Source organism: Vigna angularis, chromosome 10 (genome assembly GCF_016808095.1).
Source record: "Vigna angularis cultivar LongXiaoDou No.4 chromosome 10, ASM1680809v1, whole genome shotgun sequence".
NCBI classification, from domain to species: domain Eukaryota; kingdom Viridiplantae; phylum Streptophyta; class Magnoliopsida; order Fabales; family Fabaceae; genus Vigna; species Vigna angularis.
The window spans coordinates 27,411,845-27,483,100 of record NC_068979.1 but is presented as its reverse complement, the minus strand read 5'-3'; the positions used below and the strand labels follow the sequence as shown (position 1 = coordinate 27,483,100).

General features: G+C 31.5%; 7 protein-coding genes and 1 long non-coding RNA gene across 11 annotated transcripts in view; 5 read left to right on the top strand and 3 right to left on the bottom strand.

Annotated features, from left to right (window-relative positions):
* Positions 1-4,300, top strand: part of LOC108335655 (zinc finger protein VAR3, chloroplastic) — a 4,665-nt gene extending 365 nt beyond the window's left edge. The window contains exons 1-6 of one of the 2 annotated variants that reach the window (XM_017571725.2): positions 1-81; positions 2,245-2,362; positions 2,502-2,839; positions 2,941-3,072; positions 3,342-3,440; positions 3,554-4,300. The exon at positions 1-81 is cut by the window's left edge and continues 364 nt beyond it. In XM_017571725.2, coding sequence (XP_017427214.1) covers positions 1-81; positions 2,245-2,362; positions 2,502-2,839; positions 2,941-3,072; positions 3,342-3,440; positions 3,554-4,064 — 1,279 coding nt within the window. In that variant the 3' untranslated portion in view covers positions 4,065-4,300. The remainder of the gene's footprint in view (positions 82-2,244; positions 2,363-2,501; positions 2,840-2,940; positions 3,073-3,341; positions 3,441-3,553) is intronic. The other variant, XM_017571726.2, reaches the window with a different exon arrangement.
* A 3,486-nt stretch (positions 4,301-7,786) lies between these two features.
* On the bottom strand, positions 7,787-11,330 carry LOC108335656 (1-aminocyclopropane-1-carboxylate oxidase homolog 4). The gene is made up of 3 exons (XM_017571727.2): positions 10,747-11,330; positions 8,465-8,839; positions 7,787-8,146 (listed from the first exon to the last, which is right to left on the bottom strand). The coding sequence occupies exons 1-3, from the start codon at positions 11,308-11,310 to the stop codon at positions 7,895-7,897; spliced, it is 1,191 nt and encodes a 396-aa protein (XP_017427216.1). The 5' UTR covers positions 11,311-11,330; the 3' UTR covers positions 7,787-7,894.
* Positions 11,331-15,516: 4,186 nt separating this feature from the next.
* LOC108335659 (uncharacterized) lies at positions 15,517-18,235 on the top strand. Its single transcript, XR_001832770.2, has 3 exons — positions 15,517-15,696; positions 15,835-15,898; positions 17,917-18,235. It is a non-coding gene; the product is annotated as an uncharacterized LOC108335659 (long non-coding RNA).
* Positions 18,236-28,002: 9,767 nt separating this feature from the next.
* LOC108335657 (ubiquitin-conjugating enzyme E2 variant 1A) lies at positions 28,003-32,665 on the top strand. Its single transcript, XM_017571728.2, has 5 exons — positions 28,003-28,180; positions 29,584-29,723; positions 31,060-31,185; positions 31,339-31,465; positions 32,379-32,665. The coding sequence occupies exons 1-5, from the start codon at positions 28,153-28,155 to the stop codon at positions 32,435-32,437; spliced, it is 480 nt and encodes a 159-aa protein (XP_017427217.1). The 5' UTR covers positions 28,003-28,152; the 3' UTR covers positions 32,438-32,665.
* An 8,937-nt stretch (positions 32,666-41,602) lies between these two features.
* On the top strand, positions 41,603-45,413 carry LOC108335647 (probable peroxygenase 4). Its single transcript, XM_017571713.2, has 6 exons — positions 41,603-41,845; positions 41,968-42,072; positions 42,923-43,008; positions 44,464-44,558; positions 44,712-44,837; positions 45,033-45,413. The coding sequence occupies exons 1-6, from the start codon at positions 41,800-41,802 to the stop codon at positions 45,178-45,180; spliced, it is 606 nt and encodes a 201-aa protein (XP_017427202.1). The 5' UTR covers positions 41,603-41,799; the 3' UTR covers positions 45,181-45,413.
* A 141-nt stretch (positions 45,414-45,554) lies between these two features.
* LOC108335645 (60S acidic ribosomal protein P0) lies at positions 45,555-47,776 on the bottom strand. Its single transcript, XM_017571708.2, has 5 exons — positions 47,317-47,776; positions 47,097-47,165; positions 46,541-46,639; positions 45,936-46,328; positions 45,555-45,853 (listed from the first exon to the last, which is right to left on the bottom strand). The coding sequence occupies exons 1-5, from the start codon at positions 47,572-47,574 to the stop codon at positions 45,710-45,712; spliced, it is 963 nt and encodes a 320-aa protein (XP_017427197.1). The 5' UTR covers positions 47,575-47,776; the 3' UTR covers positions 45,555-45,709.
* Positions 47,777-52,989: 5,213 nt separating this feature from the next.
* Positions 52,990-55,514, top strand: LOC108335648 (probable peroxygenase 4). Its single transcript, XM_017571714.2, has 6 exons — positions 52,990-53,064; positions 53,701-53,805; positions 54,437-54,522; positions 54,610-54,704; positions 54,900-55,025; positions 55,202-55,514. The coding sequence occupies exons 1-6, from the start codon at positions 53,025-53,027 to the stop codon at positions 55,347-55,349; spliced, it is 600 nt and encodes a 199-aa protein (XP_017427203.1). The 5' UTR covers positions 52,990-53,024; the 3' UTR covers positions 55,350-55,514.
* A 4,999-nt stretch (positions 55,515-60,513) lies between these two features.
* On the bottom strand, positions 60,514-64,873 carry LOC108335646 (2-oxoglutarate-dependent dioxygenase DAO). 3 transcript variants are annotated; one of them, XM_017571710.2, is made up of 4 exons: positions 64,675-64,873; positions 61,446-61,817; positions 61,032-61,347; positions 60,514-60,937 (listed from the first exon to the last, which is right to left on the bottom strand). In XM_017571710.2, the coding sequence occupies exons 2-4, from the start codon at positions 61,781-61,783 to the stop codon at positions 60,692-60,694; spliced, it is 900 nt and encodes a 299-aa protein (XP_017427199.1). In that variant the 5' UTR covers positions 61,784-61,817; positions 64,675-64,873; the 3' UTR covers positions 60,514-60,691. The 3 variants fall into 3 exon arrangements, with proteins under 3 accessions (XP_017427199.1, XP_017427201.1, XP_017427200.1); XM_017571712.2 differs by having other exon boundaries at positions 61,446-61,789; XM_017571711.2 differs by having other exon boundaries at positions 61,446-61,785.
* Positions 64,874-71,256: the final 6,383 nt, after the last annotated feature.

The following is a 71,256-nucleotide window of genomic DNA, read 5'->3' as shown; positions in this document are numbered from 1 at the left end:
CACTGCTTTGGGCGCCAAAGATTGCAATGCCATTCGAACCGCGTGCCTCAATTTCGGTAGAGATCACTTTCATATTTTAAGGTAAAGCAGTGGTCTTTGGGTTGATTGTTTATTATAATTTGGATAATGCTAACTAATAAGGATGCTGGAGGGTTTCACAAAACAAAACAAAAAATGTAATATACTCTCTATTTTTAGTTGGGGTGTTTAATTATATTGTTATGTTTGGGAAAAGTTTGGCTGTGATATTTAGGTTATGCTTGCAAGGTGTTTGAGTTTAAAATTCTGACAGACTGTATACTGCTAAGATTTTGTAATTGGTGGAATTGTTATCCTATGCGGTGTCTGTTATGCTACTAGTATAAAACTAGCTGGACGTGGCATTTGAGTTGCTGAGGGCAGTCCATGCGGGGTTTTTAATGGTGCTTGCAGTTGTGATTTTTGATTTTTGCAAATTTTGAATTTGTAATCCTTGATATTGGGGCTGAGTTGGCTGCAATAGGATTGCGGAGGCCACAAAAGCCTTGATGTTCTAGCTCAATTGTGATTCTCTGTTTTTACTTTTGCTACTTATCACAGCTGAAGTTCTTGTGCTGCCGTCTGTTTATGTATTTTTCTTTTTGGGAAGTTATGAATATAATAATTTAGTGGTGGAATTATGTTTGGTCAACTTACTGGACAAATTTAAATTATGCTTTGATGGTACAATGATTATGCATCCTCCTAGTCATACACAGTATTCTGGAGTTAGTTTATGTTTTAAGTCATCTTAGGTTTATCACAACATCCGTGCACGCATTGCTTGTGAGTGACAAGTTTAATTGCTGTTGAGAACCTAGAAAGTGTTTGTTATTTCCTATATTGGTTTGTACTCGTTCAAAACCTGCTTATGACACACAAGCTTTAGTTCTGTATAGTTTGATACACAATATGCAGTGACTGTCTAATAATATTTTCGTTATTGGGTGGAGGCTATGTGGTGGTGAGCTGCCTAAGATCTGGTTATTTTGTTAGGTAGTGTTGAGGGGAAATTGATAAATCTAACACTATTAATGATTCCTCTCTAATAATAAATATATCATATATCTGCCTAATTCTGTTTTGCCAGTTATTGTAAAACATATTTTAATAGTTATATATGAATGGTGACCTTGGTCATATTCGATAAGATAAATGAACTTATAAGATGATACTTATTACTGATGCTAACTAATTAGTTTCAGTTAACAAATCTCGTAACTTGGTCTGTAACCGAGTTTAATGGTATAGTAGTCAATTCATGTGGCAGATTTCAACTGGTTGAATAAGGTTTTTGTTGTCGTGATAACAAATTGGACTTTCCCCATTCTGATCACACTTTAAATAACCTTCATCGCTATAATGTTACTATTTCTTTTGGTGCATAAGAACTGGGAGTGCAGAAGGGGACTGGGTGAGCTAACGTGTATTGAACCATTGTCACACTGAATTCTTGAAAATTTCAGTTGGTGCTGGATGTGTATGTGAGTTAAAGGAGGAAAAAAGACATGCAAGGTTAGGATGCTCTGAGGATAAAATTGGTTATCGTTAATGCTATGAAGGTGTACTTTTTCATGAATGCTAGGTTTCCCTCCTGATTGAACAAAAAACATAATATGAGAACAAGAAATCATGTAGAAGTAGGTAATGAATGAAATTGATGTGGTAGTTAGTTTTTCTTACTGCAGAAAACTGCATTGCAAAATTGATATTATTTTTGTTTGACAAACATGTGGAAATTTATTGTTGAGGAGCACTACAATGTCATTTAGAACATCCAAATGAATATGAACCTAGGCATGATTTTAATTTTTTTTTTTTGTGTTAGATATTTGATGCTATGGGAAGTTTTTCAAAAAACATTATAATATCAGATACAGGAATCTGTTTAAAGGAGTCAGAGGATAACGCCACGTCTAAATGAGTTGGTTTAGGACATGAGAAAAGATGAGAGGGTTTTCTTCCAACCATGCTAGGTATCTATGAGCATGGTTTAGAATTACATAGCTGCAGATGGAGACCTCATATCTGGAATTAAGTTTGTAAGTTGTATAATGTAAGAGAGAGAGTAAATGTTAGTTCCATGCTATAGATTAGAGTCAATAAAGTTTTCTTACCGTTTATGTGGCAATATTAATACATGCACAAGATTTTGTTTTTAATTCCTTCTTTTTGTAGTGCAAAAAAATTTTCACATGAACTTATTTTTCTAATGGTTTTACTCAGATTCCTGTCACGAAAAGATATAGGAGTTACTGTGGCACTTGGATGTCCGAGCTTAGATAGGAAAGTGGTCAACTCAGGAAAGCGTCTCAGAGCATATGTGGGTATTGATGAGGGAAGTGTAAGTAATGACTTAATTTCTACTATCATTTGCTTTTGTTTGTGGTATACTTTACAAATGTCTTTCTTTTCTATATCCAAAACAGATTCTTTACATTTAACCAATAACTATAATTTTTATGTTCCCGTGATTCAATCAGGTATGCAGTTCCTGCAATTTGAGGGGGGACTGTGAAAGGGCATTCGTGAAGGCACGTGAAGATGAAGGTGGGAGAACAGTGGATGTTATGCGTATTATATTGACCTATGGCCTTGACCCAATTACTGGTTCAGTGGATAACAAACCGTGTCTTACTAAAAGGGTAGAAGATTCTGTGAGAAGACTGCTGAAAGAAATAGTAGAGCACAGTACCAAAGAGGAAAATTCTAATTTTCCAGACAGCACAGAGGTTGTCACGGGACATGTTCATTCCAATCAGCTAGGCAAGGGCAAAATAGATGTTGCAATGATGAAGCAAGGGGACTGGCTTTGCCCGAAGTAGAGCTTTGTTTCCATCTACTAATTATTCATTGTATTAAATCATATACAAGTTTCTGTTGCACTTGTTTATGTTTCCCTTTTCATCTTTCATTGGGCAGATGCGACTTCATGAACTTTGCTAGAAACATCAGGTGCTTGCGCTGTGACTGCCTCTTTGAGGAAAAAATCAGGCAATTGAAGCAGGATAACAATCACTTACCTTTGAAGAAGGGAGACTGGATATGCAATATGTAATGACTGTTAATAGAGTCCAGTTTCTTTGTTGAGTTTTTTTGTGTTGTCCTTTGGTGTGCATTTTAAAATACATTACTGTTGGTATATTAAAAAGATTTTTAATATATTTTAAAACATTAAAATACGTTTACATCGATGTATTTTAAAGGCACAGTAAAACAAAACACAAAAAAGAAATCATTAGATAATCCAAATTCTAGTATCATGTAGGTTTGTTTAGCACTGGTATTCAATTTAAAATTAAAATCAATTTGGGATTTCGCAGATGCAATTTCCTCAATTTTGCAAAGAATACAAGATGTTTGCAATGCAAAGAGAGGGCTTCCAATCGTCACCTTAATCCTGGTGAATGGGAATGTGACTCGTGGGCTCCTTTTAACCTTACTGTTATTTTGTTTCAGTTACTGTTCCAAATGAACAGTTTTCTTTTTTTTTTTATTTACTTGCTATTGAACTGACTGGTTCCTGTTTATGTAGGTGCAATTACATCAATTTCAGAAGAAACATGGTTTGCCTGAAATGTGACCACAGACGGCCTATAGTATCAAGGGCTTCAAATTATTCTCTTCAACCTCAGCAAGAAGACATAAATCACCATAAGATTGGCAAATTTGGTTCTAGTGCACATCAGGGTAATAGAAGTGGTGAAAGAAAGAATAGGAACATAGGTTCACATATGTGGAGATTTGTAGAGGACAAGAGTGAAAATCACAAGCTCGTAAATAAATCTATTGACCCTTCTGAATTTATAGATTTTCCTATTGTTGGAGGTAAGACTCAGCTGTCTGAGGTACAAAGGAGAGAAGAACACAAGACTGAGTTGCCAAATCAGTGGAGAAGGCCTCCGTGGCAAAGTGAAACTGATGATGATGAGTTTTGTTCTTCAGATAACCACAGTACTGATGATGAGTTTTGTTCTGCCACTCATCAGAGTGCTGATGATGAAGAAATGGACGAATGGTTCGGAAAAGGGAAGATTGAAAGGTAGGATTCTAGAATAGTAATCGATGACAATGACGTACACTCGATGACAATGACATACACTTTAGTTATTCGTTTAGAAAGAGGGCTTTAATCATATGTTTTTATATTTGAGAGAAGCATGAAAGTTTTAAGTTCCAGAAAATATGTAAAATATTTGAGAGGCTCTTTATAATTTGTGCTGTAAGGATATGTTGATTGTAATAACTTTTTACGGAGTTATGATTAGGGTTTATTGCTGTTTTTCAGTATTTTCAAACTAATCTTTTGTAAATAAGGGTTATAAATACCTTCTTGACCTTTGATGATAAATGCAAGTAGAAATATTAAGTTCACATTCAGTTGTATTATAAATTACCCTTATCTTTGATGAGAATCAATATGGCTGAAACTGTTTCCACATAAAAACATTGATATACAATTAGAATGTTAGATTTATTTTTTATACTTGAATTACTGAAGTTTTAAAAGGAAATTTAATTTTATAAAAATTTGAAATGTTTTATCATAAAATATATGATGTGAATAGAATTTTTCTTTTCAACATATTGACATTTTAAAAATTTATGAGATAAATTTGATTATTTAAAATTATAAAATTTCAAATTTTACTTAAAAATTAAGAATTTAAAATTGTTCGTACTCTTTTCTTTCTAAGGTTGTGTTTGTTTTAGATAATTTACAGTTGAAAGAGATTTTGAAAGATAGATTTGTGAGTAAGTATTGTGTGAAGACACAATATTCAAGATGAAAGAGCTCAGTCTAACAATATTTTTAGCCTTTAAACAGAAGAGCATTCAAAAAAAGAATCAAGAAGATAACTTATAATAAAAATATCATCTTACGAAAAACGTTTAGAAGAAAAGCACAGAGAAGCCCAAGCTCAAAGAGAATATATGACAAGAGAAAGAGAAAAAGTCAAGCAATACTCTCAAACTTCATTGTAATATTTGTTTACTGTTATAAGAAGAGAGAAAAGAGAAAAGAAAGAAACACCTAGCGAGTCTATAGACTATATTGTATTGAACACATATCATCTCTGAAGAGAGTAATCGTCTAAACAACTTGTAACCAATTAGTTTATTACAATTCTGAAGAGAATTAAAACACTTGTTGTATAACTCAGGCGAGTTAAGAAAATCTAGGCAGCGTATGAGAGGATACTAGGATGGTCTAGTACCAGGAGTGGCTGAAACTCAACTAGTCTAGGGTACCAAGAGTTATTCATTGATTATGGATACCAGGAGTGATGAAGAATACTGCACATCCAAGAGTGGGTTAAACTTAACTAGGCAGAGTATCAAGGGATATCAAGAGTGCCTAGGGATATCAAGAGTGTTGAGAATATTCAGTTGTAATCTTGTTGAAGATTATAGTGGAACCCTTTAAATAGAGGAGACTAGACGTAGCTCAGTTGGAATGGACCAGTATAAAAGTATCTGTGCATTTATTGTTTACTTTTGTCTCAATGCTTCTCTTATAAAACCTGCAGTTGCATATTAGTTTTGAATACAAAAGCTTCCCATACTAAACAATTATTCATTAAAAGAAATTTCTTATAAACACTATAGCGATTGTTCTTAATAGCGCGTGAAAAGAATTTATTGTTTAAAATCATTTACAATTTCGAGTGTTTAACAACTACTTCAAAAATCATGTTGTCTTTGCAAATCCTAATATGGCCTAAAACAGTCTCCTAGGACCTGGTTTAGAAAATTTAGTAACATTGTTCAACAATTTGGTATGACTCGGTGTGAAGCAAATCATTCAGTCTTTTATCATCACTTAAGTGTTGAATGTGTCTACTTGATAGTATATGTTAATGACATCGTTCTTACCAGTTGTGATAGATATGGTATCTCTTAGATAAAATAATGTCTTTGCAACCATTTTCAGATCAAAGATCTTGACAAACTTAGATATTTCTTGGGTATTGAGGTTGCACAATCCAACAATGGTATTGTTATATCTCAAAGGAAGTATGCATTAGATATTTTGAAGGAAATTGGGTTGATGAATTCAAAATATGTTGACACACTCATAGATCCTAACACTAAACTTCTACCAAAATAGGGTAAGCCTATGTCAGACCCCTAGAGAAATATAGAAAACTAGTTGAAAAATTGAATTATCTTACAGTTACTCCTCTTGACATTTTTTTCGTCATTAGTGTGGTAAGCAAATTCCTTAATTCCCCGGGAGAAGATCATTAGAATGCAATTATCCGTATATTAAAATACATTAAAGGATCTAAAAGAGGATGTTATATGGTTCTAACAACCATACAAAAGTGGTTTGTTATTCAGATGTTGATTAGGTAAAATCTCCTTCTATAGAAGGTCTACATCCGGATATTGTGTCTCCATTGATGGTAACTTGATCTCTAGGAAAAACAAGAAATAGAGTGTTGCGACAAGATCTAGTGCAGAAACATAATATAGAACTATAGCCTCAATCCCTTGTGAATTTGTTTGGCATAAGTAATTTCTTAGAGAGTTACAATGTGGAGATATCACTTAATTGACGCTTATATGTGACAATCAAGTTGCTCTTCATATTAGTTCTAATAATGTCTTTCATGACAAGATCAAACACATTGAGATTGAATGTCATTTCATTAGAAAAAAGATTGTATCTAGAGATATCAAGACTGAGTTCGTTAATTCAAGTGATCAGTTAGCAAATATTTTCACTAAGTCTTTTCGGGGGCTTACAATTGTAACAAGCTTGATACATACGATATGTACCAGTTTGAGGAGGAGTGTTTAATATATTATTTTTATCTTATCTTTATCTTTTATTTTTAGTTAATTAGTTATTATTTTTATTTGTTTTTTGAACTTAGTCCATATTTTTTCTATTATAAATAGATTATTCTATATATATATATTCAACACAAGAAAGATTAATCCAATATATAATTTTTCACTATATTCAATAGAATGTATTGCAAACAAAATCTCGTTTTGAAAAACTCATTCTAAAACAAATATTACGGAAAACTTGTTAAAAATTTATAAAAACTCATTCCAAAAAATATTATGAAAATTTTGTTTTAGAAAACTTATTTCAAAAATGTGATTCATGTGTTTTAAAAAGTTTTTTTAAAAAAATTAAATTATATTTGTTCTTACAAGGACAACTAGACTTTATAAAACCAACAGGATGTGATTTTTTCCATCGTCTGTCTTTGCCTTCGGACAACTAGTTTTCGTCTTTTCAGTCTCAGTTGTTAGTTTTGGGTGGTGAGGTGACTGTAATGATACTTCAACGCTTCAGTTCGTATTGTATCAATAGTTTGTTCTTGGACGAGTATCTAGTTTAGAGAAAAACTCATCCTTTACCTTGGATATTTACTTATTTATAACATTTTTTATTGGATTTTTTTCCCTTTAGGTGGTTAAGGAGAGTCCAAGATATCGTGATTTAGACTTTGTTTTGTGCCTAATCCTATTTAATTATATTAAGCGTTATGATTTCTCATACATGTGGGATGAGAGAGTGTCGTGAGGTTGAGGATGTATTTATAATAAGAGGCCAAGAGACCAAAGGGCTGAGAGGTTGAGAAGATGAGAGACCAAGAGGCCAAAAAGCTGAAAGGCTAAGACATAAGGAGACTAAGAGACCTAGGTACCAAGTGAACAAGAAAACATTATATATGGTGAACTGAGGGAGAAAGAACTATGGTTCAATTCATCAACCACGTCTAACCTTTAATTCAGAAACAAATAGCATAAAACAGCATCATATCAGATTAATGAACTTTTTGAAATAAGTAGTTAAAAAGTTTTTAACATTGACATATATAAACAGAAATAGGGTGGTAGGTGTGTGTGTTCATGACTTCCTGAAGAAATTGGTCAATGATTTACCATCCAACTCTTTCTTGAAGAACCTGGTCATAAATTCATTGAAGGTGAAGTCCCTATAAAGGGCTGGTTTCTCTTCTGATGTCAGCTCCGGCAATGGTCCAAAAACTCTCTCCCTATCACTTGGGTTCAGGAAAACAGCAACTGACACTCTTGCCTCATCAGAATGATTGGCTAACACTCGATGATGAGCACTCTTGTATGCTTCGTTAGAAATTATCTGACACAAAATCATGAATATCAGAGAAAGGAATCCCTGCATATATATAACCTTCTACACCTTCAAATTTAATAAACAAATTTCTTACAGTGATTTTGTAATAATAGATAAGATTTCAAACTATATCAAAAAATAATTATTACACTCAAGATTAATAAACCGAAATATACTTATCTCCTATAAACATACTAAGATTTTATTATAATCAAGTTAAAATAAATACATAATTAAAAAGATGGTTTAATAAATATTAATATACTTAATAATTATTTAATATACTATTGTTATTGTTATTAATTATTATTATTATTACGATACCTGAAGGAAATCTCCAATGTTAATAACCAGGGCTTGGGGCTGAGGCTTGACATGGATCCACCCCTGTTCCGTCTCAACCTGCAACCCCCCAATGTGGTCCTGCAGCAACACCGTAAGACCCCCTGGATCAGCATGCGAATTAAGCCCCACCGTTAGATCAGGCTGAGGGCAAAACGGGTAATAATGCCCCACCATAACTCTTCCTTCCCACAATCCCATCTCATTGAGCCTCTCCGCACCCAATCCCAGCCCCTCACTCAGCAACTCGTACAACTCACGTGAAACACGCACCACTTCCTTATCCCATTCCAGCACATCTTCTCTGCACACCTCGGGAATCTCGCTAGAGTCAGCTGCTGTGGGGGCCATCCTTATCTGCAAAATAAAAATCAAAACTCATAATTTTTCAATACTTTCGTGCTATGATTTCAGGCTTAATAGCAATTTTTGTTACAATTTGTGTTCATTATGTTCAATTTGGACTTAATTTTTTTTTTTAAATTTAGTTCTAAAGATAATAATTTGTGTTTAATTTAGTTTTTTTACAAATAACATTTAAATCCTTAACGAACAAATGTTCAGATATGCACTCAGAAAGTGAAATGTCATTTAGTTCCTAACGTGAAGTCCTTAAAAGGTAGTGAGATGAATTTATTATTTCTGAAATTCTATTTAAGATATTAGGGTTTTTCTTTTGAAAATTAATTAAGGGTTTTGAGGTCTGAAGTGTTGATCGTGGTTTGAAAGAGAAATCTCCAAGATTGGGAAGAACATCAGTGATTTGGAGAATTCTTGATTCTTCTCTGTTTTATGAGTGGTTAGGGATTTTGTTTTGGGTTTTGCGAAGTGGGGGGTGAAGGTTCAAATTGGAAATGTTAGGGTTTCTGAACTTGGAATTTTCTTTTGGATTATGTATCTAACTTGTTTTTTGGAAGGATGTTGGTTTTGGTGATCACGATTAAGGGTGGTCCTTTCTTGATCTTTTTCCATGAATTTGTGTTTTTGTTTTGAGTTCATTTGATTTGCAATAATGGGTTTTGTAGTGGTTGTTTTTGGATGCACGGTTGACACCAATGAAGGTGCTGGTAGGTGGCCATGGGTGGTGTTTCTGGGTAGTTGTTGGATGGAGAAGATGATGGAGGTGTGAAGATGGTGACTAATCGTGAGCGTGACGACGACGGTTAGGGTTATGTGGTGGCTAGGATTTTTGTGTAGGGAGAAATTAGGGTTTCTGGAGGTAGGAGATGATGATGATGTGTTAAGGATGATGTGTCATTGATTGCATGACTGTTCACGCGTTTGTAAAAAGGACTAAATTGAGCACAAATTGAACCAAAAAAAATTAGGACCAAATCAAATATAATGAACAAAAATTGGGACCAAAAATGATATTAAGCCTACAATTAATTTATTTTCATATCCCCACAAATTTTACAGTTTTCCAAAAAATTATAAAATTTATTTAAAGTTTAAAAAGAAAATAGTTTGGGTGGCTATCCACTATTTAAATGTTTTAGACAAAAAGTTATAATAAATAAACACCGAATATCAACGAGTTCTTTCAAGCTTGTAAAAAGGTTAAATTTTTCATACGTGATTTCGGTCTCAATTTTTTTTTGTGACATAGTTCTCGTTTCCTAAAAACTTTGTAACTTTAATTCAATTGTATACACTTTTTTTTATATTTTAATTAAATAGATTATGACAGTTCTCAGTGAACTTTAAATAAATATATTAAACTTAGGGCCCAAAATAAAACATATATAAATTTTAAATTAGAACAAATTTGAAAGTTTTTACTGACGGAAGATTAAATACAAAATAAAGAGACTAAAATCACAAACAAACAATTAAAAAAATAAATTGTAATTTAGCCTATTAAAAATTGCATGATTATTGTGTTTCATAACCGATAACCTAATTTTGTTAATATTAATAAAAATTATTTAATTATCACCGAAATTCCTTGTTGTACTATTCTTCCCTCAACATGATTTATTTTATGAATAAAAAAACATAATTTCAACCAAGTGGCCCAAGGAACACAAGTCCTAATACTTTTCTATTACGTAACTTAGCTCGATAGGGATGAAGATACCATATATATTGCTAACTAATAAAAATAGTTTTAATATAATGTTTACGATAATTATCATTAATTTGTTATGTGTGGTGAATTATGATTAGAAGGGTTTTCGTTTTTAGAATCTAAGCTAAAAACTCCCGTAAACATTAAAATTCAATGCGTATATAATTTAGGATTGTAAAATTATGTTAGTTACCTGGATTGTGTCGCGCCAGCTGGCAGCTTTTGATTGGAAGAGATCCACGTTTGAAATGTACGATACACCCTTCCCGATCTCCCTACGGTACACCGGCACCCTCTTTTCCGCGGGCTGCTCGTGGAACGCCTTCACCGCCGCTAGAGTTCGCCGGAGTAACTCTTCCGGGACGCCGTGGTTGACAACCTGGAAGAACCCCACCGTGCTCGCCGCCTGCCGGATCTGCTCGACCACGGCGGCACGCGACTCCTGCACGGCGGCCAGGTCCACCGTAGGAATTTCTGGAGCGGAACCGGGTTCTGCCCCGCGCTTCAGCTCCGCTAGGGTTTCTGGCGGGTGAACGAAGATAGGGGGGATGACCTTGATTCCCGAATCGATCAAACCTTTGACTCCGACCTTGGTTTCGTCGAACTCCTTCACCGCTTTCGCGCGATCGTAGGGCGCGGCGGCGTGGACCGCGGTGGCCACCGGCGATGACATAGGGAAGAAGCGAGAATAGGAATGGGTGAAGGGTCTGCTTGTTTCTAGGATGTTCAAATTCAGTGAACAATGAAATGACAACATTGAAGTGCAGTTTTCTCACGCAGTGACAATATATAAAATAACAAAAATAGTACTATTTTAGATAAGTCAAGAAACTTGAATAATTCCGGGCATATTTTTATTCTAATTATATTTCTTCTTTACACAACTCAAAAATAAAATATTAAATGAAAATTTCATGTAATTAAAATAATCCGTTAACGGGAATTTTTTATTAATGACACAGAAATCATTCTTAATTTCAGAAATAACACAATAAACATTATATTTACAACACGATTTTTATTATGTTCAAAATTTAGATTTTGAAAATAGAATTCTTAATGTTATTTTAGGTGGTTTAAATAAAAGGGTTAAATATGTTTTTGATCCCTTAACTTTTAGCGAAAATTGGAATTAGTCCCTCTTCAAAACTTTGGCCTAATTTAGTCCCTAAACTTTAGAAATGTGTGAATTTAGTCCTTTTAACTAAATTTTGTTAGGTTTATTTGATGTTTCAAGTGCGTTTCATGATAGTATTTGAGTTGTTTACATCGTTTGACACATTTTTGCTTTAATGTTTACTGGAAAATGTGTTTAAAACATCAAATAAAGTTAACAAAATTTGGTTAAAAGGACTAAATTCACACATTTCTAAAGTTTGGGGACTAAATTAGTCCAAAGTTTTGAAGAGGGACTAATTCCAATTTTCGCTGAAAGTTAAGGGATCAAAAACATATTTAATCCTAAATAAAACTATAATTTAGAACTCTTTCGGCAAGAGACGCGAATTTTGTGAATGAGTTTAGACTTTTAATTTAAGTAATTTTTTTTCATTTTTTACTTTAAAATCTTTTTCACTTTTTATTTTCTTTTCTTTATAATATATGATTTAAATTTATACTTAAATTTTATCAATTATTTATTTTTTTTAATAATCAATATATATATATATATATATATAATTTAGTAATTATAAAAAAAAATTAATGTGAATTTTGTTAGAATTGATTTAATATTTTTATATTTTAACTATACTTCATAGTTCTTTTATGGTGTTTAAAAATTTATCACAGTATATTACATATTATTTTATTAAGTATTATAAAATTTACTTTATAAAAAAAGTATAAAAATAAATAAATAAATTATAATCAATAACTATATATTCATTTAATAAAATAATAATAAATATAATATAAAAATATTGACTTAAATATAATAAATTTATAATAAAATATATAATTTTATATGTATACAAATGACATAAATGATATATTAGTAATGTTAAATATTTTATTAATATTTATATTAAAGTTATGATTTATATATAATGATAAGCATATATAAAAGTTTATAAATATAAAATTATTTTTTTAAATATTGTAATAATATATTTAAAATATAATAACTAATAGTATAACTTGAAACAAAATATATATATATATATATATATATATATATATATATATATATATATATATATATATATATATATATATATATATATATAAATGAATGATATGAAAAGTTGAGATAAATTAATATTAAAAGTAGTCCCATCTAAATAATGTCCTAATCCCATTCACATGAGACTTTTAGGATTAGAGCCTTAAAAAACAAAAAAAAAAAACAATTGAATGAACTAACAAAATAGAATATAATTTTAGAGATATCAAGATCAATAGAACATAATTTCATATGAGAATGCCTAAATGATACCCTTGTAAACATCTATGCACTCGTGAAATTTTGGAAACATTAGTAATACTTAACTATAATAGAACCAAATTAAGTACATAATAAGTCAAATAAGTTTAATAAAGTTGAAAGTGTGTAGGTAAGAAAAAGTAGTCTTTTCTTAGTGTTTATACCTAAACTTTGGAAAAAAAAATATGTATTTGTGGATAATCACATTAAAATTCATTTCGAATATTTAGTATCCGTGGGTAAGAGGTATCCGCGAGTAACGGATAACGAATATTTTAATACTTGGTTGTTAATATGTCGGGTTCGGGTATCACACTATCCATATCCTCGTTACCTGTTTGAAAAATAAAATTACAATTTTGTCCCAGTTTTCTTACTTATTCTCTCTTTGTCGTTAAAGAAAAAACAAACCCTAAATCTCATTATTTTTTCTTATTCACTCTCTCTGCCTTGCAATAGTCTCAAGATCCACCTATTTGCTGAAAAAGTTATCCACCCAAAGGTACCATCCACCCCTCAGCACCCTATCAGCATCAAACGGTAGAAACTACAACATTGTCACCGAGATCCACGGTTCATGGCACGCCCATACTGCACCAGATCCACCACTCCATAGAATAGTGGCAGGTGCAACGACATTATTCCCCACAGTGCCACGACCTTGTTGTTCGGCACCGCGACGTTCATCGTTGTGGTCACCATCGTCACGTTTCGTGGTTTCATGGCGGCGGCAAATGATCCGGTGTCGTCGCCTATATCAAGGCCAAGCTGGAGAACCGACTTCGTCGCCTTGGCGATTTGGAACAGTTAGTGAATCGGGAGATCCAAGTTGTTTTTGTAAGAATTGAACTTGGAAACGTCGTGTGAGGGTTCAAAGCCGTGAGGTTAGAGTTTTGCCTGTTGAGGCAATCAAAGGATTTGGTTCCAAACGACGACGTTGTCAGGGGAGGGAGGAGGGGAAGGAGTTTTCCGGGAGGGAATTTTGGGGAACGAGTTTCTGTGGCATTTGGGAGAAGCAGCAACGACGAGGGAGTGGGTGGCATAAAATAATCGAAGCACGCCCTTTTTTATAAAAATCATAAAATAATTTTTTTTAAATATTGGTGGGTTGAAAACGGATATCCAATAGATATCTGTGGGTTAAAAAAAATCGAAGAGTACGTTTTTTGCATATGTGTCAAGTTCGAGTATCACAATATCAATGTCCGATCCAACCTGTTATGATGCTATGTCTAACCCATTTACGAATACCCAAGTACATATAAATATAACTATTTAACAAAGAAATATAATTTCTACTCCTTACTCATAATTATGTTATTACTAATAATAAGTATTCGTACTAATTTAATTATAAAGAAAACTACTACAAATAAGTTATTATTTAATACTTACACATCGCCACCAGAATTCATCTTCAAAGAATTTATAACTGACCAAAGGAGATATATCTTCATTCCAGAATACAATTTTTCACTTACTGTTCTACATACTTTTAGTATAAGAGCACATTATTATTATAGAAAGTATTTAAATATATGTGTTATTTTAATAATAGTAAAGTTAATATAAATAATACACTTAAATATGAATGCATCGTTGATATTTCAAAAACATAAAAATAAAATCGTTCACAAGAGTAAATTGGACTAATTACATTATATTTATATTTTTCTTTTTAAATATAAATTCACTTATTTAATAAAATAACACTCACATATTTTATTAAATTTTTTTATTAAAATATTACGTAAATGTTGTAATAAGTTAATACATTTTAATATATATTTTATAAAAATTAAAAATAATAGTATTAACAAACTATTTGTAAATACTATAAACATGTCTTTACTACATAAATCAGATAGAGCCTCGAGACTCTATAAAATATGTATGTATTTCATCGACACTGAAACTTATAATTACTCTTTTATATATATTAAGATCTCATTCTGACTAAATTTTCGTCGAATAGTCTTTTGAAAATAAATTTTTATATAAATATTTTTTCAATAATTAAAAAATAAAATTTAAGTCTAACTCAAATTTTTTAAATTAATTATATTGAAACTGAACGAATAATCAATTTCGTTAAAACTATAAACAATAAGTCGTGAAAGGCAAGAACACTGTTTGTTTTTGTTTTGTATTGACGTGGCAGCCTCTGAACCAGACAGTTCAATTCGGAAGTTCCCACACGTTACGCCAGAGCAGTGGTCTCATCTTTGTCTAAAAAATATTAAAATATAGTTTAAATTCATTTAATTTTTTTAATTTCGTGAAAATATTTAATTGTAGTTACATTTTTATATCAATTTTTTTATACTACTATATTAAGTCTGTTTGGACAAATTTTTTTAAAAGAACTTACATGAAAAGAATGAAATCAAATATTTTATAAATTAAAGTTAATTTATATAAAGCTAAAAATAAAAAAGATAATTTTAAAGAAGTTATATAAAAAAAGTCTTGTCAATTGATGTAATAACCTTTAAAAAAAATAAATAAAACTTAAAAACAGTTTCTGAAGACATTTTCAGAAACTTACATTTCATTTTCTCTCCTTCAAACATCTCTCTAACATTGTCCTCTCCAAAACCCATTCTTCTCTCTAGATTTTCCCTCCATTGAGTCACTGGATTCCCATTCCGCAGACGTCTAGGCGATCTTTGCATCAAGGGCTCCAATTTTCACCGATTGCATTTGCGATTTCATAGGGTAAGTAATTTTCCCCTTTTTGAACTGTGATCATGTAGCAAATTTTGTTGCATGTAGTTCACTTGTGATTTTTCCCCAAAATCTTAACCCTAAGCTTATTTTAGAGACTAATTTCTATCACCATTTGGTGAAATATAGGTGCTGTCAATTTTTCTAGAGTGCCTTTGGATTTCCTCTTGAGTTTAGTTATTGAAAATTTAAGGTAAGGGGAGCTAAGTTTTTCTTTTTATTTATGCCTTGTGAAATCCTTGTATGCATGAGATGGGTTTTGTAGAAATTGTGAAAGAATGCCTATGTTTAATTATTTCTTTCTTTCACATTATTTTAATTATTGTTTCTACACAAGAAAACCTTGCTGTTTGGATGTTGTATTGCACCTAAATCATTTCTGATTGCTATCAAAAAGGCATGTTGTTAGCTGTTATAAATTCTGCAAATTTCTTGCTGTGTTAAATTAAAATTCTGCAGAAAAAAAAAATGTTGTTGTTTTTAAAAATTCTGCACCAGAAAATGTTGTTGTTTCTGTCATAAAAAAAATGCTGCTGTTTTAAAATTTCTGCACCAGAAAATGTTGTTGTTTCTGTCATAAAAAAAATGTTGCTATTTTAAAATTTCTGCACCAGAAAATGTTGTTGAATCTTACTAAAAAGCAATTAGTTTAAGCTTGAATATTCTGATTGCAGTAGTCTTGGTACTGTATTTTCACTTTTGAAGATGTTGTTTCTCTTTAAAAATAAATGCTGGTTGAACCTGGATGTAATAAGTAATGTGTGGTTTTCATCTAGTTTATTTGCCTATAGAAGATGTATTGACTAAGAGATTTATTTCGGAATTTTTGATAGTTGCATAAGCATGAATATGGTTTCTTACTTTTAGAAAAGGCAGAGATAGAGATAAAGTTAAGTGGTATAGAATTTAGAGTAAAATAGTGAGGATGTAGTTAGATGCTACAGGAAATTTTCACTAGGTACGAAAATAAGAAGCTAGTGGTAGACAACCTTATATTTTTGTTTATAAATGATTGGAAATGAGATCTTTGTAGCATTCTCGTAAGTATAAATTGGTGGTTTTAAAGAATTGGATAAGTTATAAAAAGAAGGGTATGGGAGGGTCGTGAGGGTATTTGTTTTTAATAATAATTTGTTAAATATCAAATTTAGTTACTTTAATACGTTAGTCTTCTTTGTTGGAAATTGTTTACGTAAACTTAAATCATAAAAGTTTAATTAACATATTTTATTTAAGCCATGATGGCTTAAGAAAATATATTTTTGGTGTATTAGAAATTACATTCTAGAGACCTTTTAATTTTATTGACGTATGCCTTTAAATATTTTAGTGTGAGCATGTAGATAGTTTCACTTTTTGTTAATTTTATTAACTTTAAATATTGAAAGGAAAAAGCTATTAGACATATGATTGTACTAGGGTCATCCTTGCTGATTAATGATAGAAGTATAAATGGTTGTAATGTAGTCTTAGGCATTCATAGAGAAATGATGAACTATTATTTATTTTGGGATTGTAGAACTATATTACATGGTGGCAACTTTAGCGTGTATATTTTGGTTTGATTTTGGTTCAAAGGAATTATGAAATGATCAAAAGTCTTGATTGGTGTGAAACTTTGAGAGGAATTATTAATTCAAGAGGTATATCCTATGATTTAAAGTGGTCGGATTGAATATGAAAGTAAGATCTCTAGGTGAGATCATTTAGTGTATTGAATGAATGTAAGAGGCTTTCATATGGGGGTTATCCCTAACACTCTAACGGTCTCTCATTCTCACTTAGAGAGGATTGACGCGTGTGGTGAGAGTAGTGGGAGGTCTTAGGGTAGACGCTATCACTGGAGGTCTATTCCGCGGTAACGGACTAGCCTTGTGTGTGGTCGGGTGAAACCCCTCGGCAATGACTTTGCAAAGCAGTAGGGGCCACCACAAGTGCACAACCTGCCTAAACTCTACATTCATTCCAAGTCCGGATGTGTCTAGAGTCTTAACATGATAGGATGCTTGTCTTGATGAGTTTTATGAAATAAATGCTTATGTTTATGATGACTAAGGTGTTTATGTGTGTATGGATATTCTGGGAAATGCTAGATTGATTGAAAATGAATTGTATGATTGTTTGAGACCTAGCTCACCCTTGTATTTGTATGTGTTGCATGTGTTTGCTTTCCCCTTTGCGATGATCATCCAATCCTTTGGATGTGAGCAGTAGGTGATGATGTACCTTTGGAGCAAGCTTTGGAAGTTGAGGAAGACCCAGCCCCTAGTGCTTAGGATTTCTACTAACTCTTAATTTAAATAGCTCTTTATTTTGAAAGACTTCTAGCCTTCATTTTATCATGATCTGTATTTTGGAAACACTCTTTAGGTCCCATTGAACCTTTATTCAATCATGTATTTTGGAGAATTATGAACTTGTACTTAAATTTTAAAACTTCCCAGCCAGACTTGGATAACTGTACTCCTTAATCCTATCTATTGTGTACTCTTAACTGCTTTCTATTATTATAATCGATGCATTCTACATATATACATTGCTATATATTTTGAGATGTCACAATTGAATTATGAAATAATTTACTTTTTTATGATGAAACTACCTTTTATTTTCCGATTATTCAATTTTTAAAAATAAGTTTTAACACGATATATGTATGATGAACTTTTATATATAATATGAGTAAATAATGTCTAATCATCACGTCATGTGTTTAAATTAATAATTAAATAATATATTGATATTATGGCAAAATTATGCAGAAAACTAATAACTAAATTATTATTAACTTTTTTTATAAGAATCAAAATTATAAAAACCATATGTAATAAAAATATATTAATGGCTTAAACATTTTCTTTTTAAATTTGGTGACTGACATTACGTTTTAATTTTTACTGAACTTTGAGATGTTGTAGAGTAAACAAAATTGCAGTGACAAAATTGAAAATTTTAAAATTAAATTTATTTTCTAATTTCTTTTTTTAACTATTACAGTGACATTTCTATAAGGAATATAAGTATAATATTTTTAGAAATTAAAGAACTGCATTTATAATATAAAAATATGATAATATAATACTTTTAAGATGTAAATAAAATTTTAAAAAAAATTAGATGTTTGAGAAAATCTGAAAAGATGTAAGATTTTGTAAAAGTATATTTTCTAACGTTCTTTTAGTGTTTGTATAGAAGATTATTTTTACAAATTTATCAACCTGAAAAAGAAGAAAACTACAAACTAGTTTTGACATTTTATATATGTAAAATTCATATTTTGACAATTCAAACTATAACTAAAATTTAGTTATGATAAATAAAACTAAAAATTAAAACTGTCAATATCAAAACACAGAATTGAAACTAATTATTATTATAGTCTAATTCCATATTTCCAAAAGATATGATATCCATTCATGCCTTAGCTTCATGATTGTGGTCTCTGTTAATGGGGATGGATTGTTGAACCATTGCAAAAACATGAAAACTTGACTATTATTTGCATTCTAATGTTCAAAATTAAATGTGATTTGTAAGATTTCAAAGATATATTATTACCTCAGTCCAATCATCTCTAATTCTTGCTTGGATGATGGTCTTAATCCATGACATTATATAATACATGCATTCTCAGGAATTTGACTGCTTGTTACACCAAACATGGCAAAGAAAATAGTCAAATATAATTGTCTAAATTTTACACACAAAAATTAATAAGTTAAAGATCAATGAATGTTAATCTTTGGATAAATTATTTCAATTTGCTATGCTCTAGGTCTACCCAACTCTCTAATTAAATTTGAAACATTTGAAACACAAGTTAATATATTAATATCACAATGAATTGATATGAAAAAAATGTATACTTACAACTATTGAAACAAGGATTTCAAGTTAGTGAAAATCAACATTGCACGCAAATGAAAGTTTTTTTTTTGAATATGAACTGAAGACTTTGACGCCCTCTTCTCACAACATTTTCAAATCATCAATTAATGGTTTCATATACACATCAATTTCATTTTTAGGTTGTTTAGGACTCAATATCATCACAAACAACATTACACATTTTCTCTTTATGCACGACAAAGGAGATAGATTGTAAATCATCAACAGAATTGGCCATGAACTATGTTTGCTACTTAAGTTGCCATAAGGATTTATATCATCGGTAGCAAGTGCAAGTCTTAAGTTTCTTGGCTCTGCAACAAATTTTGGAAATGTTTCATCAATCTTCTTCCATTGTGGGGAATCAACTAGGTGTCGAAGAAGATTATCACACTTTTTTTCATCAACGTGCCATTTAAGATTCTTCACATCTTCTTTAATGGAAATTAATCAATTCAATCTAGGTACTATAGGCAAGTACCACATCACCTTAGCAGGTGGACCATTATTGTCTTCATTATCATTATTTCCATCAACTTTCCTCTTAAACCGTGATAAACCACATATGGGACACACCTTTAGTGAAGTATACTCATCTCTATACAATACACAATCATTGGGATATGCATGTATCTTTTAGTATTCCAAATCCATTGGACATAAAATTTTCTTCGCCTCATAATTACGAATAGGTAATGTGTTATTTTCTGGAAGCATCTCCTTCAACAACTTCAACAATTTCGTGAAACTTTTATCAGTTCATCCATTCCTTGCTTTCAAACAAAACAATTATGTTGTCTCTCTTTCTCTACATCATCTAAAACTTTAATTTAAAGAGCAAAACCCTTACAAGTCTTTCAGATTTTCTTTGTATTGAAAACTTATTCTCCTTTGAAGTTATCTTGTTTGAAAAACCTTTTTTATTGTGTTGTAAATTCAGAAGTGAATTAAAAAACTTGGTGTTTAGATCAGTTAAGTTAAATGATCTAGTTAGTCAACTAGGGTTGAAACCAGGAGTGATTGATAATACTTATTGTAAACCAGAAGGGGTGAAACTCATGTAATCTTTTTAAAGATTAGTGGAACCCCTTAAGAGGTCTTAAGGGAGAATTGGATGTAGCTTAGGTTGGAGCGAACCAGTATAAAAATCATATGTTATTGTTTTTCATTTTAAACGTTTTCTTAAACGCTCCTTTAAAACACACAAGTGTCTAACAACTATAGCAGATCGTCTAACCTCTACTAAAGTCATTAAGCGTTGTTTTGAAAAAAAAATGTTTTAAAACACTATTCAACCCCTTCTCCTCCCCCCCCCCCTCTCTCCCTCTAGTGTTTTTTTGTGTTTCAGTTGGTATCATAGTTAACCTTTAGGGTTAGTCCTTAGTCGGACTTGAGGAAAAGATCCAAATGGAAAATGAATGATACACAGTCAATCGCCCTCCCTTGTTCAAGGGAGAGAAGTTCAACTACTACAAGTAATGAATGATTGCTTTCTTTGAGTCATGCCATATAGATATGTGGGACGTGGTTAGAAATGGGAACTATATTCCCCTTGATGAGAAGGGTGAAGCACTACTCAAAAGTAATTAGTTAGACGACCAAAAGCAAAGGTATCTCTTAAACTCTAAAGTTAAAAATTCACTAATGTGTGTTTTTTTCGAAAGAATAATACAAGAAGGTCTATGCCTTCAATGGAGCCAAAGAAATGTGGAACACCTTGATCGTTATATATGAAGGCTCGAGTGAAGTAAAAAGAAACAAACTAAGCTTGTGAACCCAACAATACAAGTTATTCTCCATGTTGGACAACAGAAACATCCAAGCTATGTTTAACAAGTTTCAAACTATCTTAAACAAAAAAAGATCATTAGGTAAGGTTTACGAAAATTTTGATAATATTTACAAAATTCTTCGCAGCCTTCCCAGGTAATGGAGACAACAAGTTATTGCTCTAAGAACCTCAAAAAATCTTGATGGTATGAGTTAAGAGGAACTTGTTGACCTAAAAGTCCATGAGCTAGAGCTTCAGTGGGATGAATTTTTGAAAAAAAGAAAAGAGTATTGTCCTTAAAGTTCAAAATCCAACTATAAGGACACTCATAAAATCCTTCAAGGCCGAGAAACCCTTAGAAGAGTCAAACACTAAAGAAGACTTTATGGGAAAGGAAGAAGAAGAAGAATTATCATTCATGTCGAGGAAAAATCCAATCCATGTGAAGGAGAAAGAAGAGCACACCGTTCAAGGATAGATACCTTGGATCTACCTTTAGGAATGACCAAAAGAACAAATGAAAGGAAGGATCTATCGTATGCTACAAGTACAAGAAGTCATATCACTTTTAAGTCTGAGTGTCATGGACATATCCAAGAAAAAAAAGGTTGTCTATCCCATAAAGGATAAGAAAAAGTTACTCATGAGTATCTAGGAGAACTTGGTTCCTCAAAGTCTGAATAGGAACAAGAAGAGCACATGGAGTTAGAAGTTGATTGAATTTTTAATGATGTTCGTATTGTGGTGGAAGTTGAACTAAAACTTCATTTATCTTTTAACGCATTAAAAGGAGAATTATAGGACTAGGTACCATGAAGTTTCAGGAAACCTTTACTGGTTTGGTAATCCAGGTGTTATTTGTAACATTTGTAAATTTCTACCATTGCAATAAAGTATTTCATACAAGATAGATGAACCTAACATTTCGTGTAATGTAGTAATATAGCAAATTCTACTAAGAGTTTCGTTTGATAGACTTTGGAGGCACTTGAAGGTAAGATGAACTAAATTGGAAGAAAATAGATTTTCATTAATATGTACAAGCGATCTACGTTGAAGAAAATAAACTTTCATTAAACATATATAGTATGAAATATGGACCGAGCGGTTATTGAATAAGGTCGATCGGTCTATCCGCCATTGGTCAACCTGGTCAAATGGTTTGGGCCATAATTGGGCCTACAGCGCTAATAAGCTACTTCAAATCGTAATTGGGCCAGCGCTTAAGTTGTTACTGGGCCAATAGTCTAGTGGATGATAAAATAATTAAAGATATCTGGTTAAAGATATTTGATAAAGAAAATCCAAAATATTTGGTTGAAGATATTGATAAAGCCGTTTATGGGTAACTAACTGGATCTCCAGGTAAGGTTGTTTTTATTTGATCTATGAAACATTTATAAATACATTGACAAGGCCAAAAGCCAGGTACGTTCCACTTACGTTCAATTCACCCTTCATAACACCCAAAACATTCAACAGTGATAATATTTCACTAAATACTCAACCAAGAGTCGAGGCTCTTCAAATCACACGCCTAACTTGAACGTCGGAGTATCTTTTGCAGGTACCTCCCCCTTGGAGCCCGAAGGCAACCGATTGGCCAAGACCGACGTGACCGAACGGTCCAGACTGAAGAAAGGCGAAAGGCTCAGGCAATCCAAGCGTTCAGAGGCAAGGAAGACACGTCAGCAAAGGTTCGTCTCTTGGTCCCGTAAAATCCTATCGAAACATTTTGGCGCCCATCGTGGGGCCGAGGGGCATTCTCTGTAACCACAAGGAACCAGACATGGATGCAATCTCACCATCAACGTCAATAAGCTTGTACGACTTTACAGATAATTATTTTGATATAAATTCATTTTATTATTTAATTTATATGATTTAATTTAAAATATCTTAATTCAATATTATAATATTGTTCAAGATTTATTAATGCACTCACCACTTAGCCAAATTTGGCATCAAGTGTTCAACCATGCAACAGCTCGATCCTTCTGCCTCATTTGTTTTTAGTCGTCCGACTTCACAGCGCAGGTGACAGGACTATGCAAGAGCTGAGAGGTAAATCCCTCTTGGCCGAGAGGTAAATCCCTCTCGCCAGAAATTTGATGAAAAGACCGAGAGGTAAATCCCTCTCGTTGAAGACGAAGATCGAAGAGGTAAATCCCTCTCAGAAGTAAGCCATCACTGGCGTCAACAAAACCCAAGGAACGCTCTCTGAGAATCCCTGGTCCTAAATCGAGCGGTGAGGTTCTATACGGCCTCACTCTCGTCCTAAACCGAGCGGTGAGGTTCTATACAACCTCATTCTCGTCCTCTAGGAAGTTCCAAAACGAACTCCTACGCTGAAAAACCGAACGGTAAAGCTCGTTCTCTAGGAAGAACTCCTAGGTTAAAGTCAAAGCAAAGAGGTAAAGCCATCCCGCTAGGAAGTTCTCCAGGAACTTTTAGTGCAAAGCCGAACGGTAAAGCCCGTTCTCAAGGAAGAACTCCTAGGTCAAATTCAAAGCAAAGAGGTAAAGCCCTCTCGCTAGGAAGTTCTCCAGGAACTCCTAGTGCAAAGTCGAACGGTAAAACCCGTTCCCTAGGAAGAACTCCTAGGTCAAAGTCAAAGCAAAGAGATAAAGACCTATCGCTAGGAAGTTCTCCAGGAACTCCTAGTGCAAAGCCGAACGGCAAAGCCCGCTCTCTGGGAAGAACTTCTATGTCAAAGCCGAACGATCATTCACACCACAATCGGAGCCGAACGGTCTTGCTTACATGGTATAACCATCTACTTTCTTTTGCTTCAAATTCGATTATTTTTCCTCCTTGGTACAGGTACAACAAATACAACCTCCCTCAAACTCATAAGTCCTATAGTTAACCACGGCTAAAGCCGAACGCTTAACTCGGACTTGGGGGGCATGATGTATAGTATGAAATATGGACCGAGCGGTTATTGAATAAGGCCGATCGGTCTATTCGCCATTGGTCAACCTGGTCAAATGGTTTGGGCCATAATTGGGCCTACAGTGCTAATAAGCTACTTCAAATGGTAATTGGGTCATCGCTTAAGTTGTTACTGGGCCAATAGTTCAGTGGATGATAAAATATTTAAAGATATCTGGTTAAAGATATTTGATAAAGCAAATCCAAAATATTTGGTTGAAGATATTGATAAAGCCGTTTATGGGTAACTAACCGGATCTCCAGGTAAGGTTGTTTTTATTTGATCTATGAAACACTTATAAATACATTGACAGGGCCAAATTCAGGTACGTTCCACTTACGTTCAATTCACCCTTCATAACACCCAAAACATTCAACAATGATAATCTTTCACTAAATACTCAACCAAGAGCCGAGGCTCTTCAAATCACACGCATAACTTGAGCGTCGGAGTATCTTTTGCAAGTACCTCCCCCTTGGAGCCCGAAGGCAACCGATCGGCCAAGACCGACGTGACCGAACGGTCTACACTGAAGAAAGGCGAGCGACTCAGGCGATCCAAGTGTTTGGAGGCGAGGAAGACACGTCAGCAAAGGTTCGTCTCTCGGTCCTGTAAAATCCTACCGAAACAATACACATTAAGAATAATCATTTGATGAAAGTAAGTTTATCTAAACATCCAAAAGTAGTTGCATCCAAGCTTGGATCAATAAAAAAAACGTGAGAATGTTAATCTTAACCAATCTATCATCTACAGTGAAGATAATAAATTCTATTTTTTTGAGAAATGTTAAGTAATGTCAGATGAACTGGATTGTAACATCCCAAAAATACAGCTATAAACTATACTTAAGGGTCCTTACATTTACAATAAAATAGAACAGTTACAAGCAATAAAGCTAACTTACAGTTATCCTAAAATAACCATAAATTAAAAACTTTACAGAAACCTATATTAATATAAATCATAAGAGCAGACTGATCGGTCATACAAGAGGTGTATCAACCGAATGGTCGTACAAATAGTGTATTACACCGAACGGTCCTATACTAAAAGTAAAAAAATACAAGACCGAACGGTCTTACTCTTAGTGGAAACCCTCCTCTCCTGCCAGCGCCTGCTCTAGAATATCTACTGCACACACTGCTCACACCCAAAAGGGTGATCATTGCAAGGACAAGGACGACCAAACAGACAACATGACAAGATAGGAAAATAAGGTAAGCTAGTGTAATTTAATTAACTATGTAAACATACAATTGATGCAATCATATAATACAATCATCCATCTACGGAAAACATACATGCTTGTTATAACCGACTGTATGAATTATGTAGCTACGGACGTTCTTGCACTTGTGGAAAGGTAATATGGAAAATCATTAGAATTACCATAGCTGGAAACCCAAGCCGCCACACGAGGTTAGTCCTTTATCCCTCACTGTAGCTGGAAACCCAAGTCTACACATGAGTTTAGTTCGATAGCTGGAACCCCAAGCTATACGCAACCAGGCCTCCTACTATTCTCACCACATGCGCCACCATTCTCTACTTGAGACTCGGTGACCATTAGAATGTCAGGATGAACGACAGCTTCGTCTGACCATATTCATACTTTACAATTCCATAACCATTTCTGAGATATTCCTCCTTAGAACACTTTTTCATATCCATATAATACAAATCACATCATACTTCTTCATATCCATACTATTCCATTCATATCACATTTTAAATAGCATACTTCATTAACAACATATTTCCTCATCTATAACACCTTTAAATAACATCAAACGTAACAGTAAAACAACCATCACCCTTGAGCACGACCGAACGACAAGGTCAACACATCTTATGAACAAGGCCAAATGGCCGAACACTCTCAATATGTGAAATGACCGAACGGTCATGTAAAGAGTAAAAACTCAATCATGAGCCGAAAGTCTTTGAAGCTAAATGCCAGAACAACCGAATTCTAAAGCTAAAACCGAACACTTTAATCTTAGACCGAACCTTTATGATTTAGAACAAATACTAATGCCTTAGACCGATCACTATTGGCTTAGGCCGAACATTATTGATTTAGATCGAACACTTAGAGCTTAGACTGAACACCAATACCAATCGAGTACCAGTACAAGATCAAGCACTACCGAGACCGAGCGCTTTAGAAATCGAGTGTTGGTAAATGACCGAGCACTACTAGAACAGTATGGGACCGAGCGGTCATTAACATGTAAAGCATATGATATACCTAATCGTTGTTTACAATCAAAAGTTATGTCTAGACCGAATGCTATATTAAATTGAAAATCAACACAAGACCGAGCGGTCATTAACTAAGAATCCACAATAGCAGAACTCAGTTAAGACCGTGCACCAGAGAAAAACTGAACGGTCAGTTAAAGACCCTCAGCGAACTACATAATTCTGCAGAATAACTGCAGAATTATTATCAACACCAATCCTTACCAAATTCACTACAATCTTCTAACTTCTAATCCTTCAAACATATATCAAACACCTTCTTCACACTGGACTAAGATTGCTTAAACCTTTCTAACATTGTTAAGAGAGTTTCATCACAGATTTGAGAGTCAATTCTGCAGAATCATGAACTCAATGACCGAGAATCAGATTTCCTATACAAACCAAACTCAAACCGAACACAATTCTCCCATTTTCACTACCACACTTCCTTCCAATTTCACTCGGTCACTGAACCATAATCATGCAGATACAAAATCATCATAAACACAACACCAATATTCCACACCAACAACACCGAACACCAATTCATCCAATTTTACATTCATATAGAATAATCCAAATCAATTTCATACATTAAAACCAAGTAATTAAATTAGCTAGCTTCCCTTACCTCTTTGACCGAACCGAACAACGATTATTCTTTGCCAGACTTTGCGTTCTCACCAAAAAATCCCAAGAACACCTATATTTCATCGGTTGGTGAGAAAAGACCAACCCAAAATTACCTGAAAAGTGATCAGAAATGAGAAGAAGAAGCTGATGAACACATGCAACCAGGAACTTGGTTTGCATGTGCCGGAAAATAAACGTTCTAAGAAGAAGATGAACATACCAGCTCCAAACAACAATTTGATCGATGCAAAGTGAAACCCTTGACACTAGGAAGACTCAGGTGTTGCTTGATTGATGATCGGAATAAGAAGAAAATGAGAATTTGTGGAATGAAGGAGAAGAAGTTTAGAGAGAAGGAAGAGAAAAGAATAGGCTGGAATTTTAGAGAGATACAGATTCTGAAAAAATGGGATGAACTGTGATTTGAAAAATTTTATAAAATGTTAAATCTTTTTTGGTTGAGACATTTGTCCCCCCTTCTAAGTATCATTTTTAGGATATGACATGGATCACCTTAACCACTGTACTATTGTGTTTAAAGGACATTACCAAAAAAAACTAAATTGACAAAAATGAACAAAAACTAAAACTTTGATTAAAAAATTAAAATTAAATTAAATATATTTAACGAAAATAAGAAACTAAATTAGTATTTTAGACATAATCAAAATTTAAAAAATTAAGTTTAGTTTCTCCTAACTAAATATTTATACATTTTTTTTATGAAGACATAGAATATGTTTATTCGAAAGGAATAAAATAAAATTTAGAAAAACATTTTTCCCCTTTTAAGTGGAAACTATGTTAGGTTAAATGTACAAATATTCCCAACCTCTACAGTAGTTGGATTGGAGTACAACTAACTGGAACATCACCAAATATATAAAACTCGGTGCCTTTCTTTATTCTCTCTATCGATTCTCCAAACAAACCCTACCCGTTTTCTGTCTTCCAATTTCGCACAATCGTGATGGGTTCTGAAGGATCCAGCGTCGTCGGTGAGCACTCATTCCTTTTCCCAATCGTTATTTGCCTTTCCAATTCTTCAATTTTACAATCGTTAAATGCTTTCGGACTCTTCATATTGTTTCTGATCTTGTGGTTACCTAATTGAGGAAGGAGCCTTTGTGCTTGCTCTGGCCATACTCCACTGTTTCTAGTTGCGTTCTTTTTTTTTTTTTTGATTGGGTTTCACTTTAGAAATTTGTTAAGTTTTGAATTGGGTGCTTGTGTTGGGTTATGATGAGTTGGTTACAAAACAACCGTAACTTATAAATGACTTTTTATTTTGGAGGTGTATGGTTATTGGCTTTTTATTTATTGTTATGGTGATTGGAGAGGGGGTGATACCTTTCTTTCATTTTTCTCCGGAAAATATTCACCACATTTTATAACCAATTCTGAAATAAATGAAAAGGGAGTTACACAGATTTTTACTTCAAGATTTTGTAATTGGTGGAATTGTTAGCCAATGTTGTGTCTGCTATGCTAGTATAAAGCTTGCTGCACGTGGCAATTGAGTTGCTGTGGGCAGTCCATGCGGGGTTTCAAAATGGTGCTTGCGGTTGCAGTTGTGATTATTTTTCTTCAAATTTTGAATTTGTATTCCTTGATATTGGGGCCGAGGTGGCTGCAACAGGGTTGCGGAGACCACAAAACCCTTGATGTTGTAGCTCAATTGTGGTTCTTTGTTTTTACTTTTGCTACCTATCGCAGCTGAAGTTCTTGTGCTGCCATCTGTTTATGTATTTCTCTTTTTGTGAAGTTATGAATATAGTAATATAGTGGTGGAATTATGTTTTGTCGACTTATTGGACAAATTTAAATTATGCTGTGGTGGTACAATGATTATGGCATCCTCCTTGTCATACAGAGTATTGTGGAGTTAATTTATGTTTTAAGTCATCTTACGTTTATCACAACATGCGTGTACGCATTGCTTGTGAGTGACAAGTTTAATTGTTGTTGAGAACCTGGAAAGTGTTTGTTATTTCCTATATTGGTTCGTACTCTTTCAAATTGTATTTTTCCTTTAAAATTTCTTATAAAATCCCTTTATAATTTTTCTATGATAATGTAATTTATCAATTGTTAATGCCTGCCTTCATCAGTCATCACAACTATGAGGAGTTCTAGTTACACACTCTTTCTAACACTCTCTCATTGGTTAACATTTGTTGAAAACTACTATATCACGAGAGAGATTCATGAAATAGACATGGTACCCTCAAAATTTTGTGATATGGAATAGATTTTCCCAAATAGGACAGAGTGTGTTTAGAACTGTGTTAGAAAGTGTGTTTCTTGCATTTCTCTTGTAACTATTTCATTTAAGCAGTTTTGATGAACTTAGTAGAACTTAGATTTGAAATTTACTCTTAAATTATTTGGTCCTCTGCAGTTCCTAGGAATTTCAGATTATTGGAAGAGCTTGAGAGAGGTGAAAAGGGAATCGGGGATGGAACTGTTAGCTATGGAATGGATGATGCTGATGACATATACATGCAGTCTTGGACAGGGACTATTATTGGCCCTCCTGGTGTAAGCTGTCTCTGCTTTTCTGGAATAATACTGTCTTTTTCTTTTATTAGTTATTTTTGACACTTGGAACCCCAACTAACGTCCTTATCTGTTTCTTAGACTAAGTAAATACTTTGAACTTCAGTGGGAAACTGGGAGTTGTTGAACATTTTTCAGTAAAATATTATAGATCAATAATCTGTAAACTGATGTATATGTTCTTCAGACATGCAAAAAGGTCATATGGATTGAAATGTTGGATGACAAGTCACAAATAAAGGTTCCACTAGTATAACTAATAGCTCAATTATATAGATATTTCAGTAAAACCAGCTCCCTTTTAGTTGATTGATGTCGTGCTACTCAATAGGTGTATGGAATGAATGTGTTTTCTATTTTGTACATATTTTTTGGTTGGCTGCTATTTTTATTGGCCAGATGGTACATACACATGTTTAAAAAAAATGGACTCGTCAATGAACCAAAAAGAAGAATTTCAAGGTTTTAGGGTTGGAGTGAGTTTTATACATATTACAACAGAAGCCTTTTCTTATTGGATAAGGTTTTCTACATTAATGATATCATACCATTGATGTGTTTGATACATTTATTGTTAGACATGTTTGTGACAAGTGTCCAATAAGTATTCGGCAAGTGTTAGATACTCCTGTTACAATTAAATTTTCATTTTATGCTCAGACACTTCAACACATCTTAGACATTTTTTCTACACAATTTGAGCATGAGTAATGAAAGTGAGTATATTTGTGTGTGTGTGTTATGTATGTATATTTGTGGTGGTGGCGTGTCCTATATTTTAGACATTAAACCTGTTTTAGAGTCCATGTCAGCATTGTGCCGGAGTTGGTACTTTGTTGCCAAGATGAGTGTCACGGAAAAGATGGAGTGTAGATGTGACAACATCAATGAAGAATAGCCCAATGATTAGAGGGTGAAGACTAGAAAATGAGTTGAAACCGTTATAAGGATTGGCCTCTAGGGAGGATTGGTTTTGACAGAACACAACGGTATCATTTGATTCAAGTTGTCAACCTACCTGTAATAAAAGGCTTTGGTTGCGTTTGTTTCACTTCAAGTAACATGCAAATGTGTAGTGAAATAATTGGTTTTATGATGATAGAAATTAAATGAAAAATAAATTATTATTTCTAAATAATTAAATCCCATTTTCTTTCATCTCATCTTATTTTTACTCCATTTCCTATTGTGTTCACTGATTATTTTTAATTTCTTAAATAACGCATTTCACTTTGTAGCTGCTAAGCAAAACTGAGACTTGCATCTATCAAATAATATATTGATATGGCTTGTTTCTCCTGTCATGTCATTTTACCAGACTGTTCATGAAGGACGAATCTACCAGTTGAAATTGTTTTGTGGCAAGGATTATCCAGACAATCCTCCATCTGTTCGATTTCAAACAAGGATTAACATGACATGTGTCAATCAAGAAAGTGGAGTGGTAAGAGACAATTTTTGCGTAATTGGAATTGAGCTCATTAATCACTAAATTGAAATTGAACTCACTACACTCACTGGACTGGAGTTTTAGGATTAACATGACATGTTACTCTGGCGTGATTGAAATTGAACTCATTAATCACCAAATTACCAGGTTGAGCCACATTTGTTTCCTATGCTTGCCTATTGGAAACGTGAGCGAACAATGGAAGACATTTTGTTGCAATTGAAGAAAGAAATGATGTCAGCCCAAAATCGGAAGCTAACTCAGCCTCCTGAAGGTGCATCTATCATATTTTTATTGTTGCTATTTGTTTATATATTTTATAAATTGCTATATTGATAGACATCTTTCATAATTGTTAGTAGTATCTATAATCTGTTTGGTTTACTTGTCAATATGTGCTTTCATTATTTGTGTGTCTTGTCATAGTCTAAAGTTGTAGCCAAAATATATATAAGTTTACTTCGTCTTTTGGTTAGTGATTGAAAGTTAAGCATCAGAGATTGTTGACAGAATTAACTTTTTTGAACTTGTAATAAGCAAGTCGGTGATTGTGAAATATGAAGATGCCAAATCACTTACAACCAAGTTAGAATTTAAATTTGTTAGATTTTTTTACAACTTATGAGATTTTGGCTTGTTCTTTCTCCAAGTAATCTTAGGAAGTGCTTTTGTTTGTTGTGTCTTTGTTAAAAGCTTGAAGATGAAATAGTGTTATATTTGTAATTATAATCCCCACATTATTTTTTTTTCTTGAATCTCGGTTCATCTTAATTAAACCGAGGAAGTAAATTATATATTTGGTACATAAAATATCACTCGTTTGCAAATATTGCTGCCTTTTATTTTTCCTTTTTTGTATATATTACTTTATCACTCGTTTAATATATTTGTTTTTGCTGATAAAAAAAAAATCTCGTTTACAAATATAGATCTTTGAAATCTGAGAATTTTTGTGAGCTTATCATTGAAGCTGGTAGTGGAGTAACTTCCCCTCCTGAAGATATATTTTTTCGTATCTCCATTTATTTTTTCCATTTTACCTTCTTGCCTGTTCTTACTAGTTTATAAGCAATTTTGATCAGATGTCGGCACTAGCTTACCTTTGTAGGTTAGCTGTTGGATCATTTATTTTTGTGATGAATCTTTAATGCCCTTGAGCATACTGAATGGTTATTTTATGAATGTAGGTAATGAAGAAGCTAGAATTGATCAAAAGGGTCTGGTGGTGAGATGTTGTATTGTGTAATTCAGTGGAGAATCCAAGAATAATAATGTAAATAACTATATTCAATAGATGATCCACGTTCACGGACGCATGCATAATGCATTTATAATGTAATTATGGACCATTTGGAACAATTCCAAGATATAGTAGTGACTATCATAGCAGGTCTTGTGAATCCTTTTATTGTACTGAGGCTGTTTATACAGCGGACTCTAATTTCGCAGTTTAAAATCCTTTTTTTTTTCTGTCTTTGCTTGTGTGAACCCATATATGTATACTTCTGTCTTTACGAGATAACATTTGACTTATCATCAAATACCAATTTCGAAGTTGAATGTTTGGTTAAATTATGTTTTTCACCTGTCTTGGTTATGTTAGGTTCAGGTGCTTTCACATGAGATAAATATTACCCAACAGAAAACATTTTAAACCCCGAATGACTGATCTTTTAACCTACACTTTGATCTTAAATTCCATTTCTTTACAAAACTTGATAAAATCTCGCGTATTAAATATTAGTTGGCACATATGATGTGGTAGTATGTCATGATTTTTAATTAAGTGGTACAACGTTAGAATTTTGGGGATGTTGTATTCGTCATAAAATAAACTATTCTGAAAAGGAATACAACAAGGAAACCGAATTAAAACATTAAAAATGTTGCATGGTATATTCTAAGTAAAATTTATTTTAAAATCTAAACATCGTGCTAAAGATATATTCGAAAAGCTAATTATGGCATTTCGTTGCTTCCGGAATGAAAATTCCACACTTCTGGAACGACCTTTCCGAAAAGCATATTTATGCTTTCGAATTTTGATTCTCGGAATTCACACCATATTTAATCTGGAACTTGTCCGAAACACATATCATATCAACAATACATTGTGGAATTTATTTTCCGGAAGTCACGGTCCCTCAATACTTCCGGAATAAATTTTCCAGAACACTTTACTCTTCCAGAAATGGAAATCCGAAAAGTTATTTCTCACCTTTCTTACCTATCCTGAATTACATGTTCCGGAGGCTTATTTCTAGATTTTACTTTTCAGGGACCTTACCTTCACAGGTTCACCCATTATGCCCCACAAAAAACACTTTTATATACCTAACTCTTAGTTTTGCAAATCACCAACACCTTCACCAAACTTTCCCGGAAAACCCACACAAACATACGGCAAACCTGTTCACGACGAAGGAGATAACTTTTATAAAACAATCAAGGGTGAAAATATAATTCCAAAAGATGATGGAATGCAGGTAGAAATTGATGGGTGGAGGAAGCAATTGCCGTTATTGGGATCCCATTGTTTTCTTTTGGTAACGGGTGACAATGGATGCTCCCCCTCTCTTTCAAAGAGTGTTGGTAGAACCCATTGTATTGAACATAATTGTATAGTAAGTTTTAAGATGTAGTTTGAAAAGCACCTTTAAAGAAAAAAGAAAAAAGTTTTACATTCATTCGTTTTAATATTTCTTTTCTTTCAAATTGTGCTAGATATTTGAAATTGGACAATTCAAAATAAAAGGTGTAGGTTTTGTGTTGTTATAGATTTCACTTTTTAGAAAGAAAAAAAAATGCACTTATTGAAGTACAATTTGTAGGTTTTTTTTCCCTTATCAACAATATGTTATCCTTGATATCCCTTTCATAAAGCCACTCATAAACAAATTTTACATACCCACAAAAAGCCTATCAACCACAATGTAGCCAAACACATGACATTCAAATTCCAAGTATAAAACCTACTCTCATAATAAATAGGACATAATTGCTTTGAACTTAGAGTGTGACCCTGATCGATGTCGTACTCGGTCAAATAAATGCAATTAAGTGTAGTACTAAAAAGTGACTCATAGGTCGTCTTCCAATGACTAATTCTTTCTGTCAAAGGATATAATCGTAGTGAGAAGGTTTGAGCAGATTATATGAATTAAAATAAACTGAGCAAATAATGTAGATTAAACAATGATTAAGGACAGGTTGGCTATTAGTTACACTAAAATGCCTCAAATCCTAGATTAACAATAAATCATCCGATCCTCTCACCCCAATCCAACACGAATCAATCAACTAAGTGGAAATTAATATGGTTTTCATGACTGTGAATTAAGTAAATGCAAACGTATTTAATCACTTCTGCACCACAGATTAAATAACTACAACTTTAAATTTATACAAATTAGACCACTAAGCATGAACCAATTTGTAACGCACACAACCAAATTAAATATGATGCAGAGGAAAGAGGAGCAGAAAAACAATGGTGCAATAATCTCACGGAAACATCACAATCTTCCTAGTTACTAACCTAACAGATTTAACGTTCCATTAAAACGAATTGCAACACAGAGAAGAACACAAACTGTAATTCATTGATCATCAATGGAAGTCTAAAAGTAGGAAAAGCAAAAATGACTCGGAAAGAGAGGAAAAATGAGAGCACAAACCTTAGACCCCCTCTCTTTTACAGAGGAAAATTTCAAAGTTAGGCTGCATGGGTCCAAAAACCTCGGCAAGTCTGCCCTCTCCATTCTAAAAGTGGGCCCAAGTCATAAATCTGACCAAAAATTACAATGAAATAAAAAAACAATTGTTGAGGTGGACAATAGTGTTATGCTGATGTAGCATATGACGTGATAACTCCTCTTGAAGTCCAGAATAAAATTTTAAAACTGCCCTCAAAATAATAATGGGAATAATTAAGCTCAGAAAATTCAAATCAATTAAAATATGAACTACTGGTCGAATTAAACCCAAATAGAAAAATTGAGAGAATAATAGATTGTGAAACACAATTCAATAATTAAGTCTAGTACAGAAAGATAAGTAAATAGAAGAATGACACAAGTCTTTTGCATTGTTGGGCAAAATCAAGAAGCAGATCAAGGAACAATTCCAAAGATTTCAAGAGAGTGACACAACAGAATGAAACAAAAACAAAAAGGTATACAAGTAAATAAACAGATTTACACAATCCTTAATGAATCCTAAAGAAAGAAAAAGAGTAGCCAACATCCAACACACAAAGAGTCAAAGAAACCAGATACTCATGGAAATCATCCAAGCATTTCAAGACATGGCAAAATAATCAATCAGCTCAAGAGGTGAATCAAAAGCAACAAAACCTCACAATATGCATTGTATCACTGTATCTCTTAAGTGTTTAGGGTAAACAATTTCAACTCAATGCACTTAAGAAAACAAGCAACAAACAAACTTGACAAACCTCTAATATCAACACTCAAAACATATGCATGTTCGGATCAAAATGTCTTTTCAGGGTTGTAATAAGTCGAGGACAAGGGAGGATATAACATAGATGAGAATCTACAAACCAAAAGGAATAAAGGAGTATTGGAGAACAAGTGAAAATACAATACAAACACACCCAAAACCTCTAATTTCAATCATCTTCTTGACTCCACCATTCATTTTTTATTTTTCTTTTCTTGCCTTGTCTTTTTTTTTTCAATCATATAGTAAGAGACAAGATCATATTTACACAACAAACAATAAGAGGAACCAAGAAAACTAACTAGCCAATTCAAAAGAATCCAATGAACGCACACACACACCTCCGCACTTGTTTCCAAAACAATTCTAAAGCTCCAAAATTCCCTAAGGTTAAGGTGATCATGGTTTTTCACTTAAGGTTAATTTATGAGCTTCAAAAGAAAGAAAAGGGAGAAAACATAGGCTTAAAGGGGTTATCAAATGATTAGATCAAGGTAGACTTATTTGGCTAGAGGCTCAAGAACAAAAATACCTTTATCACTTCCAAACATGCATATCAGTCAAGAATAATAAAAAAGAGTCAAGCCAAGGCACATGCGCAAACAATCAAGAGATATAACACACACAAGAAAGAACATAAAGTGGCTTAAATCCTCACACAGAGTATTTCTTTCACAATTAAATTGACATCTTAAACCCCAAATCATCTTTCCAAGTAGAGAAAAGCAGGGCTTTCAAATCATACAATATCAATCAACTTCTATCCAAGAGTGAAGTAAGAGCCTACAACCTAAACAAAACCCAGAAATCAAGAGAAGCATGCAAAACTATACACCAGACACAAGCTTAAAATAACAAAAAACAACCTAGAAAAACCTAAACAAAGAATAGTCTCGCCCCACATTTAAACTACACATTGTCCCAATGTGTCATAAACAGAAGATTAGAGTAATCAGAACAATCAAAAGATCTGGACAAGTGCAATAAGGGGGAAGAGAAGTGGGATCGAGCAGAGAAGTCTCCTCCACAACTGTATCCAGCAAGGAAGGAGTGCTGAGGAAATGCTTCAACCAGTGCCTATTGACTTTGAAGTTTTTGTCTGTGGATTCACTTTTGATTTCAACTATACCATAAGGATAAACATTAGTAACGACAAAAAGGTTCAATCCACTTTGAACGTAACTTACCACTCATGAGTCTGAGCCTAAAATTGTATAACAATACTTTCTGCCCAACCACGAAGTCCTTTCTAACTATCAAGCTGTCATGGAACTTCTTGGTTTTCTCCTTGTAGAACTTAGAGTTCTCATAGGCTACAAGACGAATCTCATCAAGTTCATTTAGTTGCAACTTCCTTTCCTCTACAGCTTGATTCATAGAGAAGTTGCAAGTTTACAGAGCCTAGTAGGCTCGATGCTCTATCTATATAGGTAAATGACATGCCTTTCCAAACCCGATAGGGAGAAATCACCCATAGGCATTCCTATGCGCCCAAAAAGCATTATCCAACCTGTTACTCCAATATTTTCTGTTGGGGTGGACAATCTTCTCTAAAATTCTCTTGATTTCCCTGTTTGAAATCTCGGTCTGTCCATTAGTTTGGGGTGATATGGTGTAGAGACTTTGTGCACAACCCTATACTTCTTGAGCAAAGCCTGCATGGATCTATTACAAAAATGGGTGCCTTGATCATTAATAATGGCTTTGGGCACTCCAAACTTGCAAAATAGGTGAGATCTAACAAAATCGACAACAGCTCACATCATTAGTTTTAATGACTTTTGCTTCCATCCATTTTGAAACATAATCAACAACTAAGAATATAGGAGAAACCAAAAGAGACAGGAAAGGACCTATGAAATCAATACCCCAAACATCGAATATCTCACAGAACAACATGAGTTGTTGAGACATTTGTTGTCTCCAAGAAAGGGATCCTCCTTCTCTCTGTAAAACCTTAAATAATTGCGATTAATATAATTTCTTCTTTCACCTATAATGTATATATAATGTATATATAATGTATATATAATGTATATTTTGGTTATAAGTATTTCTTGTTGAATCTTGCATTTTCTGTTGGGTGCATATTATATGAAAGATTTTCCACAGTTACCAAGTTTTATGGTTCTCATTTAATTGATGATATTGTGAAAACTTGAAACAATAATATCTTGCCAACTGAAATTGGAAAGCACTTAGTACAATTTTTTTATAAACTGATTTGGACTGTGTATACATTATCTCTCAGTGCTAGCAAAATTTACAGCAGCTAAATCATTGGTTACTACCCATTTATTTTCTGAATCAAAGTTAAACTAGTAAGGTAGCTCTGAACAATTATTTTAAGCTTTAGATGTGGAATAGGTTAGAAAACAAACTTTCTGAAGTTAGAATTTACTTTTACGTGTACTAGCACTTTCTCTTCTAAGATTCACGTTTGCATCCATTTTCTTTTTATTATTTTGTCACTTGTTTAAGTTTCTGAAAACTTGATTTTTCTAAGTTTGGATGGCCAAGTATGTAGAGAATGTTCAGACGAAACTATCACTTTCTTCTTTTTTGAATAAAACAAGTTCTCCTTCCCCCACACACAGTATGTCTCCTCCTTTACACCGTAGAATCAGATATTTGTTTTGGCTTCAGATTGAAATTTCTTCTATGAAGAAGTTGCATCAATAGGTCTCTTTTGAAAACATCCGACATCATAGGCCATCGTAGAAAAACATCCGACATCATAAACAGTGGACTTTAGAGCACCCTGAACTTACAGATGTTCGTTGGAATAGATGTAGGGGAGCTAAACCATCTATTTTACTCAGTATAGAACTTGTATGCTTACCTTGAAACTTTCAGTCTGTGTGTGTGATCTGATCATGTTGTGATTGCGGTATGACGATGCTATTTTCTGGCTTGTGTCTCGTTATATCATACCTATTCTGTGAGATGAATGCTATGTTGTATGAAAGACTTACCATGATTGCCGAATAGTATGGTCCTCATATGCTTAATAATTCTGTGAATCTTGGAATGATGATGAACTTGCCAATATTAATTGAATTCCACGGCCTCAAGGGAGAGAGTATATAATTGTTGTATAATAATTCCTTGAACCATGCTATATTAAAACCGTTCCAAGATTTGTATATTATATCATAGGAACTATGTGCTCTTAGACCATGCTTGTCCAATATAAACTACGAGTTAGTAAAACGTTAACTTTATGCCACTTATTTAAATATTTAAAAATTACGAGTTGGTAATCATATGAAATTTTTTTGAGTTTACGTTTTAACAAAACAAGAATAATCCCCCTTATGAAAAAAGTTATAGATTAAACATTGAGAAAAATTAGAGTAGACAACACATCGTATTGAACGTGTTTTTTAACTTAACGTAAGTTGACAAATGTTGGGATCCTTGATATTAATAGAATAGCTTTAATGATTCTCTAGCCTTTAATAGAATAGCCTTTATTTATATGTTAATTAATTATTATTATATTTAAATTTCCATTTTTTATAAAAAATAAAAATTTAAAAGTGTGGTTTAATTCCCACAACCAAATTCCAACTTACTTACCTGTCCAAAGACAAAACTGGCACCCACCAAATTCATGAATAATGGAGTTTGATATCTTGAGATATGCTATATTGGGAATAAAATGAAGAGTGCTATGTTGATAAAAGAACCGTCTAGTAATGATGAAGATGACACTTTCCAACTTTGGGACCACACCCAAATTCATTTCGTGTGACCTTAATTACGAAAACCATGTTTCTATATTCATGTAAATTGCTTCAAGCAACAACACATTTTATCCACATGCCAATAACATTTTAAATTCTGGCTTTTCATTTCTTTTATACACACTTTCATCAAATTACACCTATCATATGTTTTTTTCTTATGAGAAACTTTATCGAAGGTTTAAATATACTGATTATAAAATTTAAAAATAACTTACGTATAAGATAAAAAGAAATAGCAATATAATGTTTAAAAATAAATTGAAAATTTACAGGGCTTGTGAAAGCTAAGCACATTGATTAAGATTAATATATTTCACATAGTACATATATCATCCAAAAAAGGGAAAAAATATCAAAATTCTTATCTACAAAGTACCTTGATAAATGTCAGATTTACATAATATTTCAACAACAAAATAAATACTTTGACATACTCATTTCTTTTTACATTCAAATGACATGGATTGATCCCAATTTTAAATATTCATTAAGGGTGATAAGATAATTTTAGAAGAAAAAATGTAAAACTCTTTGAAAATGATTGTGAAATAAATGTTATTGACACTTAGACGTGTCAATGTACCAATTTTTTTTAATAATATAGATAGTATTTCTTTAAAAGAATAAAAATAGTATGATACACGTTAACATTCACTTGACACACTAGTAAGTATAAAATAGTTTTAAAAGAGTGAATTTTTATAACTTATCGGAAAAAAAGAAGTAAAAGGTAAAGAAGGGTGTGTGGATTGTAAAAAAGTTATGTGTGTGAAAAAGTATCATTTCTTTTTTTTTTAAGTCAAAATAAAATTTATTTTAAACATATATACAATCGTTCCTTAGTTCGACTGATACAAATCTGCTTAGCATGTGTTTGTTTTCAGTTGAGTGTCGTAGGAGAGATGGAAATGCAAGTGAGTGAAGTTAGGAGATTTGAGAGAAAAGTCAGCTCATTCCAAATATAATTACCGGTTTGTCCTTTCTGCTTTTGTGATCCATGAAGAAGAGCGGATGATATTTTTGAAAAATTGAATGGGGAGAATCGATTCTCCTCTATTTTTGTTTAGGAAGAATGTGGTTTGGAGGAAGAAACAAACGTCTGCGGCAACGGTTTTGGTGATGCCTCCAGCAGTGATGCGACGTGAATGGAGAGAGAAGAAGCTTTCATGGAGGAGGAAGAAGGACCACATATGCGTTTCAAAAAGGAAAAAAATATCTGCTTTGGAAAAAAAGAAATGTATATAATAATAATAATTTTAAATTATTTTTATAATCAAGGCTAAAATAATAATCATATAATTTTATCATATAGAACATTTTTTTAATTTATTAAAGTCATCAAATCACTTATTAACTTTTATAAAAGCTTTCTTATTTTTCTTTATTTTTCATTATCTTTCTTCTAATTCAAAGAATCATATTTTCTCCTCTCTTTTCTCTCGTATCCACACCCAAAAACAAACAAATGATTAACTTTAATATTTTCTCTTTTCAGAAGTTTTATTTTTATTTTTTTCAATTTAACGTTGTATATTAAAATAGAATATTCATTTTAAAAAAATAGAATGTAAAGTTGAAAGGTAAAATAAGCAATGTGAAAACTAAAACTTTAATAATGCTTTTCACGAATAACTAAAGGCAAAAAGGTCAATATAAAACTAAAAAGTAAGAGTTTTTTTCGAATTATTGATTAATATAGACTTAAAAATAATAAATTGTGAATTGGGATAAATATTATGTATATGATAATCATATAAATTATCTATTTATTATCATAAAGAAATGTTAAACATGTTTAGTACATCACGTCACCCACCCTACCTTCCAATCACGTATGCTTAAATTTTAAACCACGTATCACTTGTTTTTTAGTATTGTTAATTTTTTTGGATAGTAAAACATTAATTAAGAGTAATAAGAACACGCATATCTCATCACCTAGAAAAGAAAATATACATTTTAAGAAAGTATCTACTTTTTTCAACAAAACTCAATTTATTGATGCGTTTCACACATCACTTTTTGCAATTAACCAAAAAATTCTCCTTTCATTGATTTCAAAGTACTCCTTTTTTCATCGTTATCTATTCATACTTAATTTTCACATTTGAAATATTGAGATTTTGGACTAAGACTCATCAATTAGAGAACTTAATAGACCTAAAAGTGATTACGTGTGAAGAAGATGAAGGAATCTCATCTTGCTTTCTCTCCCAACCAAAAGTGCTTTTCCCAAAACTTATAAAACAGACTTCACACACGGAATTTGTTCATTATCTCATCTTCATCTTCAAAAACTTGTTAATTTCTTTCTCTTTTTATTCTTTCTTCTTCCTCATTGTTCATACTCATATTACTACTTTTCCATACTCTTCCCTTTCATCAAACAACCATGGCTACCTTATCTTCTTTCACAGATCATAACAACAATCCAAAGGGTATCAAAAAAACCTAGCTTTTTGTTGTTTCGTTCATGTTAGCTCCATTTTTCTATGGCTGATTACCATGTGTTTTTGTTTGTGCCAACTTTTTTCAAATGATTCATGAGTTTAATGTGCAGTTGATGAGAAACCAATACCACACGATCAGAATGTTCTGCAAAAGCACGTTGAGTTCTTTGACAGAAACAAGGATGGAATCATTTACCCATGGGAAACTTTTCAAGGTTAAATTTGTTTTCTTTTTGCATTTTTGCTATATTTTCATGAAACTAAATGCTGTTTAGATCTAACCCATGTATGAGATACAACCTCTTGTCTGTTAAGCTTTCAGAACAGATTTTTTTATCATTAAATATTAATTATTAAAGTTTAAAGGTAAACAAATGCTACAATAAAATAGGTTGGAAATAAAAAATATCTAAATAATTAGGTTAAAAAAGTTTTATCCTTTCATTTTTTTAAAGTTTTTAAAATAAAAATATATAAAAATTCTGAATAAAATTTAGAAACTAAAAGTATATTTAAAAGTTTCAAGTCAAGTCGTTATTTATCTCATCTACTATTATCTTCATTCATTTCCTTATAACCAAGTAATCTTTTATCAACGCAGTGATCATTTTACATGTTCAGATTAGAATTTAATTTCTAAGACACTATTGCAGTTTTCCTTATTTATTTTAATAAGATTTGTTAAATCTATCATACTATTTTTATTTCCATGCTCAAAATATTGAATCCTTGTCGTAAAATAATGTATTATAATTGAAAATCTGTAACGAAACTATGAATACAAACATTATTTTTTATATGAAGTTTGTAAATATAAAAGTTATTTAGTTTTGAACAGTTTATGAATCTATATTTTAATAAATCTTATTCATAATTACAAACTCTTATAAATAAATCATGTTTACAATGATTTTAAGTAAAAGGTGCTGATATATTGACACAAAAACCATTTTACAAATGTAAAAAAAAGAGAGATTAAAATACTATTTCTACCCAGTATTTGTTAATTAAAAATAATTATTGTGTGGATATAATTTAGTTTTGGTGAATTTGATTTAATTGCAGGTTTTCGTGCAATAGGTTGTGGCTATTTATTATCATCAGCTGCAGCTATTTTCATCAATGCTGGTCTCAGTAGTAAAACTCGCCCGGTATTTTCTCAAATTTTAATTTTCTCATTAATTTTTGGTGATATTTAAGGTTTCCTCATTAAAATATCTAATATACTAATTTTAATCCTTTAGTTAAATATTTAATTAAATTTTAATTTTGTGATAAGTTTAGATATTTTTAATTGAGTTTTTCTTAATTTTTTTAATTTATTAAATATTTAAACTTTTGTGTTTTTAATTAAATTATTATTCTTTTTTTTTATAATTATTATGTTATTTTTTTCATTTTTTATTTATTCGCATATATAAATATTTAGTTTTATAATTAATATAAAAACAATATTAGGGTTTAGTAATTTTCATTCCTCTAATTAAAATGTCTTGAATAATAAGGTGTCATGTTTTTCAATGATTTGATGACTTCCTCATCATGACTTCTGGTGATTGAAAAAAATTTCTAGTATATTTATTGATATTTACCATATTTTCAATTAGAACAATACATTTTTTATTTATTAATTTATATTAACAAAAACATAATTTCATATCAATCAAATAAAATCTCATATTTTTAAAGACAAATAAATAAGATGATAAATAAAATAACAATTATTTTACTTAATTAAAAAAATAAAAACTTTGAATACAAAATCAATCAAAAAAATTAATAAAAATAATATTAAAAATATTTAAATTTATCAAATACTTGAAATCTAATTAAATATTTTAAAGACAAAATTAAAAGAAGAGAAAAAAAAACTAACAAACACTTCAGATCGTATTCGCGGATAGTAGAATTCAAAATGATAAAGAGAAACCAAAATTATAATTAAATTTTATTTTGAAAACAATTTTCCTATCACATGTACCAGAGAATAAGGATTTATATTTTAATAAATTAAGATAAATAGTTTAGAAACAATATTTATATTTTAAGAATACGTGCATCATTAATTTATAAACGTGTCATTGATAATATATTTATTTTTTTCAAGTACGTGTAGAATAAAACTTTATTTCTGTAAAGGCGCAATCAATTATACTTTATCTTGATGCTGATGCTAATGATCTTTTTCTAATTCCATGGAATATGCTTCGTTTGAAAGCTTTCTCCAAAAAACATAGAAAATTTATTATATATACGATAAAAAGTAAATGATTTAGAAATAAATTTTAATTATTTAACACGGGTTTTTAATAATCAAATTATACTTTTAAATGATAAAAAAACATTGAATAGTTGTGTAATCTGTTTTAGATTAGGAAAAAAAAAACCTATAAATACAAGAGACTGTTTGTTGTATCAACAAGTATTTGGTTTTGGTGATATTCAACTGTGTATTTAATAGTGTCATATTGGGATAATTTTAAATGAATTTATTTTTCATGTAATTATAAATAAATTTTATTATATTAATGGTTTTATGTTTGAATATTGATTTTGATAAGTTTCTTTATTTGTGGTACAATTTAGTGACATTAAGTTGGTTGTAGGGCAAATTTCCTTCTCCACTGCTACCAATTGAAGTTAAAAACATTCAGAAAGCAAAACATGGAAGTGATTCCAGTGTCTATGATAGTGAAGGAAGGTGCATATTTTTTAAGCTTTCCACACAAAAAAAAAAGTTGATATTATTTCAATTCTTATTTAAGTATCTATTCAGAAAACAGCAAAAGAAATGTTGATTTTACTGCCTGTATATAAACTTTTGAAATTACTAAGTGGAGGTTGTGTTTTTTAGGTTTGTTCCTTCAAAATTTGAGGAAATTTTCAGGAAGCATGCACGAACACACCCAGATGCTCTAACATCTGATGAATTGAGAGAGATGCTCAAGGCAAATAGAGAACCCAAGGACTATAGCGGATGGTATAAAAATTATTATTTTCTTTTTTTGGTATCCAGTAAACTTTTCATTTATAAAAACAGTATATTAATAACCCACTGTTCAACATACTGTAAATGACCAAAAAATATCATGCAACCTGTAATCAAGTTGAACCCTTTACAACTAGGTAAATACAATAAACGTTAAATTACATTATTTGTTACACTTTGATGTAGGCTTGCCAGCTTCTCCGAGTGGAAAGCCCTTTATGTTCTCTGCAAAGACAGTAATGGTTTACTACACAGAGAGACTATTCAAGCTGTTTACGATGGAAGCTTGTTTGAAAAAATGGAAAGAGAACATTCACAGAAGAAAAAGAAATGAACATAATACCAAGAGATTCGTTTTCATATATAGATTCATATGAACTATACGATTCCTTTCTGAATGTCTGCTGAGTGCCATAGAAGTGTACTGTACTAATTTACAGTATATTCACTTTAGGAATAAGTTGTGTTTACTGTAAAATATTCAATATGCTTTCATTCCTTCAAAATTTGTTGAGTTAATGCTAATTTCATTGTACGATTTTAAAAGTATATAATTTATTTCATCAATCTCTCCTGTATTTGGTTGATAATAATAGAAGAGAAATTAGTTATAAATTCTAATATTTTTTCAACTCAAACTTAACAACTAAGCCAAATTTTAAGATAGCAGGTATGGAAATTTAAAATAGCAACGATGCACAGATATGCTAAACATTAAAACTGTGAAATTTTATAGTTAAAAGCCGAAGTACAATGTAAACTGAAAAGGAAAAACAGCAAACTATAACTAAATCGAAAGACCAACTCCTCAATTCTAACAAAATGGGAAAAACCTGAAAAGCAACCTCAACGACATTACATAATTAGTCAAACAGACTAAAACCCATGTCATCATCAGATTCTTCTGCGGGCTCTTCCTTCTTTTCCTCTTCCTTAGCTGCAGCAGCTGGAGCCCCAGAAGCAGCAGCAGGAGCAGCAACAGCAGCTACAGCAAATTTACTTGGGTCCTGCATTTAAAATAAAAAATCATAAATAAAACGATGAGGATAGCATAGCTTCAGATAATAACAATGTCAAGAACATTATTACCTTCAGATATTCCTTGACCTTGTCGGCCTCAGGGAAAGAATAATCTGTCTCAACCGCAACTGCAAGAACATTCTTGTAGGCATTCACAAACATATGTGGTGCAGCTGCAAGTGTTGGGTATGAGATAGCCAACGAAAGAGAAGTAACCATGGAGACACCGGCAGCAAATTTCTCAAGGAGGTCATCCTCAGTGAGATCAAGGACCTCAGGACTAAACACAGAGCCATTATCATAAACAGAAAGGACCACAAGCCCATAAGAGAAAGGCCTAATGCCAAGCTTGGCAAGCAAAGCAGCTTCAGAAGATCCAACCTTTTCTCCCTTCCTAATGAGTTCAACAGGGGTAATGATTTCCACAGTACCTTTGTTAATCTTGGTAGGAATGTTAAGCACCTAAAATAAAGAGAACACGCATAAACATTAATATTTTAACCAAAGCTAACTCCCGGATTAGTTTGTGAAACCTGTATTTAGAATAATATTGATTACTCAGTCTTTTTAAATAAAAAGCTTCAAAGATGACTTTGGTTGTATACAAGTGAAGGTTTTTTTGCACTTTCACCACAATTCTACATTATAAAAATAGTTTATAAAACAATACCAACCTGGAAGAAAGAGGTCTGAGATGGATCGAGACCGGTGTTGCCAGGAGGAACAACGACATCAATTGGGGCAACCAAACCAACACGGGCAGGAGCTCCGACCTGCGCAAATTAAATACAGCTCAGTTTTAATGAACATTCAATTGAAGTGCATGGTTAACATTGACACAATTGAGAAATAGAAAACTAAAACTAATCATTTGTAAATACAAAAGAACACAACCAAGCGTAATGACCAATTCCTCCAGTCGTAACCAACATATTTGGATAAATAAATCCAACCTTATGCATTTAAATTGTACAAAAATCAAGCTTGTGATTCGCAACTTGCAATCGCAGAGTAATTAGGAGCAGAGTAATCAGTATCATTCACATTAATAGTACTGTTTTAGGTCACTCATTTTTCAGCCTAAAGAGACTCACCCAATCCCTAATCACTAAACCAGCAATATGATCATCTAATTAAAAAAAACATTATTAAATACCGAATGCAATAAAATAAATATAATAACATAAAATAAAAATAAAAATAAAAACAGAAGCAAAAATATGAGTTTACCTTGTACTTGGCAACTTCCTCACTGACCTCCTTAAGGTCACCCTTAGTGAAAATCAATCCAACATTGCCCTAATTTAACGCAAAAACACGTTCTCTCAGCCAAACAATTCAAAACCTAAACTGAAATTGATTGAAAGAACACAACAAGCATATACACAACAAGCATATAGACAACACAAGGGCGAAAGCTTAAACAGTTTGAGGAGGAAGGGAAACTAACGACAAGGAGAGGAATGAGGCTGAGATAGACATTGTTGCCGGTCTTCTCAGCGTGCATCCTGACGGAGCGCTTCATCATGGTGTTCTTCCCCATGAGTACGACAGAGTCACCGCGGAGACCCTTGCGAATGTTCTGGAGCTGTTTGGATCCCACGTTGTCGGCGTTCACCACGAGGATCTGGCCGTACTCTTCCAGAAGCTGGCACAGCTTACCATCGTAAGCGATCTTCTTCTCTGCCTTGGTTTGTTTCGGTGCCATTGATGATGATGATTGTGATTACGACGACGATGTCTGTGACCGGAAGTTTGGCGCGCCAAAAACGAGGGCCAAGACGGGGCTCTGGCTCAGTCAAGGCGGACAGCAAAACGGTGCCGTCGCTTTAACCTCTGCTTCGTTGAGGTGAGGGGCAGAAGAGTGGGAGAGGAAGGAACGGAAGCGAAATAACGACAACAGAGGGGCGGGTGGATTTATTAGATTAGGGTTTTTGAGAAACCTAAATCCCACGGTTGGGGTCATTTCGTGCAAAAATCCGACGGCTCATATAAAGGCCCAATAGGCTTCGAGTATTTATTTTGCTGGGATTTTTCTTTCGTCATCTCCGTAATTTCTAAATGCAATTCTCTATTTTGAAAATGACCATTTTATTTTTTATAAAGGTGACTTTTGGAGTAACTGCTCTCGAAATATGCAGGAACAAACCTTTTAGAATTTTTGGGACAGCGTTTTCAGGAACATACCGCAGTGTATTTTGGAACAAATGTTTTGAAATACATCACATGATGTTTGGAATAATCTTTTTAAGGTAAGGTTTCCAAAGCAAACTTTAATGAAATGAGTTTCAAAACTGAATTTTTGGAACAAGATTTTCAATACAAGTTTTTTAAATTATGTATGATACATTTCATAACAAACTTCTTAAAACAAGATTTCCATCAAACACGTTTCATTCTTTGCTTTTTTTTTTATCAATAACTTTAGTAACAAAGGAGATCAAATGTGCAATATCGATGGTGACAATAATAATAGTGTAGGACTACAAGAGACAATATTTTACTCCTTTTACTATATAAAGTGTACGATAACACCACACAACGAAATTTATTATCTTATTTTTTTTCTCCTATTTTTTTATATATTTGTGTTTTTTGTTAGCTTAACAATATTTATGCAAAATACTTTTCATAGTTATTCTGTATTCTTCCTCCTCACTCTCTTTATTTCTTTTCCTTACATGATCATCATAGCTATTTTCATGATTTCTGAAAATTCTTCTTATATCCATAATTATGAAACCACTACTAATCCCTCCTCCTACCACCTTCACACTTTCAACACATTCATCTCCTTCAAACTTACCATTGAAAATGTCTTGCTATGGTTGCAATAGGTGTTTGCCACGATTAGAGGATTACAAATTTTCATATTCTTATATGGTCAAGATAGTCCACCCAAATATCTTAATCATGATGATGTCCTTCATAACATAGTTAGTCTCGCTTATCTCTAATATGAGCAACAAGATCAACTCTTGGTTGCTTGGCTTCTTGCTTCTATAGACATGTATGTTCTCACTCAAATGGTTAGCCTCATTATTACTTCCCAAATATGGAACAAGCTACATGTTTACCATGCATATTAGTCTAAAGCTTAGATAAAATCTTTAATGATTAAGCTTAGAATACCTAAAAAATATAGAAACGTTGATACTTATCTTCTTGGTATCAAGATTGTTGACTCTCTAATAGTCATTGGATCTCTTATCTTCATAAAAGTCCATGTTGAAAAATTATTGATACTTTAAGAAGACTGACAATTTTGTCACTTTTATTTTCACCCGCCCAAATCCCTACACCATTGTAGAAATAGAGGCCTTGCTCTTGTCCCATGAAAAGCGTCTTGAAAAATACAAAATCATTGTTTTTTGTTGTTATCAACAACATTGTCATCTTAAGTTCCAAAAACAACTATAGAAACAAAGTTTCTTAATCTTACAAACCAAAATAAGTCATTTGTTTATAATCAACATTTCAACAACACCAAGAATGCTCTAAGAAGTTCTTGGTAGCAATATAAAGCATAATGTCAAATTTGCAACAGGCTTGGTGATAATTCCACAAATTGTTGGCACAGATTTGAACATGACTTTCAACCTTTCATTTTTGCTAACCAATCTCAACTTTATTCCTTGAAAATTCATGATTATACTCCTTCAATTCTGGGAACACTATCCACTCTAAATGATCATTTTTTGTATCTAGATATTGGTGTTACACACCATATAACTCACAACTCTAATAATGTTACAACTAAGTGTTCCTATACTGAAAATCACTTGGTCACTCTAGGTAATGGAACAGGTATATCTATTTCTCATATTGGTTCTACTACTTTCACAACCCACCTAAAATAAATAGTTCTTTTTAAAAACCTTGTGCATGTTCCTCATATTTCAAAAAAATTAATCAGTGTTTCCAAATTTGCCTAAGACAATCATGTGTATTTTGAATTTCATTCTAATGTCTACTATGTTAAAACTCAGACAAAAAGTAGATCATGCTTAAATGCTTCCTAAAAGATGGATTATATGTTTTTTACCCCTTTCGCTCTTCTCTCACTTTGAATGTTAATCACACTTTTGTAAATTGTATAGTTTCTTTATGACATTCCTGCCTTGGACATGTTTCCTATCAGAGTGTTTAAAAAGTGTTGAAAGAAAACTATATTCATGTTGCAAAAATTGATAATGTTATTTCTAATATCTTTTGTGATACTTGTGTTCAAGCAAAAATGCACAAGCTTCCCTTTTCCAAATCTGATAATACTCCTTTAGATTTGGTTTACATTGACATTTGGGTCCTACCCTATGCCTAGTGCTAGCGGTGCCAAATATTACATAACTTTTATATACGCTTGTTATAAATTTATGTGGATCTATCTTCTTCATTCTAAATCTCAAGTTTCAACAATTTTCATCATTTTTAAAACATTTGTTGAACATCAAAATCATCACAAATTAAAAGTCATTCAAATGGATAATGCTAAGGAATTCTTATGTCTTACAAAATATCTCAACACTCACACTATTATACATAGGCTCATTTATCCACACACAAACAAAATGACTTTATTGAAAGAAAACATAGGCATATAGTTAATATTAGCCTCTTTCTCATTGTTAGGACATAATTTCCTAAAAAGTCTTAGGGTAAAGCTTTTTTTATTATTGTCTATAGCATTAATATTTGACCATTAAATACTATACTTTTTTATGAGTGTGACCTCGTGTCACTACCTCTCCCCATTATCTCCTTCTTCTTTTTTCAGTGTTTGGAATCGTTGGGTGAGTCATATTCTTGCTTAATAAAATTGTTTATAAAATCTCCTATTGGTCATTCGTTGGACAAGCATAATTTTTGCTGAGTGAGCCAAAATTTACTTGTTATGCTAAGTCTTTTGGCTAAGCAATAGAATTCAAACTGAGCGAATTTCAACATGAGCTTAATTAATTCATTGATCGAGCCAAAATTTCGTTGAGCAAGAGAATATTTTATAAGTTTTCATTGTAATAAGATTTATAAATGGAATGTGTGATGATTTGAAATTGACATGAGAATGATGAAATTTATATGAATTTGTGGTCACATATGTAAGGTCATATGTGAATTATTTTTTGATTGAAAAATTAAGTATTAACACCTATATTGTAAAAAAAATCCCCTTGTTTCACTCATAACTTAGTCGCATAGCCTGAGATATCAAGTGGTGAGAAGTAGATGGAGTTTTTTTACACACCGCAACTAATATGGATGTATGGTATGGACTATAATGAACTTGCATTGGTCCTATATTCTTGGGTTCGCTTGAAAATCCAAAGTTTTAGATTGGATTAGATGTTAGTCTTTGGTAAAATATGCTTAATACGAGTTTCCATAATATGTCTTTCGATATTTAATTTGTTTGAATATCTTTACTATATTAGATTCATGTAGAGTTTATATAATTAGTGTAGATTTGAGTTTCATTAATAGAGTTGTTTATGAATTGCTAATGAAATGTTTCCTTTTATATTATTCTCTTATGTTGAAGATTTGTTTTCAATAGCATGTGTTGTTTGTTTTGTTAACAACAATGACAACAATCTCCTAGTTAGGTTGAGCCAAAACTAGAAGGAAAGCCATAGAGGTGAGTGATGGATGATGGGTGCGAAAGCTTTGATGGACAAGGGAGCTAAGCTCATAGTTTTGTGTTGTTTTATGGTGATGAAGGTGGTGTTTAATGATGCTCTAAGAGAGGTTAGACCAACACAAAGAGAAAGGTGACTAGAGGAGCCTCATGGATTACTGTAGTTTTGATCTTAAGATGAGTAGTATAGCCAAAAATGGGCAACATAACTTTACTCTAAAAGTATGATCTCCCACATTTGCACTCATTGGCCGAAAATGAGGCCTTTTAGGGAATGGACAAGTGTCCATAAATCCTCTCCAATGAGGGGAGGACACGTGGTCACTCACAAAGCATAATCATATCCATTCCTAGAGTGTCATATAATCACTTCTAAAACTAAATTCTCTCCGATGAAAGCATGACACATGACACATACTTTCCACATGGTTTGAATGTCTAACTTAAGGAATAACCATATACTAATTAGGCCTTAATACAAACCTTAAACAAACCTACACTACATGGACGAATTTTGGTTTCAAAATACAATAAACATACAATTCCAAGTCATAGAGTGCATGATGAGACATAAACAAAAACCGCACAACTCATTCAAACAGTACCACCCTGTACACTCTTTCGTTGACAAATTATAGAATATCACTAAAAAAATCAAAATAAACAAAATTTATCAAAATAAAAATCATATTCAACATGTAGAAAAAATGAATACCTCAATAAAAAATAAACTAAAATCAAAATCAAAATAATGTTTAAGCCTGAATGAAAAATATTCAAACCACTTTGAAAGTTTTAACCATTGACTTCATAATAACCATTGTGTGCACGCCAAATTTTCCCATACTTATGGAGATAGATAACGTGGAGGAAAAGAATGATTATTACTGTTATTTATAATAAATAATAAAAACACCAATAAAAGTGATATCCAATTATAGTAATAATAATAAAAAAAAGTATTGGCAAATATTTTCCAGTTAGCTTTAGTTTAGTTTTGTGTTGTTAGCTTTGACATGATGTTACAGGTAAATATGTAGTAACATTTTTAAAATTAAACCGATTATAAATAAAATCATTTTAATAATAAAAGCATATAAAATAATACGGAAATATAATATCATAATTTTTAATGTTATAAATTAAAACGTAAATTTAATTTTTTTTATTAAACTTGGGATTTATTAAATTTTTATTAACCATGTTTATAACTAATTTGATCAATTTTTTATTCTTTTAGGGTGATTTTTGTGGTTGATTTGAATTGATTAGTCACCTTTTTTTGTTCCTACCTGCAAAAGAGGATAAGTGTTTTAAGATGAAGCAATGTTTGTTTGACTTATAAAATTAATAATAAATGTCTTTTCCAAATGGGTTGTGTCTAAGTTGGTGATCATTTCCTACACGCTAAGCCAAACACACCCCATTTTTAGCATATACATATAAATATGAATTTAACAATCTCAAATACTTATAACTCAAACCAAGAAATCAAAGCTCTTATTTTCTTCCAATTTTCCTATCACATGGCTTCTTCTCCTTCCTTAGAAAACACAAAACAAAGGGGTATGCAATGCTATTCTCTATTTTTTAAATTAAATATTTTCTTTCTTATATTTCTGCTTTTATTTACTCTTGCAAAATTTAGATTTAATAACTTCTTTAGCTCTTTATTTATTATTTTGAATGGTTTTAATAAGTTGGTTCCGGTTTAATATATTACATTAATGGTAACGTCATTTGTTTCACTAGTAAAAATAAATTTTTGATATGTAATACAAATAATAAATATCATCACTTTTATAAGAAGTTATAACAAGTTTGATAGAAAATATTACATTAACATTTATTTAAGATCAAATGATGAACATTTAAAACAGTACGACGAAATTGAAAACAAAAAAAGTTATTAAACTTAAAATTTATAAAGTCTATAAATTAAGACCATTTTTAGTTTAGATGCTAGAAAATATTTTCTTTGATTTTCATCCCTTTAAAATTTAAAATTGTTATTTTTACCTAATTATCAAATATTTGTTAACAATTCATTTAATTCACAAAATAACTTTTCAACATTTAATATTCTCATCTGTACTTAAAAAATAATTACTTATAAATGACACTCCAATATTATATATGCCATGAAAAGAATATTTATTTTCATAAAATATTCATATAAGTTATGTTGTGTTTTTTAAATAGGTGGTGAGAAACCAATTCCACTTCACGAAAACGTTTTGCAGAAGCATGCTGCTTTCTTTGACAAGAATCACGATGGTGTCATTTATCCATGGGAAACTTTTCAAGGTTATTACTTTCCTCACTAATGATTACTATCATTATATATATTCTAATTTTTAATAGCTTTTCTTTCCTAATATTTTAGGGGTTCATTTGGTTTATTTTTTAATTTTTCCCTCAGTTTATCTTTTATTTAATTTAAAAAAATCATTAGATTTATTTTGTTAAATTGATATTAATACAAATGTGATTACGTATAGTGAGTCTAGACTTCTCCAAACATTCGTTCTCTTTTATTTTACTTATTACATTTCCATCTTGATAGATAAGAGTATTAATAAGTAAGAGACAAATTAACTTTTTTTTTATTTAAAAATATTAAGATCTAATTATTTAAAAATATATAAATATCAAAATGAATAATAAATGTAAATATAAGGATTAAATTACTAAGCTGAATAGAGAATGACAAAGTAATTTATTTATTATTGTTATAAATGATTATTTTGATACATTAATTAGTTGAGAAAAATATAAAAAATAGTAATTTCATATAAATTTAACATTATTAACAAATTAATTAATTTTCAATAAATGTGAACTAGGTACATGCATCTCATGTTTGATTGAAAAGAATATTATGTTGTCATTGTGCGAGCATTTCAGTGTAGAAGTTTTTATTTATGATCAAATGCAGGGTTACGTGAAATTGGAAATGGAATATTTTCGTCGGTTGGACTTTCTCTGTTCATCAATTTGGGTCTTAGTCAAACTACTCGTCCAGTACTTCTCTTTATTCCTTAAAATATTTTTTATTTTCTTAAATTTTTATGTTTATGAATAAAGTCCTTAGAAAGGTTTTTGTTTTAGGGAAAATTTCCATCTTTACTTTTTCCAATTGAAATTAAGAACATCCATTTGGGCAAACATGGCAGTGACACTGGAGTCTATGATACCGAAGGAAGGTGGGTATTTATAATCATATACTATTTCACATTTTATATTATGATTGAAAGTTCTACCTCGATTAAAGATATATAAACTTCATTTTATAAATGATTTTGTAAAATTGAATTAAATTTAAAATTTATTTATCAACAAACTTATCTATTAGTGTTTTTTATTTTTCCACGTATTATCGTTAATTTATGACTTTTTAGGTTTCTTCCTTCAAAATTTGAAGACATTTTCACCAAACATGCACATACACAACCAAATGCCCTCACATATGATGAGCTAATGCAGATGATACAAGCAAATAGAGAACCCAAAGATATCAAAGGAAGGTATAAATTTCTCTTTTAATTTAACATTTTGACCGTTCATTATTATTAGGGTTATATATTTTTTATCTCCAACAATTACAAAAGATTGTCTTTTATTTCTGACTGAAAAACATATTTAATTATTATTATTATTATTATTATTTTCTAATAAAAGAATATTAACATGTATATAAAAGGATTGGTGGCTTGGTAGAATGGAAGATCCTTTACAAAGTTGCCAAAGACAAGAGTGGTTTACTACAAAAGGAAACAATCCGAGGTGTTTATGATGGAAGCTTGTTTGAAATGTTGAAAAAGGAACATTCTACACACACAAAAAAGTGATTCATTCTTTTGTTGGTGATAATTTTCTTTTTCTATTATATATAGACACAATAATGTCTAAAAGTAAGGATTTGTTCATGGTGGTGAAGTTGTTTTTTAAGAATATAGGGTCATAAAATGTTTTTATTTATTTCGAATTTACTTTGTCATTTGATGTATTTGTTCAAGTTATATGTATATATGTCATCTATCATATACATATATATTTGGAATTTGTGGTGAAAAAAGCAAAGTTTTTTGTCTTTTGGTATATATATATATATATATATATATATATATATATATATATATATATATATATATATATATATATATATATATATATATATATATATGTTAAGATTAAATTCATCGTTGTGATGTGTATATAATAAAATAACAAGGAAATTTTCTTAGTATTATTGAACTTCTAATTAAAGTAATTAACATCTATAATCAATTGATTAAAAGTAATGTCACTATAGCATTTATTTATTTTATTTTTTAATTAAACAACCATTTTCCTATGAAGAGATTAATTTTTTTCTAAAATATAAATAAACAACAATTGCGAACTTTATCTAATTGTCAACCATTACAAGACCATCCCTGGAACAAGTTAATCGTAAAAACATTATCCTAAAAGATATAATAGGCTACGAATTTGCTAACTTTTGATATTTCTTTTCTCAATAATTATAAAATTGTTCATAAAAATAAAATAAAATAATTAATTGTTGGCATATCCACATCCATCATTTTGGAAATTGTTTCTGAAAATCATTCTTTTTAAGTGTGAATGTGGTTTTCTTTTCTATAATCTCTAAAACGACGATATTCTTTTAGTATATTGACTTTTATGTACGTTTTATCCTAACATCTTACAGAAAGTTTTTGGAACAAGTCTTTTAAAGAAATTTGGGAAAAAAAATCAATAACAATTACATGAGTTAAATATATGTAAAAGATATTTGATATCACACTTTCAAGTTAAAACCTAAATTTTGTGAATCTCTTTTTTATTGTTTAACTTTTCTCATATAGTGAGTTTTAGATTCACACATAAATTCATAACACTTCATTAAATTATATCAATTTCCAACTTGTATGTCTTCACAAAATATTTTTGAGGTATTAAAATATAACGGAGAAACAACAACATTAAAACTAAAAATACGGTGTGCACTAAAAATAATTCTATCAAACTTGTAAATATCTTTCGAAAACTTAGCTTTAAACATAAACGAAAGCTCAAAGAAGCAATGAACATTTGTTATGTTTTTACAATTCTTTAGAGGACATATAACGTCGAAAAGAAAGTAATTCCAATGTCTTATAGGTATTTGACGTCGGAAAGTAAAATATCGGACATCTTATGTTAGTAAATTTTACAATTGTCAACAAAACATTTTAATAAATTCATCAAATTTGGAGGACATATAACTTTCGAAAACTGAAACTCTAATGTTAATTGACTTTGGAATTTCACTTTTCAGACGTCTAAAAGCTTCCTTGATAACCCAATGATCATTTTTGTGTAGGTTGAAATGATTCACACAAGTGTATAATGTTTGAAGAGTTACCTTCCAACATTAATTGATGTTGAAATATAACAATTTTGATGTCAATTAAGTATACGATCTTGGAATAGGAGCATTTCCAATATCTAAATAAGTGAATTATTTATAATAAAGTTATTGGTCATTAACGTTGACTTCTTTTAATACTGTTGTTAACCCGTTAGACCTGAAAAACTTATTTCTCAGCAGTGAAATTATTCCTAACAAAATCATAACTAATTGTATAAGCTAAATCTACCCCAATGTTTTGTTCTCATATTTGTATCACATTTATGCAATTATTCAAAAAATAATTTATTTAAATCTCAACAACATTACTTTAATGAAAAAAGAACAAATTTTTGATTTAAAGTTAAAATAAAATGCAACCAGTTATTATACAAAGAAAGTAGTTATAGTAGTAAAGAAAGTACCTTTTGAAAAAGAGATCGAAAAGGAGGTATATGCCTGAATTTGAAACACTTACAATGCCCTAAAATGTAAAGAAAACAAAGCGAACAAACGAAAGAAGGAAAGCAAAGACAAACCTAACAATACACCTTGCAGAAAGTAAACAAAACTTAACATTCCTAAAACGTTAATCACAGACTTGTACAAATGATGAACTTAAATTTGACGACAAACGCTAGTGTCACGAACTAGTCGTCACTGACGGATGGTGATGGAGACTTTTTTTCTTAATATTAAATTTTTCATAAGTTTTTTAGATGTAAACATTAAATTATTTTAGTATTTAGTTCATTTTTAATGTCGATATGGCCGTTGTTACTTTTAATAAATATTTAAATTTTATAAGTTTGAGGGAGTAAAGTTGATATTATATTTTATGAAATAACTAATATTTACTATTTAGCATAATTTTTAACATGAGTTTAGTTTACGCGTCTTTTTTTCATGTGGACCTAAACATCATAGTTTTCACTTTCGAAAAGTCAATTTCTTGATTAACACCAACGAAATAAATATTATACATAAATTAGTGTGAGTTTTTTTTTCAATTTATATTCGTCTATGGTGGAAGTTAAATCTCCATTTTTTTCATTGTATAAATTTCACATAAAAGATTATACACTTTTATATCTTTCAATATATTTATATTTTTTTTCTAGTGAAACAAAAAATACTTTTTATAATAACTTTTAATGTTAATTATAATCCATTAAGTATAATAAGTATTGTAATACCAAAATTGTAAAAGATAACACTTTCTATACCATATGGTGTTATAACTTATATAGAAAGTAAATGTAATTATATGTTTGTAATAAAGAATAAAACATTTTATATCAGTTTTAGTTGTAATCGGTATAGAAAATGGATCCAATGATATTTTTGTAATAAAGAAAAAAAGTCATATACTTATTCTAATTATAATTGGTATAAAAAGTAGTTTCTTATTTTTCTTTTAAATGTAAACACATAGGATGACATTTTTAGGGTTTTGAAAACATATACCATCTCACTTTCCAGTACCATTCTCTGCTCTTCATCTTTCATTACCTCCAAAGGCAGAGTCTTGCCATTGTATGCCTTCTTCAAGTCAGAGCTGTCGTAGGTGATTGTAGATAGAGCTATTGTCGGTGTGTCACACCATTCTTGTCGTGGTTAGGGAGATCATTGTGAGGAGTAACTGCCCTTTAATATTCTATGTTTAAGTTCGAAGAACCTCTCGTCATGACTACACATTCTTTTCTCTCATCCGTTCTGCTTCAATTGGAGACGCCTCCTCAGGCGAAGCTTTCAGCGACTAACACATGTAATCTTTCTTTCATTTTATACAAATGCACGTTGATTAACTACTTTAAGTATGTTTTTCTTTCGTTTTGACCGATTGATTTCATGCACAGGTACTTTTTGGAGCATATGCTCGTTCACCTTTGTCCTCTCATTGACGGCAACACTTTATTCTGGTGAACCACCTTCAAGAATGTTAGTCTTGTTTTCGTTTTCATTTTTATGAGCTATAAATTGGATGAACTTGTTGGTATTGTTGAACTTGTTTGTTTTCATACATCTTATACATCCAAACTTAGGGTAAAACTGATAGTATATTTAAAAGAACTCCAAATAACCTGAAAATTTGTTCAAAGCACCAAAATATCATGACAAGCCCCCATAAAAAAATTTAAATCAAAATTCAAAGTCTAAGTATGTGAAACATTTTTACAATAAAAAAAGCTAGAAGAAACAAAAGTTATTATCGTTTAAAGATCAACCACAATTAATTTTTCAAATAATTTTTAAACTTCACACATATTCAAAGTAAGGGCTCATGGATTTTTTTTCCCTAAAACAGGGGTTCTAAGTGGTGGTAAAAAAAAATTCAACAAAAACAATAACCATAGTTATTAAAAATGAAAATCACAAGCGAATAGTTAATATACACTACTATTCACTGTAACACCATTCACTTGTGATAACTTTTATTTATAAATCATACAAATTTGAAAATGAGTTTTGGATATATGAAATGCCAAAACTAGGCTACATTTGTTGTTTTTTTTTTTTGCTTTTCAAGTTTAGTAAAGTTATAAAAATGAAGCACTATTTATTTAAAAAAGAAAAAGAGATGATTGACGTAGAAAAATAGCAAAAAAAAGACGTTTATTAACATCACAAAATGGTTATTTCCAACTATAATTAATGCCAAAATATGACTATTTTCGATGTTAATTAGCGTTAAAAAATGGTAATTTTTGAGGTCAATTAATGTCAAAAAATATAAATTTTTGATGCCAACGTTTTTTTTTTGCTTCCCACGTTAATCAACGTCTTTTGGGGTTTTATTGTAGCAGTCCGATGACTGTTTGATATTTTCTGTTTTTATTTAGTAATTATTGTTATAGCACAGTAATAATATAATTATCGAAGGCTATAATAATTTTCTTATAAAATGTACGTTGCAATTTAGAAAGCTAAAAAATAAAGTTATACTACAACTGATAAATTACGTGAAAGAGCACGTTACATGATACGAATATTTTAGGCCCAAATAAAGTGGGAAAGTTTTTTTTATTGAACCTCTAATAAAATAAAAAGGTAGCAATTCTAAAACGAAACGCAAACACCAACACTCATACTCATGTATGTATAGTTTCCCATACGCCTTTACTATATAACACGAATGTTTTATGCAAGAAACAATGCGATATCAAGTGCGAAAGCCTTCCTTTTATGATTCTATGATAACAAATAAAGAAAAAGTAGGTTTGGAATGTGTAACTATTGTCTATAACTGAATAAGAAATGACGTCTAAGTAAACTATTAATTTGGGATGAATAAACAAAACAATTAGCCTCAAAATGCAAATTAAGACATCATTCTTCATTCATTCTAGAGGTTAGTGTGGAGCAATCATTGGAAACGAAAAATAATTTCCTTTTTAAGCAATTCTACTTTTTCAAAAAACATTAAGTTGTTTAAGTTAAAACTCCTTTTTCTTTCAGACGTAAATGCATTTCCTATTTTGTTGTTAATAAAAGCATCATGCCATCATCAGCGAATGAACGCAAATCTCATCCTTAATCATTCATGGAAATTTTGTTATTTTCCACGTCTGTAACGTCGATGTTTATAATGAATTTATTTCAATGGATATCAATCATAGCATAATTGATCAGAACTTTATTTCATTCTGATGTTTAACAAGTTCAATAGTAACGCAAAACAACAATGATAGAATCACAGCATTTTGAGACTTGCATGGAAAAATGGTGTTATTGGGAACTTTATTTTTTATTGTAAAGTGGTGTTGTTTGATGTGTTTGCGTGCACAGAAAGGACTAAGCAATGCGATATTGATGAAGAACTTCAGCATTTCTCTTTCCTGTGAGGATTCTGAACTCCCTTAAATCTTCATACTTAAATGGTCGATAACGTGGACCATCGTTAAGTTCCGCCAACTTTGGATGCGCCTCAACAATACCATCCCTTGCTGCTAACATAAATACACCAAACGAATAACGACTACATGTTTCCTTGCAAATTACACGATGCCTCGCATTCCAAAATTTTTCATTGCTCCAAACCTGTCACAAAAGGGTATATTTATTTTCAAGACTATGCATATTAATGTAATTCAAAAGAAAGAAAATATAAACTTGTTAATCTATATATGCTCACATGTCCAACATCTCCAACAATACAGAGGAAGGACCCTGATTTGGGAGTCACTGCTTTTAATAAGCCAGAATCATCCAACAGCTCAAGACCACTAACAGTTTCATCATCTTGAAGTAGAGTGATAAATCCTGTATCTGAGTGCAACATTACTCCCATTTCACCTATATTTTCTGGGCTGAAATTGTATTTTATACTTCTTAAAAGGAAAGGCCAGTCCTTGAAATCAACATCCTCTATACCCAAACACTTGCCCATCTTTTCTGCCATAGTTGATGCCAAGTCATGAATTGCTTTCCCATAAGCTTTTACTATTTTGCTGTCATGCAAACAAATTTGAAAAATATTCTTTTCACGCACTTAATTAGTTAGTTTCATAAATGGGGTGAGATAAAGAGAGAGGTTGAAGAAAGGAACCTGTAATGGGGTGGTAAATTCAGCTGGGAGAGGAAATCTTCAAGTGCCTGTGGTGATTTATGAAAGTCATATATCGCCATGGCCTCATATAGAGGACTTGATGGAAGCGGTGGAATATAACCACTGTCAGGAATTATGGATTTGTTGCGCATTTTTATCTCTGAAGGAAGATCATGCAAGAATTTGACTGCTGATTTCATCTCTTTCATGAGTGTTTCTGGAATAGGGTGGTTGATGACCCTGAAAATACCACATTTCTCACATGCTTCTCTTAGCTTCTTCCACTCCTCTCCTTCTGAAAGCTTCTGAAAATCCACCACAGGAACGGTAGCCTCCATCTCTGCCTTGGATATCACTCTCAGTTTTTCAGAGCTGAAGAATTAGTTAACTCACTAGTATATATAGTGAAGAATGTGTCTTGCCTCGGTAAAAGTATCTTGTTATTTTTAAGGTTTTGTAAATTTCAAGACATATATTGTGCCCTAATGTAAATTTAATAATTCACTTAAATTTAAATTTTGAAAAAAATGAATATGATAATTAGAGACGGTAATAGGTTGGGTCGGATAGGATAATGTTACTCGACCTGCTAAAAAAATCATTGGTTGCTCATCTGTTACTTATCGAATATCAGATTAAAGTATAATAAATTGAAAACTAGCCTTTTTTGTTTCCTGCTAATAGTGTTCTAATCTATTTTTTTTCTTTTATAAGAAAAAAAAGGCTTTGTTTTTTTATGGTTTATTTGAATGACCTCTCTTTCTAACTATTTTACCCTCTAGTTCATTATATATATTTCAAGTGAATTTTGGACACATAAGTTACCGTATTAAAGTTTTTTAAATGAGACCAGTGCAAAGTAAAAATTCAATGTCTCGCGTTTAACGTCAGAAAGAAAAACATAAAACATTTAAAATGACAGATGACATTTTTGTTAATAGATGTTCAATTTAGACCTCAAAATTTATAATTTTTCAAAATCATATGCTCATTAAACGACGAAATTCCCAATTTCCAACTGTCATATTGGGTAAATTTCACAAAAACTTTTGGTGCGAAGATGAAAATATCACTAGTACAAAAACATCATATAACGTTGTTGTTTTTCGGCCTTTCATGTCGAATTCGAAGTCGACATCATATCAGGAGACGCTAAATTGACGTCGAACATAGAACAATTTGACGTTAAGCACATTAACGTTGAATTTTGTCAATATTCGACGTTAATCATTTTTTTTGTTTTTTTAATTAATTGTGATCCTTTTTTACAACTCTACGAGACTTGAAAAGTAAAAAAACAACAAAGTCCAGTTTTTGGTATTTTATAAAATATAAACTATGAACGTGTAATGTAGTATCAACAACAAACAACAACAACAACAAACGACAGACAAGTTCAATCAAACAACAACAACAAACTAGTTCAACCAAACAACAACAAACTAGTTCAACCAAACAACAACAAACAAGTTCAATCAAACAACAACAACAAACTAGTTCAACCAAACAACAACAACAAACAAGTTCAACAAAAAAAATAACAAACAAGTTCAACAAATAAATTCTTCAAAACGAAAACGAAAACGAACCTTCAAAAGGTGGCTTCGTCGAAATAAAGTGATAGCACCGGTCAAAACAAACGAAAATCATACATAAAGTAGTTAATGTACATGCATTTATAACAAATGAAAGAAATATTACATGTTATGGTTGTCAAACTTCGTTCTAGAAAAGTTTGAGCAAAGAGGAAGGTATCGCGCGCTAAGATAAAATGAATGAATTTCAATCTCTTGCTCAAATTTTTATTAAATTCACTAACCTTTTAACGTTTAACGTTGAAATATTCGATGTTTTATATCCTTTTGACGTCTAATTCTAGGGAATTCGACGTCATACGTAAATACATTTTAATCTTGGCGACAAGCATTTTCGTAAAATTTACCCAATATAATAAATTGACATCAAATTACAATTCTAAACGACATCTAATAAATGCATTTTTTTACAAAAATATCATCGGTCATTTTTAACGTTGACTATTCAATGGTTGGACATTGAACGGTTGAACGCGTGACGTTATACGCTGTGTTTGCACTAGTGTGTACTCAAGTATGACATCGAAAGCCCTAGAGTCAAAAAGTTATAACACGTCGGAGTATCACTTTTCGGACATTATATTTTAGTGAATTCATTAAAAATTTAGACAGAAGATTAAAAATTTTTACTTTATCTTTGTGCAAAACCTTGTTCTCTGCTCAAACCCTCTTCAAGCAAAGCCTTTTCGTGATACATGTTTCAAACTGGATCAGCCATTGATAAGTAATCCTAATGTCAGTAGATTTGGTCAGGAGATGCGGAAATATTACTTCAAGATCCATTACGTGTTCAATTTGAGAAGGTTCAATTATTCGAAATGAATTTTTAGTTCTGCGTATTTATCAACATATTAAACTCGTAAAAAGAACTCAGTTTTTTTGATAATTTTTGTAGTTCTATTCTACTTTAGTTATGATTTTCTTTCTTTTTGACCGCTTGATTTTGTGCATAGGTACTCTTTAGTGCATAGACGCGTTCTGCATAGGTACTCTTTAGTGCATAGACGCGTTCTGCATAGGTACTCTTTAGTGCATAGACGCGTTCTGCATAGGTACTCTTTAGTGCATAGACGCGTTCTGCATAGGTACTCTTTAGTGCATAGACGCGTTCTGTATAGGTACTCTTTAGTGCTTAGAACTGAACTCACCTTCAAGAATGTTGGTCTCGTTTCCATTCTCATGTTTTATGGGCTATAAATTGGTTGAACTTGTTCATATTAATGATATTGATATTTTTGAACTTGTTTGTTGTTCATTTATAAATACAAAAGAACACAACCAAGCGTAATGACCAATTCCTCCAGTCGTAACCAACATATTTGGATAAATAAATCCAACCTTATGCATTTAAATTGTACAAAAATCAAGCTTGTGATTCGCAACTTGCAATCGCAGAGTAATTAGGAGCAGAGTAATCAGTATCATTCACTTCAATAGTACTGTTTTAGGTCACTCATTTTTCAGCCTAAAGAGACTCACCCAATCCCTAATCACTAAACCAGCAATATGATAATCTAATTAAAAAATATCACTTTTATATAAAAAAAACAGAAAAAAACATTATTAAATACCGAATGCAATAAAATAAATATAATAACATAAAAAAAAAAACAGAAGCAAAAATATGAGTTTACCTTGCACTTGGCAACTTCCTCACCGACCTCCTCAAGGTCACCCTTAGTGAAAATCAATCCAACATTGCCCTAATTTAACGCAAAAACACGTTTCTCAGCCAAACAATTCAAAACCTAAACTGAAATTGATTGAAAGAACGGTTTATTAGATTAGGGGCAGAAGAGTGGGAGAGGAAGGAACGGAAGCGAAATAACGACAACAGAGGGGCGGGTGGATTTATTAGATTAGGGTTTTTGAGAAACCTAAATCCCACGGTTGGGATCATTTTGTGCAAAAATCCGACGGCTCATATAAAGGCCCAATAGGCTTCGAGTATTTATTTTGCTGGGATTTTTCTTTCGTCATCTCCGTAATTTCTAAATGCAATTCTCTATTTTGAAAATGACCATTTTATTTTTTATAAATGTGACTTTTGGAGTAACTGCTCTCGAAATATGCAGGAACAAACCTTTTAGAATTTTTGGGACAGCGTTTTCAGGAACATACCGCAGTGTATTTTGGAACAAATGTTTTGAAATACATCACATGATGTTTGGAATAATCTTTTTAAGGTAAGGTTTCCAAAGCAAACTTTAATGAAATGAGTTTCAAAACTGAATTTTTGGAACAAGATTTTCAATACAAGTTTTTTAAATTATGTATGATACATTTCATAACAAACTTCTTAAAACAAGATTTCCATCAAACACGTTTCATTCTTTGCTTTTTTTTAGGGTTAAATATGTTTTTAGTCCCTTAACTTTTAGTGAAAATTAGAATTAGTCCCTCTTCAAAACTTTGGCCTAATTTAGTCCCCAAACTTTAGAAATGTGTGAATTTAGTCCTTTTAACTATATTTTGTTAGGTTTATTTGATGTTTCAAGTGCGTTTTATGATAGCATTTCAGTTGTTTATACCGTTTGACACATTTTTGCTTCAATGTTAATTAAGAAATGCGTTTGAAACATCAAATAAAGTTAACAAAATTTGGTTAAAAGGACTAAATTCACACATTTATAAAGTTTGGAGACTAAATTAGTCCAAAATTTTGAAGAGGGACTAATTCTAATTTTCACTGAAAGTTAAGGGATCAAAAACATATTTAACCATTTTTTATCAATAACTTTAGTAACAAAGGAGATCAAATATGCAATATCGATGGTGACAATAATAATAGTGTAGGACTACAAGAGACAATATTTTACTCCTTTTACTATATAAAGTGTATGATAACACGACACAAAGAAATTTATTATCTTATTTTTTTTCTCCTATTTTTTTTATATATTTGTGTTTTTTCTTAGCTTAACAATTTTTTTGCAAAATACTTTTCGTAGTTATTCTATATTCTTCCCCCTCTCTCTTTATTTCTTTTCCTTACATGATCATCACAGCTATTTTCATGATTTCTGAAAATTCTTCTTATATCCACAATTATGAAACCACTACTAATCCCTCCTCCTACCACCTTCACACTTTCAACACATTCATCTCCTTCAAACTTACCATTGAAAATTTCTTGCTATGGTTGCAATAGGTGTTTGCCACGATTAGAGGATTACAAATTTTCAAATTCTTATATGGTCAAGATAGTCAACCCAAACACCTTAATCCTAATGATGTCCTTCACAACATAGTTAATCTCGCTTATCTCTAATATGAGGAACAAGATCAACTCTTGGTTGCTTGGCTTCTTGCTTCTACAGACATGTATGTTCTCACTCAAATGGTTAGCCTCACTATTACTTCCTAAATCTGGAACAAGCTACATGTTTACCATGCATCTTAATCTAAAGCTTAGGTAAAATCTTTAATGATTAAGCTTAGAATACCTAAAAAATATAGAAACGTTGATACTTATCTTCTTGATATCAAGATTGTTGACTCTCTAATAGTCATTGGATCTCTTATCTTCATAAAAGTCCATGTTGACAAATTATTGATACTTTAAGAAGACTGACAATTTCGTCACTTTTATTTTCACCTGCCCAAATCCCTACACCATTGTAGAAATAGAGGCCTTGCTCTTGTCCCATGAAAAACGTCTTGAAAAATACAAAACCATTGATTTTTGTTGTTATCAATAACATTGTCATCTTAAGTTCCAACAACAACTATAGAAACAAAGTTTCTTAATCTTACAAACCAAAATAAGTCATTTGTCTATAATCAACATTTCAACAACACCAAGAATGCTCTAAGAAGTTCTTGGCAGCAATATAAAGCATAATGTCAAATTTGCAATAGGCTTGGTGATAATTCCACAAATTGTTGGCACATATTTGAACATGACTTTCAACCTTTTATTTTTGCTAACCAATCTCAACTTTATTCCTTGAAAATTCATGATTATACTCCTTCAATTATGGGAACACTATCCACTCTAAATGATCATTTTTTGTATCTAGATATTGGTGTTACACACCATATAACTCACAACTCTAATAATGTTACAACTAAGTGTTCCTATACTGAAAATCACTTGGTCACTCTAGGTAATGGAACAGGTATATCTATTTCTCATATTGGTTCTACTACTTTCACAACCCACCTAAAATAAATAGTTCTTTTTAAAAACCTTGTGCATGTTCCTCATATTTCAAAAAATTTAATCAGTGTTTCCAAATTTGCCTAAGACAATCATGTGTATTTTGAATTTCATTCTAATGTCTACTATGTTAAAACTCAGACAAAAAGTAGATCATGCTTAAATGCTTCCTAAAAGATGGATTATATGTTTTTTACCCCTTTCGCTCTTCTCTCACTTTGAATGTTAATCACACTTCTGTAAATTGTATAGTTTCTTTATGACATTCCTGCCTTGGACATGTTTCCTATCAGAGTGTTTAAAAAGTGTTGAAAGAAAACTATATTCATGTTGCCAAAATTGATAATGTTATTTCTAATATCTTTTGTGATACTTGTGTTCAAGTAAAAATGCACTATATTCAGGCGAAGCTTTTCGTGACTAACACATGTAATCTTTTTTCATTTTACACAAATACATGTTGATTAACTACTTTAGCTATGATTTTCTTTCTTTTTGACCGGTTGATTTTGTGCATAGGTACTCTTTAGAGCATAGACGCGTTCTACTTTATTAGCGACAACATTTATTCTGGCGAACCCACCTTCAAGAATGTTGGTCTCGTTTCCATTCTCATTTTTTATGGGCTATAAATTGGTTGAACTTGTTCATATTGTTGATATTGATATTTTTGAACTTGTTTGTTGTTCATACATCGTATACATCCAAACTTAGGATAAAATTGAGAGTATATTCAAAACAACTCCAAATGACCTGAAAATTTGTTGAAAGGACCAAAATATCATGACAAGACCCCACAAAAAAATTTATATCAAAATTCAAAGTCTAAGTATGTGAAATATTTTTTCAAAGTTTGGAAAAAATAAAATAAACGAATGAAAGATAGAAAACGACCTTTTTTAAAGAATCTAGAAGAAACCAAAGTTATATGGTCATTTAAAGATCTGCCGCAATTGATTTTTTAAATAATTTTTGAACTTCACACAGAGTCAAAGTAAGGGCTCATGGGTTTTGAGAGGTGGTAAAAAAACATTTCAACCAAAAAGAATAACCATAACTATCAAAACTAAGCTACATTTGTTGGTTTTCTGCTTTTCAAGTTTTGTAAAGTTGTAAAAATGAATCACTATTTATTAAAAAAAATAAAGGAGATGATTCAGGTCAAAAAATAGCAAAAACATTTTTAATTAACATCTAAAAATAACCATTTTTGAGGTCACTTAATGTCAGAAAATAACTATTTTCATCGTTAATTAGCGTTGAAAAATGATCATTTTTAACATTAATTAATAACAAAAAAATGACAATTTTCAATGCATTCAAGGTTGTTTTTTTCTTTCCACATCAATTCCACTATAATAATATACGTCAAAACCTTTTTTATACTAGTAAAAAACGTTGACCAGATAAAAAAACGTCAAAACCGTTTTTATAACGCTAACGTTTTTTTCAAATGTTAAAGGTAAAAAATGATATATGTCAAAACTTTTTTTATACTAGTAAAAAACGTTGACTAGATAACATAGACAAAATAATTATCCAAGGCTATGATAAATTTCTTATAAATGTACGTTGCAATTTGGAAAGCTAAAAAACAAATAAAGTTATACTACAACTTATAAATTACCTGAAAGAGCACGTTACATGATACGAATGTTTTACGCCCAAATAAAGTGGGAAACTATTGAACCTCTAATAAAATAAAAAGGTAGCAATTCTAAAACGAAACGCAAACACCAACACTCATACTCATGTATGTATAGTTTCCCATACGCCTTTACTATATAACACGAATGTTTTATGCAAGAAACAATGCGATATCAAGTGCGAAAGCCTTCCTTTTATGATTCTATGATAACAAATAAAGAAAAAGTAGGTTTGGAATGTGTAACTATTGTCTATAACTGAATAAGAAATGACGTCTAAGTAAACTATTAATTTGGGATGAATAAACAAAACAATTAGCCTCAAAATGCAAATTAAGACATCATTCTTCATTCATTCTAGAGGTTAGTGTAGAGCAATCATTGGAAACGAACAATAATTTCCTTTATACGCAATTTCATTCACATTAATATTTAAATTTTAGAAAATATTATCATTTAGTGACTCATTTTTAATAGGAACGTGTCTTCTAAAATGTGTTGTGACCATTGCATTATCTATTGGACACATGTTATTAGGATTTTGATACTATTTCCATATATTGTTTAAATATCTTCATCTTTTTAGTAATATAACGATTTAATTTGTTGTATAACACAAAGTATGTGATTTGTATAATATATAAAAAATTTACTAAATACTTATCTGATTGAAAATTAAATATTGTTTTTAACTCCATTATATTCTTTTTGAAGATATTTAATGATTCATCTTCATTGGAAGGTAGAGAGATAAAAAAAATTAGAACAAAATGAACTTATTTTCTTTTAAGTGTTAGTGACTTGTAGAAATATCTTTACAATTTAGTATTTTACAATTGTTGGGACAATATTTGTAACAATAGTAAAGATTGTATGTAGGTTTATTTATATACAAATTAATATTTTACATATTTTGGGATAATTTAATGTATGAAATGATTTGCATAGATTGTTTGGTCTGTTGAATTTGTTGGGATTTCTAGGTAAATTGAATAGATAGATGGTAAAATAGGAAATAACAAAAAAAAAAAACTTTATATGATGTCAATAACACTGTCTTTCATAGTAGGTTGAACTTAAACAACACCTATTAGGATAATGATCAAAAGTCTATCATAAAACATGAGATATATTATGATAGATGAAGAGAAGTTCATTATAGAAGGTGAGGATACCATGACAGGAAAACAAAAGTATGTCATAGTAACATAGATATGTTATGATAGGTAAATGAAAGTGTATCATAATAGACTAACCTTCTATAACAAACATTCCAAAACATGACATAGTAAGGTAGACTTATTATGACACAGTCCTTATCACGTCATAAAAATGTAGACTTTTTATGACTGTGGAACTATGTCATCATAACACCTATCATAAAATATTCATTTTACCTCTTTTAATATGTTATTTCTACACTAACGATGATGCTAGGAATTGTGGGGTTAGACAATATTCCTTAGATTAAGAACCTTGTATGCAGGGGGTTGTAACCAAGTTGGTATAATTTTTCTTGCATCATAGTTCTTCCATTTGTTTTTTGTGCATTAGAATTGTTCCTTGAAAGGTTGGCTAATGAAATGGTTTTGACGTGCCTACATGTTTTGGTCCTAGACCTAGTTTAAGGGAATGCCTTAATGCAGACTTTGTGTATGTTTGGTGCATAATGCGTAAAGGTTAGGAAAAGGTGTTTGAGTGGTGATTTTGAAATACACTTTATTGCCAAGACTGAATAAAGCCGTTATTTTATTGAAATAACATTTTGGTTTGCTGTTTATAATTGTTGGAATGGGTGGGGCATGTTGAGAACGTGGGCCTTGGCAGGAATGCATGTGAATTATTAGATTATCAAGGCTTTCTGTTAGAATAAATATATGATTTATGTTGGCTAATAAAATAGTAACATGTGAAACATGTAATTAAATCTGTTGGTAGTAAAAATTGATCCTAAGTGCTTTTGGTTCTATTTTCTGAAGTGATTGAATATGAAATGTCAGTTTTAAGTGTTGGAACAAATGGGTTTAGGTTACTAATATATATAGAGCAGTGGCTTAATGTTGTTTGCATTTGGCGGTTGGGGAATGAGTGAGTTTGACTAGATCTGGGGACAGGTGTTTGACAGGAAGTGTCTTAATGTTTTCTAATTTGTTATTAGACTTGTATAGGTGCTGCTTTGAGGTGTTCTTAGCATCAACACAACGACAATAGTTTGCCTTGTAAATTATGTGAAAATGATGCTCGGTTAGTGATTGAAACCTAACTATTTTGGTTAAATTGTAAGTGTTGGTTGGCATTTTAGGGAGGGACTGTTCGAGATCCAAGTAAGGCTAGTGTGTTGTAGTAGCTGGAGTTGGGTTAGCATGGGTTGATGGGGAGGTTGTTATGTTACTATGTATGTTTGCCGT

Excerpts from the sequence above, each read along its gene's own strand:
- LOC108335656 (XM_017571727.2), bottom strand. The coding sequence starts at position 11,310 with ATGTTGTCATTTCATTGTTCACTGAATTTGAACATCCTAGAAACAAGC. Across the intron at positions 8,840-10,746 it reads GCTGGCGCGACACAATCCAG|ATAAGGATGGCCCCCACAGC; the intron begins GTAACTAACATA and ends TTTATTTTGCAG. Across the intron at positions 8,147-8,464 it reads ACATTGGAGATTTCCTTCAG|ATAATTTCTAACGAAGCATA; the intron begins GTATCGTAATAA and ends ATTTTGTGTCAG.
- LOC108335645 (XM_017571708.2), bottom strand. The coding sequence starts at position 47,574 with ATGGCACCGAAACAAACCAAGGCAGAGAAGAAGATCGCTTACGATGGT. Across the intron at positions 46,640-47,096 it reads AGGAAGTTGCCAAGTACAAG|GTCGGAGCTCCTGCCCGTGT; the intron begins GTAAACTCATAT and ends TAATTTGCGCAG. Across the intron at positions 46,329-46,540 it reads CTCAGACCTCTTTCTTCCAG|GTGCTTAACATTCCTACCAA; the intron begins GTTGGTATTGTT and ends TCTTTATTTTAG.
- LOC108335657 (XM_017571728.2), top strand. The coding sequence starts at position 28,153 with ATGGGTTCTGAAGGATCCAGCGTCGTCG. Across the intron at positions 31,186-31,338 it reads TCAATCAAGAAAGTGGAGTG|GTTGAGCCACATTTGTTTCC; the intron begins GTAAGAGACAAT and ends CCAAATTACCAG. Across the intron at positions 31,466-32,378 it reads GCTAACTCAGCCTCCTGAAG|GTAATGAAGAAGCTAGAATT; the intron begins GTGCATCTATCA and ends TTATGAATGTAG.
- LOC108335646 (XM_017571710.2), bottom strand. The coding sequence starts at position 61,783 with ATGGAGGCTACCGTTCCTGTGGTGGATTTTCAGAAGCTTTCAGAAGGA. Across the intron at positions 61,348-61,445 it reads AATTTACCACCCCATTACAG|CAAAATAGTAAAAGCTTATG; the intron begins GTTCCTTTCTTC and ends TTTGCATGACAG. Across the intron at positions 60,938-61,031 it reads TTGTTGGAGATGTTGGACAT|GTTTGGAGCAATGAAAAATT; the intron begins GTGAGCATATAT and ends CTTTTGTGACAG.
- LOC108335648 (XM_017571714.2), top strand. The coding sequence starts at position 53,025 with ATGGCTTCTTCTCCTTCCTTAGAAAACACAAAACAAAGGG. Across the intron at positions 53,065-53,700 it reads AGAAAACACAAAACAAAGGG|GTGGTGAGAAACCAATTCCA; the intron begins GTATGCAATGCT and ends TTTTTTAAATAG. Across the intron at positions 54,705-54,899 it reads GTCTATGATACCGAAGGAAG|GTTTCTTCCTTCAAAATTTG; the intron begins GTGGGTATTTAT and ends ATGACTTTTTAG.
- LOC108335647 (XM_017571713.2), top strand. The coding sequence starts at position 41,800 with ATGGCTACCTTATCTTCTTTCACAGATCATAACAACAATCCAAAGG. Across the intron at positions 42,073-42,922 it reads CCCATGGGAAACTTTTCAAG|GTTTTCGTGCAATAGGTTGT; the intron begins GTTAAATTTGTT and ends ATTTAATTGCAG. Across the intron at positions 43,009-44,463 it reads TCAGTAGTAAAACTCGCCCG|GGCAAATTTCCTTCTCCACT; the intron begins GTATTTTCTCAA and ends AGTTGGTTGTAG.